The sequence below is a fragment of the Schistocerca gregaria genome, chromosome 4 (genome assembly GCF_023897955.1).
Source record: "Schistocerca gregaria isolate iqSchGreg1 chromosome 4, iqSchGreg1.2, whole genome shotgun sequence".
NCBI lineage: Eukaryota > Metazoa > Arthropoda > Insecta > Orthoptera > Acrididae > Schistocerca > Schistocerca gregaria.
The window spans coordinates 306,873,811-306,945,899 of NC_064923.1; the positions used below are offsets into that span (position 1 = coordinate 306,873,811).

The window sequence follows — 72,089 nt, forward strand, 5'->3', positions numbered from 1 at the left end:
AGACAAGCTTGGTGTAGGAAATCTCTTCAGCAGATTAATGAGTTGGGGCATAGACTGACGTGCGAAAACATTATGACCACCTACTTGAATGCATGGTGGTCCACTTCTGGAACGCATTTAAGCAGTGATTCTACTTGCCATGGATTCGACAAGCACCTGGTGGGTTTCTAGAGGTTTGTGGCAGCAGATTCCTCTGCACAGGTCACACACTTTCCATAATTGAAGGACGGTTTGTTTGTGGTCGCGGAGCTGGCGCTCGATGGTGTCCCAGCAGGGTTGCATCGGATTTAGATAAGTCGAATTTGATGGCCAAGACATCAACGTTACTTCACTATGATCCTACTCAATCCACTGCAGCACGATTCTGGCCTTGTGATATGGACAGCTATCCTGCTAGAAATGGAAGACATCAAGCATAACGGGTTGCAGGTGGTCCCTTATAATATTCACGTAGTCCACAGCTGCCATGGTGCCTTCGATTACTACCGCCATGTCCCATGGAAGCCCAGGTGAACGTCCCCCATGGCATAATACTGCTCCCACCGGCCTGCGTCCAAAGCGCGCTACATGTTTCGAGCAGTCATTCGCCTCGATGGCGGCGTATCTGGACACAAATATTGACCTGGTTTAACAATAAAATGCATCCATTGGGCCAAGCCACACTATTCCACTGATCTGCGGTCCAATCTCGACGATTCCCGTGCCCACTGTCGATGTGTTGGGTAAACATGGGAACATGTGGGGGTCCTCGGCTGCGGAACACCATGTTCAACCCTGTGCACTGAGCGGTGTGCTCCAAAACACTTGTGCCTGCGCCAGCACTGTACTCTGTCCTCATATCTGTCACAGATCGCCGTTTGTCGTGCTTTGGGCAGCGGGCAAGCCTCCAACCGCTATGCTCCTGAGGTATGGGCGTCCTACTTCTTGCTGGCCACTTGTGGTTTCAGAATTCTTCAACCACTTTCTGCAGATGCTCACGACAGTATTACGCGAACAGCCGACCAGCTTCGCCGTTTCCGAGATGCCCACTCCCAGGCACTGGCCTATAGCAATCTGGATTTTGGCAAAGTAGCGTAAGTGGGCGGATCTCCGGATTTGAGCTACTTATTGTCGCTAGAATGATTCCCCATTCGTCCGTCTCTGCTCCGCTCATAGGCTTCTCTTACCGCACGAAGTGCCCTCAGCGCCACCAGGCAGCATACTTCCTCGCAGTGGGCAGTGAGCAAAACGTTTGGGCTCATCAGTGTATTCACAGTAAGGTTTCACAGTGATCCAGGAAATATATGTATAATTACAAATCTAGTCACGACAAATAAATTTATTAATTAAGTAATTAATTTCGGTCAGCTATGACAATCTTCAGACCAGAATGAATACGGTACATTACACTTACTGTGTCATTATGTGTATGTATGGTACAGTCAAATTAATCAGTCATACGAATTTGGTATGACCTTGTGACATGGACAGCCATATGGCGCTCGAATGGCTGATTAATTTATGTACCAACTACATTTGTCATTTTTCGGGGTGCACTCAGCCTCGTGATGCCAATTGAGGAGCTACTCAACCGAATACTCAGTGACACGAATTGTGTAATGTACAGGGTCTACTCGTGATGAAGATGGTCATAGCTGACTGAAATTTATTACCTACTTAGGAAATTAGTAGCTCCTTCTAAGTTATTCTGCCAATAAAAGGCAGCATTTTCTATGAGACGTTTTCAGTTTTAGTATTTGTAATCGTAATCAATGGATATTAAGTTGACTTGACAATCTTTAAACTTGTATAATTTATCGTGTAACCGAAATTTAACGGATTCTCTTTTAATAGTTCGTGTGGAGGAACTCTCACTTCTATTGATCACGATCGATTGCCACTTTTCGCACAACACAGATATCCTGACAAAAACATTTTGTAATTTATTAGGGTTTTCGTATTGGCAACGGCCTTCCCGCAGTGGATACAACGGTTTCCGTGAGATCACCGAAGTTAAGCGCTGTTGGGCGTGGCCGGCACTTGGACGGGTGACCGTCCAGCCGCCATGCTCTGTTGTCATTTTTCGGGGTTCACCCAGCCTCGTGATGCCAATTGAGGAGCTACTCGACCGAATAGTAGCGGCTTCGATCAAGAATACCATCCAAACAACCGGGAGAGCGATGTGCTGACCCCATGCTCCCCCTATCTGCATCCTCCCCTGAGGATGACACGGCGGTCGGATGGTACCGGTAGGCCATTCGTGGCATGAAGACGGAGTGCTATTATGGTTTTCTTATTACTTTACTATACTCTAAACGACGGCGTCATCTGCACACAAATTAAGGGGGTTTCTCAGATTATCTGCTAAATAGTTTTGTAGATGAAGAATAGCAAAAGTCCTCTAGCGCTTCATCGGCTTAATAAATGAACTTAAATAAATAGCTGTGGTGTTGGTTTTAACCTTCTGTAAGAAAATATAATCGTAGTTAATGTTGTGAAGCTGAAGTGGACAGGATCCATGTAGCCATAGATCTCCAACATGAAATACGAAAATGGTACTCAGATGTCTCCAAGATCAGAAACGATCTAGAGGAGGTCTATGGATGATGTACAGGCGAAATCAGGAAAATACCGCCCACAAGAAAATTTAAGAGGTTTTTGGAGAAACGAGATGCAGCTGTATGAATATCAAAGGCTGAAATGGAAAACCAGTTCTGAGTGAAGAGGGGGAAGCTGAAAGGTAGGAGGAGTACATAGAGGATCTGTACACGGATGATGAAACTGAATGCAATGTTATAGAAATAGAAGAGGACATAGATGAAGGTGAGATGGGAGATATGATATTGCGAGATGAGCAGGACAGGGCACTGAAAGACCTAAGCCTAAACAAGGCTGCTGGAGCACACGAAACTCCCTAAGAACTGCTGATATCCTTCACAAAGCCAGCCTTGAAAAAACTATTCCACCTGCTATGCAAGGTATGTGAAACAGGTGAAATACCCCCAGTCTTTAAAAAGAATATAACAATTCCAATTTCAAAGGAAACAGTTGCTGAGAGATGTGAATGTTGACGAACTATGTTTAATAAATCGTGATCAGAGACCACTGACGCGAACATTTTACAAAGAATTGGAATTCTGGTAGAAGCCGACCTATTGGCAATTTGTACAGCAACCAGACTGCAGTTATGAGAGTCGAGGGGCTTGAAAGAGAAATAGTGGTTGAGAAGGGAGTACATTAAGCACTAAAGGAAACCAATGAAAAATCTGGAGAAGAATTTACAGTCCGGGGAGAAGAAATAAAAAAAACTGAGGTATGCCGATGACATTATTATTCTGTCATAGATAGTAAAGGACTTCGAAGAGCAGTTGAACGGAATGGACAGTGGCTTGAGAGGAGGATATAAGATGAACATCAACAAACAGCAAAACAAGAATTATGAAATTTAGTTGAATGAAATCAGGAGATGCTGAGGGAATTAGATTATGAAATGAGATTCTTAAAGTAGTAAATGAGTTTTTTATTTGGGCAGTGAAATAACTGATGATGGCCGAAATAGACAGGATGTACATTGTAGACTGGCAATGCCAAGGAAAACGTTTCTGAAGAAGAGAAATTTGTTAATATCGAATACAGACATGTGTTAGCAAATCTTTTCTGAATATATTTGTATGCAGTGTAGCCATATATGGAACTGAAACATTCATGATAAACAGTTCAGATAAGTAGAGAAGATTTTGAAATGCGGTGATACAGAATAATGCTGAAGTTCAAAGAGGTAGATCAAGTAACTTATGAGGAGGTTCTCACAGAATTTGGGAGAGAAGAATTTGTGGCACAACGTGGTTAGAAGGGGTTAGTCGATAGGACACATTCTGAGCCATCAAAGGATCACAACGTTGGTATCACGGATTTACTTCAGACTTTGTACACTTTTAGTATGCCATTGAAACAACATAATGTGAAAGTAGTAAGGTGCACTATTCTGGCAATTCCGAGAAAATCACAAGAGAAGTTTGACGCGTCTATTTCGTAGCAGATGTATCTTTGTGTAGGTGCCGGGTGTTACATTTCATACTACTCAAGTGGTTAGCGTTCAGTCTACGCTTGACGAACGTGTGTGAGGCGACGGTTTGACTCCATCTCACATTTAATTTTTAATTTACATTTTTTTCATCACGGTCATATTATTTCATTTACATGACATTTGTGAGGTAATATAATTTAAAAACAACGTGTATTTATTTGAATTTTTAGTGAATGTCATGTTATTTGACTACTTAGTGCACGTGTATTTTTTAATATCACAAAATTTTCACTTGTACTACAAAAACGGAGGTTTGAGCGGGAGTCGAACCGTCACTCCACACATGTTCATTTGACGAACTTCGGACGCTAACCACTTTTTCTTTTTCTTTTTTTGCAAGTAACAGGGTTGTTCCCTGTAACTGAAAAACTTTATTGCTTGCACCCACTTATAGTTCAGACAATTGTTTCTTCTCCGATGCTCATATGTATATTCAACATTCTTCACATTTCAATTTAAAAGTACAAAACTTGCGAAGTAGTACACAGTAGAAATCACTCGAGAAATGAAAATTTTCAGTTCTTATTTTCAGTCAGATTGTGTTGAACCAGAATTAGCAGAGGTGTTTTGTTGCCTACGAAATGTTTTCGCCAGTTTTTCACACAGAGCAATCTACTGAATGTCAAACGCCGTGCCGACGGACACTCAGTAGCCAACTTGTCGACAGTCCGCTCCGTCTGGTCGCAGAGGATGAGTCAGCGAAATCGCCGACTTTTTCTTCACGTCCCTAGATGGTGCATTCCGCATATCGAAAACATTTTCATCAGGATCACCTGAATAGTATTCCAAAACAGTTCTGTATACAATGTACTCTAGCGTCTTGTACGAGGTGCATTCAAGTTCTAAGGCCTCCGATTTTTTTTCTAATTAACTACTCACCCGAAATCGATGAAACTGGCGTTACTTCTCGACGTAATCGCCCTGCAGACGTACACGTTTTTCACAACGCTGACGCCATGATTCCATGGCAGCGGCAAAGGCTTCTTTCGGAGTCTGTTTTGACCACTGGAAAATCGCTGAGGCAATAGCAGCACGGCTGGTGAATGTGCGGCCACGAAGAGTGTCTTTCATTGTTGGAAAACGCCAAGAGTCACTAGGAGCCAGGTCAGGTGAGTAGGGAGCCCGAGTAATCACTTCAAAGTTGTTATCACGAAGAAACTGTTGCGTAACGTCAGCTCGATGTGCGGGTGCGTTGTCTTGTTGAAACAGAACACGCGCAGCCCTTCCCGGACGTTTTTGTTGCAGTGCAAGAAGGAATTTGTTCTTCAAAACATTTTCGTAGGATGCACCTGTTACCGTAGTGCCCTATGGAACGCAATGGGTAAGGATTACGCCCTCGCTGTCCCAGAACATAGATACCATCATTTTCTCAGCACTGGCGGTTAACCTAAATTTTTTTGATGGCGGTGAATCTGTGTGCTTCCATTGAGCTGACTGGCGCTTTGTTTCTGGATTGAAAAATGGCATCCACGTCTCTTCCATTGTCACAACCGACGAAAAGAAAGTCCCATTCATGCTGTCGTTGCGCGTAAACATTGCTTGGCAACATGCCACACGGGCAGCCATGTGGTCGTCCGTCAGCATTCGTGGCACCCACCTGGATGACACTTTTCGCATTTTCAGGTCGTCATGCAGGATTGTGTGCACAGAACCCATAGAAATGCCAACTCTGGAGGCGATCTGTTCAACAGTCATTTGGCGATCCCCCAAAACAATTCTCTCCACTTTCTCGATCATGTCGTCAGACCGGCTTGTGCGAGCCCGAGGTTGTTTCGGTTTGTTGTCACACGATGTTCTGCCTTCATTAAACTGTCGCACCCACGAACGCACTTTCGACACATCCATAACTCCATCACCACATGTCTCCTTCAACTGTCGATGAATTTCAATTGGTTTAACACCACGCAAATTCAGAAAACGAATGATTGCACGCTGTTCAATTAAGAAAAACGTCGCCATTTTACGTATTTAAAACAGTTCTCATTCTCGCCGCTGGCGGTAAAATTCCATCTGCCGTACGGTGCTGCCATCTCTGGGAATTATTGACAATGAACGCGGCCTCATTTTAAAACAATTTCTATCTCTTTCCAGTCCGGAGAAAAAAAGCGGAGGCCTTAGAACTTGAATGCACCTCGTACATGTTTATTGCAACTTTGTTGGAGACACGTACGAACAGATCAACAAAGTAGGCGCGCTGTTTCTCCGACACGTCCTTGAGCCAGGCCATTAGTGTTGCAGCAAACCCCAGTCTACCGTACTCTGGTGACACCGGCAGTGCTGTCACGTAACCATTTCAGCTGTCTCTGTGGCCCTCTGCCTTGCCCATAATGTAACCCATGATTTCCACATTTGGTGATTCTGCCACTTGAAAATATTTAGGGCAGTGAGCGAGATACTGCATGTACCAAGACAATCCAAAAGCTTCAGTCAGTGGATCTAGATCCACATTATTGAATTTGAACATGTCATTACAAGTGAAGGGCCTCAGGGTTGTCATGTTTACAACCTTCGAATACAAGCTTTCAAGAACATATTCAGTAATTGTAGAATGAATCCAGTTAACAGTGGTACACAAAAAAAAAGGTTCAAATGGCTCTGAGCACTATGGGACTTAACATTTATGGTCATCAGTGCCCTAGAACTTAGAACTACTTAAACCTAACTAACCTAAGGACAACACACAACACCCACTCATCACGAGGCAGAGGAAGTCCCTGACCCCGCCGGGAATCGAACCAGGGAACCCGGGCGCGGGAAGCGAGAATGCTACCGCAAGACCACCAGCTGCGGACTATGGTACAGCACCCAACTCCGAGACACACTAGCATCTACCACTTGACCATCATGAACTCCGACATTAGGCACCTACGCACAGACACATCAGAGACGCGTGAACCCTCTCTTGAGATCTTCTCGGAATTGGCAGAGTAGTACACCTTATTACTTGCACATTATTTTGTTATATGGCCTAATAATTGAGTACAAAGTTTTAAATAAATCCGTGACCCCAACATCGTGGCCTCCTTTGTTAGTATTGGAGGGAAGTGTGAGGAGTAATAATCGTAGAGGGAGTCAAAGATAAGAATACAGTAAGCAGATACAGAAGGATGTAAGCTGCAGTAGTTATTAGAACTGTAGACCACAACAAACAACAGGGTGTCCCAGGAGGAGGAGTCAATCTTCAGGGATATAACAGGAACGATCATTTGAAGCAGTAAACGTTTTATGGATATATGCCCTACTCCCAATGATTTCCGAGACAGAACACAGTTAATGTACATTGTTATTTATTTTCTATTTTATTAACTATATTGCCAGTTTACACTAGTACACGTGTTCGATAGTCAGTAAACATCACAACATGCGTTACATAAAATATCGATCAAAAATACATTTGCTGGTTGATTTGGAAGAGGGGACCAAACAGCGAGGTCATCGGCCCCGTCGGATTAGCGGAAGGATGAGGAAGGAAGTCGGGCCTTCCCTTTGAAAGGAATCATTCTGTCATTTACCTGAAGCGATTTAGGGAAATTAGGGAAAACCTAAATCAGCATGGCCGGAGACGGTTTTGAACCGCCGTCCTCCCCAATTCGAGCCCAGTGTGCTAACCATTGCGCCACCTCTCTCGGTCTGAAATACGTATTTTTATAACATTCACCTCTGAGCGTTATTGTATACATCACATTACAGCTGCTGTATAGTTCTCAATAAACGTTGAAATATTTCACCGTCGCCGGCCGCTGTGGTCAACCGGTTCTAGGCGCTTCGGTCGGGAACCATGCGGCTGTTACAGTCGCAGATTCGAATCCTGGCTCGGGCATGGATGTATGTGATGCCCTTAGGTTAGTTAGGTTTAAGTAGTTCTAAGTCTAGGGGACTGATGACCTCAGATGTTAAGTCCCATAGTGCTTAGAGCCATTTGAACCATTTCACCGTCATTGCCAGTGCATTTGTGTACCCTAGGGAACACATGTTGCCTTGCTTGAGTGAGCGCTCTGCATGTTCCCTAATTACCGTCCACTGTTAGACCAAGCTGTTCATCTCGCGTATTTACCTTTCGTTTGTACACCTGACATTCATCCAACCCCATCAACAAAATTCTAATGACAGAAGGTCTGACGATCTTGCTGGTAAGTTAAATGCACTTCTACGACCAATCCATCGATTAGGATAAGTGAGTTTGAGATGCTCCCTCACACGTCTGGTAAAATGTGCAAGGACTCCGTGAAGCTGGAAATACGTTGCAGTCCGCGTGGCCAACGGAATACCCTCGAGGTGCTCAACACACATATTTCTCAAAAAGAGCAAATAATTCTGTCCTCTCATTCCAAAACGACTGAATCTACTAACACGTTGTCGATCACGCTGCACCGAACATTGATCGAAAAACGAAGTTAGAAATTGGTCGCCACTGCAGCATTTGGGTTTTCCTGCGACCATCGATTATTATTATGTGTGTTATTGATTCCATTCCGTGTGAACGTGGCTGCATCAACGAATGGTATTAGTCGAAGTAAATGACGACTGGTGTTTAATAATGTCAAAATTCAAGACGTGCGTTGCTACTGCCAATGTTAAGATAGTGGAGCGTCATACGTAAAATAGGTACTAGTTCTCCTTATGTAATGTTCGCCATAGACATGCACCAGGGACACTGATACACATAGAAAGTCGCCAGCGCTGATAGTAGGACTACGTTGTACTACTTCAACGATATGTTGCTGTTCCTGCACAGATTGGTGAAATGTACTTTGGGAAGAAAAATGGGTACTTGGAAGAATACCTGTCTCGTGAAGCGTGCTGAAAGGTTTGGTATACTCTCCACAAAAGTGTTCTTCAACAGCAGCAGGAGCACTACCATTGCAGAAGCCGTAAAGCTATACCTTTTCTGAGTATACTTCATTAGCTTAGATACGTCGTATTTTTGACATTGCGTGTACAAACACAGTTAACCGACGCCTTCCGCTTATACTATTCACCTCTCGCACTACTCCACTCGCAACACCTCATGGACAACTGCGCATTCAGCGTGCTAGTTTCGTGACAGCAAGACGTCCCATGCAAAGAGGATGAAAGCAGTGACCTAGTTTCGGCTAGTGTAAGACACATGCGTGTGCGACTAGCCTCAAAAAAATGTGGATTATGTGTGCTCCGCGGAATAGGGCATATTTCTATATGAATACTGACAATTTCTCCTGGAACATTTTGTATAGAATTTTTGTATTTCGCAAAATTTAGCAGAACACCTATTTCCACATTATTTGTGATGAAAAGAATTTTTACACTTGTTTCCATCACTTATAGTTAATGCTCAGTCACTGTTGGCATTTACTACATTTACTGTATCTTCTATGGCAGGAGAATTTTCTCTCGTAACACGAGTCTACATTATCTGGCATAGTCTTTGGAACAGTTTTTCCTTTGTGAATCGCCTTCTTGTGTGTAAACATTCGTGTGACCAAACTACTTTGTGTGTGTGTGTTTGTGTGTGTGTGTCAGTGAGAGAGAGAGAGAGAGAGAGAGAGAGAGAGAGAGAGAGAGAGAGAGATACTTTACACTACCAGTACAGAAATTGTCAAATCATGCTTGGGATTTGGTGAAATATGCACCTCCTCGAAAGCGGTTGAAAATGCAATAAAGAGACAGACTGTTCGGTGTAGCACAGAACTAACTCAGTTCTTATTTTAGGAAGTTGTTTGTTAGAATTCATTGTTAGATCAAATTACAATAAAGCCTCTTTCTTTCATAGTTTTTGACTGCAGGGCACTACGATGTCAAGGAACTTTCATCACAATCTGTGGACATCACGCGTTCATCACCAGTCATTTTATATTTTAAGAGCCGTCTGAGGATCGATAGCGGTAACGGAGCTATTTGAGTAAATAAGCAGTATTGTCAACAGAGGATGGCTGCAGTTTTTACTTTATGCTAAAAATTAATCTGCATTTACAAACAATTATGTTCTCAGCAAGTCTGTTTGCGACAGAATAGCATCACAAAGCTGAAAATGTGATATGTGTAGAAATCAGAAATATGCCTTTCTTTTGGAAATGGACGCAAAAAGATCTAATGACTTGAAAGGTAAAATGTTGCGATCGCAGCTATGTAATCTAAATTGTTACGCATTTAATGCGCAAAGACAGTCAGCGCGTTTTGAGAGACAATTTCACGCTCCCGCAAATGAATTAATGTTCATTTTGGCTGTTGGAAGCGCTGGTGTTTATCGACAAACGCAGCGTCGCCGCCACGGACGGCGACCTTGTTAACAGACACGGCCGTTTTGCGGTCCCACAGCTAACAGCTGGCTTCGCGTATTGTGCCATGATACGGCGCGCAGTTATCCCTCCATAATTGCGTCCCTTCCGCTCATTAAATGGAATACGCCACCGGTCCCCTTCCGTATTTTAATTGCTTCACGTGTTCTGCTAAATTCGCTTCACGTTTGTCGCTAGCCGTTTGGCTGATCGCGTAGCTGTCGACAGAATGTAGCTGAACAAGAGTACCAGAGTGCGAATTGTTACAAAGTATTAAGTAAACACGGCCTCATTACTGCAAATGGTACCGCAGTTTTGGTGTTTTTCCAGTGCTCTGATAATGCCAGGCTGTGGTAAAAGGCGGGTGATATGAAACAGTTCGTCCAGATTTGGATAGAAAGCAGAGAAAATTTAGGCAAAAACAAATTATAAGAGAAATGAGAGGGAATGGACGAGTGGCCCTCAGTAGGTAACGCAACACATTTTTTCTTGGCCGACTGCGGTCGAAAAAAATGCAGTCTTTGTTGTGGGACATAGAATAGTGTTCCCGCCTAAGCCACTATAGTTTCTTGAAGTTCCGATAGGTGATGGTGATTCACATCATCATCAGTGTTCTGCCAAAAGGCAGGTTTTTACATGGTAGTTCTGCCATCCTCTTCAAGTCTGCATAATTTCCTCTCCCCTTTATGTCGTCTATCATCTTGTATCTCTTTCTTCCTCTCAATCTCCTCCCACAAACCAATCCTTCCAAAGTATCTGCTAGGAAGCACTCCCTTCTCAATGAATGTCCCAACCATTTCTTTTTCCTCTCTCTTGCAACCTTCAGCAGACATCTTCTGTCACAAACCCTTTCAAATACTCTTTCATTACTCACTCTTTCCATCCAGCTTCTTCTCTCCATTCTCCTCCACTTCCACATCTCAGATGCTTCTCACCTATTTTCATCCTCTCGTCTCAGAGTTCATGTTTCTGACCTATATAGTGCCACACTCCAGACAAAACATTTACCAAGCCTTTTCTTTAGTTCTTTATGTAATTTGCCACATAAGAGTCTCCTCTTTCTGTTGAATGCCTCCTTCGCTATGATAATTCGAGTTTTCACCTCCTGGTCACATCTCAAGTCTTCAGTTACTGAGCTTCCAAGATATTTAAATGCACTTACTTGGCTAATCGTAGATTGTCCTATTTTAATATTGGACAGTCTTCGTCTTGTACTGATGACCATACTCATTGTTTTTGCTGTGTTTATTTGCATCCCACATTCCACACAAGCTTCATTCAGATCTTTCAGCATATTATTCACTGTCCGCTCTCTCTGCCGCTATTGCCATGTCATCAGCAAATCTTATACATTCTATTCTCTTTCCACCAATACATATTCCACTTTTCCCGTCTAAGCTTTTCGCAATAATCTCTTCAAGGTACGCGTTAAACAACAGTGGGGAAAGGCAACAACCGTGTCGTCTAACACCTCATCCACTGCTGCTTCCTTCTGACATTTCATTTCCAATCCTTATGCTTACTATCTGGTGTAAATATAAATTCTATATCAGTCGTCTCTCTTTCCAATCTACTCCTTTCCTCTTCAAAATATCCATCAGCTTGTTCCGCTGAACTCTGTCAAAATCCTTTTCTAAATATATAAAAACAGGAAATATTTCCCTTCTTTTTGCCATATATCTTTCCCCTATTGTTCTTAACAGGCCAATAGCATCTCTTGTTCCTTTTCCTCTTCTAAATCCGAACTGCTCCTCTGCAATCCCTCTATGCAGCTTGCGATATAGCCTTCTATTGAACACTCTCAGCAAGCCTTTAGCTGCATGAGAAATTAGAGTGATGGTCCGGTGCTCTTCACATTTTTTAGTGTTTCTCTTTTTCTCTATTGGCACCATAACTGTTGCAAGGAAGTCCTCTGGCCATTCCCCTTTGTCATATATCTCGTTACAGAGTGTTTCTTTTCTTGCCTTGCTTCCCAGACTCTTCAGCAGCTCTGCTGGTAAATCATCAATTCAACATGCCTTCCTATTCTTCATCTCCTTCAGCGCCTTTTCTACTTCTGCTTCCAAGATGGTGAAACCCATACACATAGCCTTCAAAATGGCGTCTGTAACGGAGGTGCATTGAAAGCTGTCATTGAGTTTCGTTTGTCGGAAAACCGGAGCATTGCAGATATTCATAGGCAATTGCAGAATGTCTACGAATATCTAATAGCGAACAAAAGCACGGTGAGTTGTTGGGCGAGGCGTCGCTCATCATCGCAGCAAGGTCGTGCGTGTCTACCGGCCTCACAAAGCTGTGACTCCTGCAGTGTTGGAGCATGCAGACGCTCTCATTAGAGTTGATCGATGGACCACAATCAACCGCATCACTGAACAACTGGACGTCTCTGGTGATAAACTGAAACACTTGTCCAGTAGTTGACGTACTGAAATATGTGTGGCCCCTCGGTCTCTCTGCCTAACAGAAGGCCATAAAGAGCAACGAACGATCATCTGTGCGGAATTACTTGCGCATTAAGAGTCTGAGTGTGACAACTTTTCGTAGAACATATTCACAGGCGATGAAAAAATCATCCATCACTCCAAACCGGAAACTAAACGCTAATCCGTGGAGTGGGGCGGCAACTTCTCCCCTCTGAAGAAATATTTCAAAGCCATTCCCTCAGCCAGTAAAATCACAGTGGCGGTCTTCTGGGACACTGAAGGGCTAACCCTGATTGGTGTCCTCCATCTCGAGGCAAAGAAGCATTCTGTGTCACTGTCATGAAATTGAAGGAACGACTTGAGCGTGTTCGTTGCCACAAAAATTCAATAACATCTACTTCTCCATGACAATGCAAGGCCTCATATCAGTATGACCACCTGAGGGAGCTCACAAAACTTCATTGGACCCGTTCTCCCTCATTGCCCTCTACAGCCTCGATCTCGCACCTTCCATCTGTCTGGCCCAGTGATGGATGCACTATGCACGAAGCAGTACGCTGATGATGGGCAGGTCACTGAAGCAGCAACGTATCGGCTCCGGCGTCGACGGGTGTAGTGGTAAGATGATTGCGCACCGGCCTTCCTAGAAAGGAAGCGTTCGTTCGGCGCACTGAACGGAGATGATGTTAAAAAATAGGGTTTTATAGCTAAAAGATTGAGGAATATTATTTGTTATTGGAATCATAAATAAAACCCGCTTTCAGAAGAAAACCGTTCCCTTACTTAATGAACGCCCCTCGTGTCTGCTAACAAGTGTGTGATAAGAATCCGCAACGACACAAGGTATGTGACACATTGATCACTTACTAAAAGCCTGTATGAACCACCCATCGTAGACGATAAGCACCACACAGGTGTGTCCTCACACTTCTAAGAAGGAGCTGATCTCCTCTCTGTGGCTGGAAGGAGGCGCGTCACCGGCTCGTTGTTAACTTTTCCAGCAGCAACGTTTTGTCCGTCAGTTTCAAATATTATTCAGTCGATATACACTGTGTGTCAACAGCGAGATGATAGTATGAAGGGAGATGGCACACTGAATCACCTGATTATGGCTGTTTTATTGATTTGTTAACCTGTTTCTGTGAATTCTCAGGTCGCGTGGATCCCAGAAGAACGATACCTTTTCCCGCCGCCTTTGTAGGCTACAAAGGGCGTCTTGGATGAACTAAGCTACTCTCCCTGCTGGGTACGAACGCTGTAGAGGATAAGGACCACTTAGAAAGCTGGTGGACGTGAGTTATTTTTCAGTCGCAACATCCCACCCTGCCTCAGTGTCTTCAAGATATCGCTTAATCTCACATCATACACAGCGGACCCTAGAAGCAATTAGATCTTGAATAATCTACATCTATACATGCAAGCCATACCTAGGAGTGTACCGGAGGGTACTTAGTGTACCATTGCCACTTCCCCCTATAACGTTCTTTTTTTTAAAAAATTGCTTTTTTGTTTTGACAATGAATATGCAATGTGTATTGTTTGTGTTATGCAGATTTACTGTGTGATGCGTTGTTTTGCAAATTATGTACTTAATCAGTTTTACTGTAATCCAAAAAAAATTAATCTGGAAAACCAATACGCAATGCCCATAATGAAATCAGTCCCTCTGAAATTTACCCAGTCTCGTGTGCACTGTGTTCTGTGGCCCTGTGCCATAAATTTTAAAACTCCCTATGCAAGTAAACAATGAAATAAATGTTCCTTAGCTCTAGAGTCGCAACGAATGTAATCTTGGTATTCTGTTCTCTCCACAGTAGGCATAGAAAATATTCAATCTTGGCACATTAAAAGTGCTATGCGGCCGTAAAATAGCTTCATACGAAACATTTTCAGTAGATCAGTTGATAAATGAATAACCTTGCAAATGTTCAGTGAAAATACCCGATATTGGTTCAGTGCTGTGCAGTGCTGCCTGGATTCAAACTGTTACAAACATTAACACTTTTCTGATTCTGGCACATTATTATTTTTCTGATTCTGATTAAAAATGATTTCTTTAAAAAAATATTCATTGGGTTCAAATAAACACGATATGGAAGAGGATGCGGTACTGATAAGGGGATATCGTAAGACCAAATGCTTCAGATTGAAAATTTTATTCAAAATCAAGTTTCTGCTTCACAAAATCTGATAGGAAACATTTTATATTAACTTCAAAATCGGTGAACTTCTCAACTGCTCTACAATTCTTACTTACTGTCGCAATTAAAAACACTTGGCTTGTTACATGACAAAAAGTCTGACATCGTTTGACAAAATAGATTCCAAAATGTAACTTATCTTTATCAGAATTACAGATCAGACAAAATATTACAAATAGGATGATGGAAAACACTTGTTATCTACATTTAAGGGTCAGCACTGTAAAAATGAGCGAAAGCCACATTGCGTTGCTGCATATTTAAAACTAAATATACAAAATTTCATTACCTTACAAATTTGTTCTAGTTGCCTTAGCTTTGAGTTACAGTATCAGTTCATTACTGTTCTCTAATTGCCACGTCAATATTGTTAACTTCTTGATAATCTTAAAGCCATACAAATTAGTAATACACACTTTATACTTTTATAGGAATAACTAAGACCTAACATTTAATGGCTCTGTGTGAGCACAAATAATGTCACTCATCACTTCATTCTGTAAAAATTGTATTATGCTGCTCCCATAGACCAACTACTAAATTCTCACAGTTAGTCACTAGCTGTAAGTCTTACATCCTACCTATAACAAAGTGCAATGGCAACTGCTACTGCGCTCCGCGGGCCCCTACTTAAAATCGATTCTGCCACTCACGCAACAATATCTTCTATATATGACAATCGTTTCAGGTCATTTTTCATGAATTATATTACAAAATTGGGCTCCACATACAAGTGAACCCCTCCCGCCCTTTTACATCTGAAGACTTTTCTCCTTTGAGAAAGACCTCCTGTGGTCTGTTTTCTAGGCTCTCAGAACTCCAGTCAGCTGGTCAGACATCCGGTGCGCCCACATTTTGTTCATTAGACGTAAATGTGGGACTATATGAACGCTTTCTGGACGTCGAATACGTGAGCAAGGAAAACCATAGAACAGCCATGGATGTCGTCCTACTCAGCTCCATCAATTAATACAGCTGTTCAGTCGTGATATTGATTTCGAATTTCGTAAACAATTGATTAAACAGTTATTCAGAAGTGCTGTCTCTTCTGCACCTCATTAAATATACGATTACTTTCAACCCCCTCAGTAACTGAGGTGACAGTCCGTTCCGTCTGAGCCTTCGTGCTTGAGCGGCGCCAAATACCTCCAGTTCGTGCTCCCTACAGATCCAATATAGTTTGGTTACTCACGGAAGATTTGAGAAAATTAGTTCTACGGCCAGGTGAGTACTAGTTCGGTATGCTCGTGAATGTGGAGCAACCATGATTGCATTTTCCAGACAGAGAACGTGATGCTATGGCTGGATGCCTTTAACATTGAGACTTGGTCTGGGACCAGTCCTGTAAGCACATGTGGCGACCCTGATACCCCCTCTAAACGTGGTGGATAACATTACTGACCTAGCGGTAAGTAGATCTTCTATCTTGCCTCGATATCGACATCGGCTGCGCCACCGGAGTAAGCGTTATCGAATCAAAGATATAGTGCTGCACAGTAACTGAATACACTGAAGTGATCAAAGCCATGGGATTCTTCTTAATATTTGTTGCATCTCCTTTTCTCAACGTAGTGCTACATCTCGACGTGTCGTGGACTCGTTGGAAGTTCCCTGCAGAAATACTGAGCCATGCTGCCTCTATAGCCCTGTACAGTCGCAAAGGTGTTGCTGGTGCAGGAGTCTGTGCACCTATTGACATCTCGATTACGTTACATAAATGTTCTGTGCGATTCATGCCGGGCAATCTGGATGGCCATATGACTCGCTTGAATTGTCCACAATGTTCTTCAATCCAATCGATATCAATTTTGGACCGTTCATGTACCGCAGTGTCATCCATAAAAATTGTATCGTTGTTTTGAAACATGAAGTCTATAGATGGCCACAGATTGTCTCTATGTAGCCGTACGTAGCTATTTCCAGTCAATTATCGGTTCAGTTGGACCGGGGAACCCAGTCCATTCCAAGTAAACGTTGTCACACCATGACGGAACCACCACCAGTTCACACAGTGCCCTCTCCATGGTTACGTGGGATCTGCGTTAACCGGAACACTACCATCAGCTCTTACCAACCGAAATCTGGATTCAGCTGACCATACCTCGGTTTTCCAACCGATAAACTCACGAGCCCAGAACAGGCCTTGCAGGCAATGTCGTGCTGTTAGCAGAGGCGGTCGTTTCGGTCGTTTACTGCCATAGCCCATTAACGTCACGTTTCACCGCTCTGTCCTAACAGGTATGTTGGTGGTATGTCACAAAATGATTTCTGTCGTTATATCACGTAGTGCTGCTTGTCTTTTAGGACAGAAAACTCTACACAAATGCCACTCTTCGCCCTCTGCGTTGTCCGTGTTGAAAGGTGACTCCCGAAATTTGGTGTTCTGGGCACACCCTTGACACTGTGGATCTCGGAATGTTGAACTCCGCAATGATTTCCGAAACAGAACGTCCCATGCTCCTATCTCCACCTACCAACCAAAGTCTGTTGATCCTGACGGTGGCCATAATCTCTCTGGAAACTTTTCACATGAATCACTTGAGCATAAATGGCCCTTTTATACCTTGTGTAGGTGATATTACCACCTTCTGTATCCACATCGCTGTCAAATGGCTTTTGTCACTTCAGTCTGTGGGTGAAACTTCTAGCGACTCATCTGATCCTGCCATCTAGAGGCCAGAATGTCTCTGCCTGCAACAGTCGGGAACACCACTGAGAAATCGTTTGCGAGTGATAACAAAAGAAGGTAGACAAAACTTTTCTCTTAAACTAGCCTGGATCTTGCGAAATCCATACACAACAGGTAAAGATGTGTCGTGTCCTCTCCTCAATAGATGGAGATAAGGTACCTTAAGGACGTTCAACGCCTTTAGGGTCCAAGTCTTTAGATCCTTTAGGTGTGATAGTCACGGCAGTTTTTAGTCAGATATCATAGTCAGAAACGTCACTAATCCTCATTCCACGTCTGGTAAATTAAAAATATGATGAGAAAGGTTAAAATAAATATACAGGGTGTTACAAAAAGGTTTGGCCAAACTTTCAGGAAACATTCCTCACACGCAAAGAAAGAAAATATGTTATGTGGACATGTGACCGGAAACGCTTACTTTCCATGTTAGAGCTCATTTTATTACTTCTCTTCAAATCACATTAATCATGGAATGGAAACACACAGCAACAGAAAGTACCAGAGTGACTTCAAACAATTTGATACAGGAAATATTCAAAATGTCCTCCGTCTCATGGAATCCCTGATGCACTCCTGGAGAATGGCGTATTGGATCACAACCGCCCACAATACGAGCACTAGGAGTCTCTACATTTGGTACCGGGGTTGCGTACACAAGAGCTTTCAAATGTCCCCATAAATGAAAGTCAAGAGGGTTGAGGTCAGGAGAGCGTGGAAACCATGGAATTGGTCCGCCTCTACCAATCCATCGGTCACCGAATCTGTTGTTGAGAAGCGTACGAACACTGAGACTGAAATGTGCAGGAGCTCCATCTCGTATGAACCACATGTTGTGTCGTACTAGTAAAGGCACATGTTCTAGCAGCACAGGTAGAGTATCCCGTATGAAATCATGATAACGTTCTCCATTGAGCGTAGGTGGACGAAACTAAAATGAGCTCTAACATGGAAATTAAGCATTTCCGGACAATTGTCCACATAAAATATTTTCTTTATTTGGGTGTGAGGAATGTTTCCTGAAAGTATGGCCGTACCTTTTTGTAACACCCTGTGTAGACACTTATCTGTAGAAAATTCAAAAACTGTCTCTGCAATTCTACAACCTGTGGCCGTGTGTTGCAACTAACGAGCTACGGTCGCAGGACAGGAAGAGGAACAAAAGAATGCTAAATCGTCCACAAATAAGTCGCACTGCAGAGGAATCCTTATTGAGGAGGTTATACCGTATATGGTAATAGCAAAGCTGGTAACATTTAAAGACTTCCATGACGGACGCCAATTTGTTGTTCTAAATTATCACAAAGCACTCCACCAAATCGATACTTAAAAACGCGTTGTGAGAAGGAGAACCGAATTAATATACCGGGTGATCAAAAAGTCAGTATAAATTTGAAATCTTATAAATCACGGAATAATGTAGATAGAGAGGTCCCAATTGACACACATGCTTGGAATGAAATGGGATTTTATTAGGACAAAAAAAAAGTATTGCTAGACGCCTGAAAGATCTCTTGCGCGCGTCGATTGGTGCTGACCGTGTGCTCAGCCGCCTCTTTCGTCATGCTTGGCCTCCCAGGTCCCCAGACCAGTTGCAAGTGTATCGTGATCGACCGACGTCTCTAGGGATGCTGAAAGACAACATACGACGCCAATGCCTCACCATAACTCAAGATATGCTTTACAGTGCTGTTCACAACATTATTCCTCGACTACAGCTATTGTTGAGGAATGATGGTGGACATATTGAGCATTTCCAGTAAAGAACATCATCTTTGCTTTGTCTTACTTTGTTATGCTAATTGTTGCTATTCTGATCAGATGAAGCGCCATCTGTCGGACAGTTTTTTGAACTTTTGTATTTTTTTGGTTCTAACAAAACCCCATGTCGTTCCAAGCCTGTGTGTCAATTTGTAGCTCTCTATCTACATTATTCCGTGATTTATTCAGTTTTCAAATTTATACTGACTTTTTGATCACGTGGTAGATACACAGTGGTACAAACCCCTGAGCCATGCTGGCTCGCCTCTATTGCTCTTTCGACCTGCCGGCGCAGCCTTTCTCGCTTGCGGTCTGCGAGGTAGTCCATCGGCTCTTGGTGAGTAGCCGTAGGGGCAGGGAGACTGAGAAGCTGAAGTTGGGCAGCCGAGTGTGGCGCAGCGCACGTGTTGCTTACTATGTCTTGCTTTTACCTGTTTGGGGGCAGTTGGTGGGTTAGTCGGCTGCCTTTCGAGGGCTCTTCGTGCGTTACTATGTGACCCGCCCTTGCTGGCTTGCCTGTGTTGCCGATTCATGTCCCTGGTGGGTAAACTTTGTGGCTGTTCGTTCACTGGGCTTGCCTGCCGCTACGTGATCTAATGTTGCTCCGGCCTCCATTGCTCGAATTGGCTTGCTGCCTTCCTGCCGACTTACTTGGTAATTTTGCTGGTGTCTGAATAATGCGTACTTGATATTTGTAAAAGAATTTTAGGCGCATCCTAACGTTCAGGTGTTTTGCGGAACGGCTTGCTCATCTTACGTACTGGTTTAAATACCTTATCAGTTTAAACTGTTACTATAGATACGTTTAAAAGGATGCCTTATTTAAAATGCTGTATTCATTATAATCATTATCTGTTTGTAATGAAGTATGTTATTGAACTATGTTTTAGATGTCCTGGTGAGCACCAGCTATGTACATTTCTTCACGTTTCAATGAGGTTACTGTACTTCGATTGTTTTGGGGTAAGCTAGAAGCCGCAGTCCTTTCCAGTTACCTGTTTAAGCATTCTTATTCGAAATAAAATTGTAAACAGCCGACCAGCTGCAATGGATAAAGAAATTCTGTACCTAGGTTTCGACAAATATAAATTTGTCTTCTTCAGAAGGTAGCAATTTTACATTAGTAAGGACTAATGTACCATCGCCGTTTCTACAAATTCGGCATAGATCCATGTGTCAAAATAAAATATAGCCCTTGAATTTATTTTTGACACATGGACCTATGCCGAGAATTGTATCTGGGTGAAGTAAAGATGGCGAGAAGGTAATTGGCGAAGCAGTTGCGGTAGCGTGATCGGTGCTCGATTTCATTGTAAATACTGCCAGAAGACCATATTAATTGCCATCCATCCTTTTACCCATATAATCGAATGGTTTCTGGTGGCAGGAAAACGAGTATCCTCGGGATTGATAAAAGTCCTTGGGGCAATAGACTCCAGCGGAAAGCGGAGGTAGCATGCGACGAATTGTCGACGAAGTTTCCAGACATCACTGGTAGCAGCACATGCCAGGCGTTGGGCATCGTCATCCACGACGTGGACGCTTAGGAGCACATGCCAGGCGTTGAGCATCGCCATCCACGACGTGGACGCTTAGGAGCACATGCCAGGCGTTGAGCATCGCCATCCACGACGTGGACGCTTAGCAGCACATGCCAGGCGTTGGGCATCGCCATCCACGACGTGGACGCTTAGCAGCACATGCCAGGCGTTGGGCATCGTCATCCACGACGTGGACGCTTAGGAGCACATGCCAGGCGTTGAGCATCGCCATCCACGACGTGGACGCTTAGCAGCACATGCCAGGCGTTGGGCATCGTCATCCACGACGTGGACGCTTAGGAGCACATGCCAGGCGTTGGGCATCGCCATCCACGACGTGGACACTTAGGAGCACATGCCAGGCGTTGAGCATCGCCATCCACGACGTGGACGCTTAGCAGCACATGCCAGGCGTTGGGCATCGTCATCCACGACGTGGACGCTTAGCAGCACATGCCAGGTGTTGGGCATCGTTATCCACGACGTGGACGCTTAGCAGCACATGCCAAGCGCTGGGCATCGTCATCCACGACGTGGACGCTTGCGTGAAGACGTTCGTGTGACATGTTACCACGAGCAACACGTTACTATGTGGCCCCGACGTTTGAGGGAAGGAAACGCTGGTCGATTTGACACCAAGCCGTGGGCCGTTGCGTCGACGGATGTTTGAGTTCGATGTTGTTGCGATATGTCCAACGGAATACTGGGGTGTAGAAGTCCTTGGTCCTAGGAGGGCGCATGCTTATCAGGTGAGTGTGAGCGTAACTGAAGCCAAAGATGAAATCAGAAATGTGCGTAGGATGGTGCGTGCTATGGCCTACTGGCTGTGGTGGGGATGGTCGTGGCTGCACGCTGCGCGTAAGGGATGCGCCATTGTTCGACTGCTTTTGTACGGTGACCATGTACAAAGATACTGCTCGAAGTCGCACATTGATCATGCCGAGTCCTCCCTCCCCCCTCACACGGGGAGGGTGAGTGTTTCATAGCGGACGTTAAAGAGCGTACCGGTCGTAAGAAAGTATCTGAACGTGGCCTGGAGGTAGCGCCCAATAGTTGTTGGCAGTGGTAGTACCTGTGCAGTCAGGACCATTTTGGACGCCACATGATCATTGAGGTATTCGACACGTTGTGGATATGAAGTACACCCAAAATTGATGGCAGTGGAGCGGCGCAGTGTGGAGCCGAGGTTGATATCAACGTATCGCAGGTTCTGTATGCACAGTAGGTGTGCTGAGTCTTCGCGTGAGAGATTGTCTCCAATAGGCATCGCCGAGTATATAATCACATTAATGGTACTGCCAGCTCCAGTTCCATACGTTGATGTCAAATCAAGTGTGGTCTGTGTTTCGGTCCGCGAGCGGACTGAGATGAGGAGGTATTCTGCATTTGCATGACATAGAAAAGTTTGCTGTCGCATAGTGAGACCAGAGAGCTGGATCGTCCGGCTCCTAATCAGTGGCTGCTCGAAAGTGAGCAGCCTTGCGTTATGGAGCGACGTATGGCCAGTGGTGCCGCCATACGGCCATTGACTTGAATCAAGGGTTTGGCGCAGCCATACAGGCCCCGGATGATAGTAGCCGGCCTGAGTGCCCGTGCGGTTCTAGGCGCTACAGTCTGGAACCGAGCTACAGCTACGTTCGCAGCTTCGAATCCTGCCTCGGGCATGGATGTGTGTGATGTCCTTAGGTTAGTTAGGTTTAATTAGTTCTAAGTTATAGGCGACTGATAACCTCTGAAGTTAAGTCGCGTAGTGCTCAGAGCCATTGGAACCATTTGATGATAGCAATAAAGGAGGGTAGAAAACCTACTCTGACCAATACAGACAATAGAAAACGATGTCCCACTTTGTCGAAAATGCTGTAAAAATCAACCACCGCGGCACGGAGTCTGCACGCCTTTGCGAATGCGATCAAATCGCGACATTCCCCTGTGAACATTTGTATATTAATTGAGCCACTCGGAGATCTTTGTTCTTGTGACAGAGCGTAAGGGAGTCGTGCAGAAATTTTATAGTCGCATTGAGCAGAGTTAACATGCGGTAATGAGCTGTCGTCGCTCGCGATCTCCTTGTGCGGATGGATATACGTGACAAAGGCTGGCGGTACGGCATTGTCCGTCGTCAATAGTTCTTGAAACATAGCCGTCCAGTACGAAGTCATTAGCGCAGGGAAGGCGCGATACAGCTCTATCGGCAATCCGTCGATGCCAGATGACTAATTTTAACTCCTTTGTTGACTGCACACATTAGACTCCGTTATCTCGTCTACCTAGTCGCCGGCCAGAGCGCGTGTGAAATGTGGTAACACAAACTCTCCTGGTGCATTGTGCGTTAGTGGTTTACAAAGGCACTGACAATTTCGGCTTGACTAGTGTCGTGCTGGGCGCGACGGGTGTAGATCTCAGTGACAAATTGTTGTAGTTGTTGTTTCCCACGGAAGCGATCAGGGATGGGCGGCTGGGGGTCCAGGTCGCGTAGAACGGCGTTAAAATAGTCTATTGTTTGTCGGCATCACGTAGCTACTTTCTTGTCTTACTGAACCAATGTACTTCGACTGGCAGTTTTTTCCCGTTCTAGTCACCAAATCGAGGTTGTATAGTGCTCAGGCAATCGACATTTACAAGTGTCCCACGTCTCAGTAAAGCGTTGAAGACATTCAGGGTCGTGGATGTGAGAGGTGTTTAACTTCCACGGTGCACGATTGCGCCAGAATACTTGTTGTGGGAGAAGAATGTTGCAGATGTAGGCACAGTGGTCTGAAAAGGCCAGGTCAAAGATCTGCATCTTGGAGTGCACAGATCCCTAACGCACGTCCCAATTGGTCACAAGAGGAGGGATGTTAGAGCCCTCGACGTTCGGAAGTGTGGCCAAGTGTATCAGTGCGATGTCATATCCGAGGCTCTTATCATCTCTCGCAGCAATTGAATATTCGCTCGGGACGTAATCATGCCAGTGCTGATCGTTTCATTCGGTGAGGCAGCGGCGAGCCATGCTGTACGCCACCTGACGGTGTTGGCGACTCCTTATCTAGGTCTCCGTCTGGGGTAACTCCGTCAGCAGCGAGTAGTTCAGGTCATGGTAGATGTCACTCCACGCCATCGACGGTGCTGTTCATATGTTCCAGCTTGCCTGAATGACTCCTCGGCGAAGGTCGTAACGGTGGAGGCCATCAGTTGTGGCGCACCTGGCGAAGTAGGTACCGGCGCAGTCAGATCCGGTGTCGCGCTACCGTCATTCTTGTCGTAGTGCCGGTTCCCCGAGTCCTCGTCGTCGCGGATGGCTCCTAGAGCCTCAGGGGGAGGTAAGTTGTCTGTTCCCGAGACCGTACGCCGCCTCCTCTTACACCGTTCAGGTGAACGTTGTTTGTGTGTCGGAAGACGTGAGGGAGTCACGGTGGTCCAGGATGAAAGCCGTCACGGGGACGATAAGTGACGTGATGTCCATATCATCGACCGGGAGGAGAGAGGCAGTTGTTGCTGTTGATGGTGGCACCAGAGTCGCGTCAGATGGTGTGAGGCGTTGACACCGGCGTCATCTGTGGCAGCTCCAAGGGACACTGATACTTGATCTGACAACGGATGGCAGGGAGAGAAGATCGGTAAAATCGTCATTGGAGTCGGTGGCGCCCCGGTGGCGATCGACAATTGAGTGATCCGTCCCTGAAGACAGATCTGAAGTGGTCTTTTGTGTCGCACACGGATCTTGGGTTGGCCGTCATTTATAACGACCGCGTGGTACCCGCTGATTTGTAGATAAGACGGCACGCAGCAACGGAGATCGATGGGGATATTTTACCGTCAAGAGCGGTGTAAATTTGGAACTGCGCCCAGCGTTCATCAGTATGATCATGTCCAGTGCCGTAGGGCGGAAAACCGCTATAACGTCTTCCGCCGGCACCTCGAATGGGAGCTCGAAATCTCGTAAGGTATGCATTCCCAAGCCTACTACTCGACAGTAACCGCCACGACGTTGCTGTCGGCATGGCAACAGCGTAGTCCTTCTTTGGCGCCACGAAGTATTCTTCCGCACGCAGCGTCATTGAAAACATTGACGTACACCGTACTGTACAAGATAGACAAATGGATTCCTAAAGCTAGGGTCTTAGCTACGTCACATAGGAACAGTGTCACTTCCAAAACTTTCGGTCGGATGTAATCATTGCAGGAGAAGGTAAATCGTAGTGTGGATTCCCGAAATATGTTGACCATGCAAGTGACTGTCGTCGAAAGGAAACAACAGCGAGCGTGCACGGTCTCCGGGTGGAAACACGCAGCACTTTCACTCTGCACGCCTGCGAGAGCCGGACTGTCCGCCAGGCTACCATTACCTACATGGCCGTACGTTCTTCATCGACAGTATCTGAAGCTTAAGTTTGCGAGTGCCAATATATGTGACATATATGGTCGTATCTTCTTGAAACGTCGCCTTTGAAAAATTATACAAGACTGTGCTTAAACTGACACACAATATTTTTAGCGCAACGCAATCTGACTTCCAAAAATCCCCACAAAAGAATGGCCCTGACTAACACTAACCAATACCTTTCACAAATCACTTACCTCAGCAAAAATCTTCGTTACTCGAACTACTGCAATACAGCGAGCGCCACTACTGCCACCTAAATAAAAGATTCAAACTACGAAAGGCACTAACTACTGATAGGGATAGTTAGCAAATGAAAGATTTTAATAGAGAACAAACAATGTATTTACCTTAATAGTCATAATATATATAGCAGTTCATGACATCCAGTCTTACAAATTACAAACCTCCGTCATCTCTCTCCCCACGTCCACCACTGCTGCGGGCTCACCTCCAACTGCGCAACGCTACGCGCTGTTAACATCCAGCTGCCCAACACTACAATGGCAGACAACAGTGCAAACCAGCCACAGACTGCACACGGCACAGCCAGTTATTTTTATACAGAGCGCTACGTGGCGGCGGCGTTACCAATAAAAAAACCTAAACAGCCTACTTACATTCTGACTGCATTGGCTTAGAAGCTAAAATTATTTACGCCCCCCTCCCCCAAGGGACATCGACATCAGTTAGTATTTGACATGAATTTCAACTTGACACTGCGACTAGAGTTGCTACTGTACGAGAACGCCCATCTACACTATGCTAACTTCACAAAAAAGAACGATCTAAGAGCTTGGCTGGAACGTAATCCCAACTGCACTTCTACTTCTTGTCTACAACCCTCAGACGTTTATTCTTTTCGTTCGTTACCGATTAGCTATCAAGAAAATTTCTTTCTGGAGATAAATACACTTTTAACTTCGATTGACAACATCTTTGCCTCTATATTGCCTGTATATTTCTGCAATCGTGGAATCCAGAACTCCCTGACCATCATCAGACTATTTTAGTTAATAGACGGTTAGGGATAAATTATTAATGATTGATTTTTTTCTAGTGTATTAAGTAAATGAACGAGAAACGCTATAAAATATGCTCTGTTCTAATACAAATTAATTACCGTTTACCAGCACACCCTTATGACAAAATTATAATTTAATAGAACAAAACTAAAAATGGTTCAAATGGCTCTGAGCACTTTGGGACTTAACATCTGTGGTCATCAGTCCCCCAGAACTTAGAACTACTTAAACCTAACTAACCTAAGGACATCACACGCATCCATGCCCGAGGCAGGATTCGAACCTGCGACCGGTGCAGTCCCGCGGTTCCGGACTGAGCGCCTGAACCAGAACAAAACTATCTGTAACACTAGCCAGTCCGTAACATCAAGCATTAACAAGATATAATGCACTTTTAAGTCTGATGAGGCCTGTGTCTAGTGAAGTCTTGTGTCTTACCCAGGAAGCATTTTGGGATTACCATGGAAATGTATTAACGTAAAGCACAATGTTGATAATCCTGCATTAAACGAGCGATAGCCAATGTGCTGAGCTGACAATCAGTTGGAAATATTTCCTTTCGAAGATGCTGCGAAGCGTTCTCGTGCTGTATTGACCGGTAACCGAATTATCTGAAGCATAGCCCAATTAATTTTATTTGCATTTCTGTAACTATGATTTGGAACTAAAGCATATTACAAGTAATGTAAAGACTCACCGACTGTAACTCAAATATGATAAACAAAGAGCCGAAGGAACCAATTAGGTGACCCTTCTCTCCAGTAGATATCGTAGTTATTTTTGTTTTTTATATATTGCATGTACTGCCGACTTGAAGCTTATTCAGCATAAGTGATTCGCTTTTTTAGCATGAGTGATACAATTAACATTGCGAGCAAAATTTATTCTTTTTTATATAATTCACATTAAGCAGTTTTCCTTAAGAATGCGTTCATTGGCACCACCTCTAACATATAGGGAACCAAATGAAGAGACAACGTAACACTGTTTTAAAACACTAACATCCACAAAGTATTTCATAAGCTGCATATAACACACAGTTTCAAATCGGAAAAGCAAACAGTGCCAGGAAATCTTTCTTCATAACCGAAAAAAATACTCAAAATTCATTGAAGAAAATTAAACAAGTCAGTGCGTAAAGTGCAAGTTCGATAATATTAGATAATGTGGGAGATTACGTTGCTGATGATTAAATTATTCCATACGTTTATTTTCTGTATTCAATAAACTAATGCAGAAGCGCTATAAAGTTTACATTGTACTAATAAAAATTAATTCCAACTTATCATGTTAACCTTGCAAACAGAAGTCTTCTATGACAAAACATAGTGCGCATAACACAGTCGACCCCAAATCATCACGAATTAGCAAGATATTATGCACTTTTGGCATAAAAACCGTCTGTGAATATGTGCAATACATGATCACACTGAAGTAGCGTTAAGGGACTACCTGAAAGTATGGAAATGTAGCACTGCTCGCAGACAGAAAATGAAATCCAGTTAACAAACTATTCAGTGCCCCAGTTAAATCGCTACGATTGTTTCTTCATAAAAAAACTAAAAGATAGGTCAGCAGAAGCAGGAAAAGCTGCAACAACACGTGTGTAAATCTGTAATGTTTCATTTTTAGATCTACTGGGTACTGAACCAAGATAGCAAAGGAAAAAAAGTGGGAGAAGTTTTCTAAAGATTTCTTTACTGATCGTCGACCCGCCAGACCGTAACTTTGTAAAAGAAGAAGTAAAAATCTTGTCTCCCGCAACACTGCAACCGGCAGCTACCACAGTCTTCCCTTTTAATGGAGAATCTCTCTTTGCCCTAGACATGGGAGAGTGGATGTAGTTTCAGCCTGGGACGAGCTACCAGGACGCTGAATCATAAAGTTTCTAACTTTATGTCATGCCTTATGTGAATCATTCAGAATATTTAATCAAAATTACATGAAAACATGAGATAAATATAGAAGGATACTTCTCAAATTCACAGGTCGAAGGCCACAGTGTTGCCAACTATATTCTGAGATGTCACGTCTCTAGCTAGTGGCAGCTAAGCTGCATTTTGTGCGTCTCCCACTTGCTTTTGAAAGACATGGAGCAGCCAGCCGAACAGTTAATCAAATGAATAAGCAAAGAAATTTTATTTGCGTTTCTGGAACTAAGGATAGAAGGTAAATCGTAATGAAGCATAGTTTTCAGATTCACCGATTGCAGACGATAAAACATAAATTTCGAGTAGGAGGAACTATTTGCGTGGCCTAGTTCTTCAGTAGCTGCTGTATTTTTTTTTAATACATACTGCAAACTGAAAATCACATTTGCTGGACACAATTCAACAGCAGCTGTTTATGCGTCGTTATAACCCATACTTAATATCTGACATCGTAAAAGCTACTCAACTACACTTTAATTGCATCGACATCCCCCCCCCCCCCCCACACACACACACACTACACAGGCAATAAGTTAATATTTTACAATATTTACAGTACTATTCTTACATTAGTTATAAATTATTTATGCTGTCTATTGTTCGTTTATCTGAATGTAAATTCCTGTTGGAATCAAATCCCTTTGGCTAAGAATTATTGCTACAAGGTCTGACACTGACAACAGCTTTAGAGATAGATAAGCAAAGTCCTTGGATAACAGTTGAGATAGTGAATTGAATTGACGGAGCGCTGAATCACATAAGTCAGAACAAGGCATTTGGAGCAGACGTAAACCATTTTTATAAAATAAAATACAAACAACACAATGTAAGCCGACTAAACTTCCCATAAAAGCTAAATATCTTCGACATAATCACTAAAAGCATCTCTTAAGTATTTCATACCTACAGGAATATTTGCTGAAATGTTTTGTTTTGAAAGCAAAACAAATAGCTCAAACTACGATAAAAGCCATTAGTTGCCTGATAATATTTCTAGTCTTTTTGCTGCAGAAATTGCATTGTGCACAACAGTACCTTGCCTAATGACATTTTTCTAGGAACTTCATTTCTCAAACAGAAAATAACTAGAGAAATCCGGGCCCAGGGAAGATCAATTTGGTTTCCGAATGTATGTAGGAACACGTGAGACAATACTGACACTATCGCAGGAATTAGGTTGAAAAAAAGTATACTTATATATCTAGCATTCAGCGATTTAAAAAATAATTCAATGTTGACTGGAGGGCACAGCGATGTTCTGAAGGGAGCAGTGATAAAATACAGGGAGCCTGAGGTTATTTACAACGCGTATAAAACTAGACGGTGGTTGAAGGACATGAAATTAAAATGAGAGCCACCGACAGAATCATAATTAGTCATAAGTAGACCGCCATTTAACGTAGTAGTCTATTAAAAACAATTGTAGTATGTTAACTCTCGTTTGAAGTTTATGATACCCTACATGCTTCGCTAGTGTGAAAAATCATTAACTAATGGTAAAATGTTCGTTGCCAATTACCAAACGCTGCGTAGAAACTTAACCTCAAGCTCTTAGTGACACTTCGGTTTCCCTCTGTCTCAATGCACTGGATGTCGACAGGGCCAGTCAACAGATGCATTTCGCTTTCACTAGCAAAGCAATATCAGCGATTATACTGTAAATAACAAAAGTGCATGATATAATTCGTTATTTTGATGATTGATGAGAGAACGGCTGTATCGCTTAATGAAAACATATTTTGCACAATAGAGACAATAATGTCAGAGTTTTATTTTGCTTCTTAAGTGTGCTGATGAGAACTGCTTCTGCCATCGTGTTGGCAGAAGCAAAAATTGGATTTGCTCTGCGCTCACTCGCCGGGCCCATTTCTTTGCGAGTATTTGAACCCACTTCGCCTCCTTTTCTGAAAACATTACGTCATGACAATAAAAGTATTCTTAAGAAAAATTGTTTGTAAGTTAATAATGACAAGAGGAAAAAAAAGCGATCTCTTCATAATCTTCGTTGGACAACTACGTGTGATGGTGCCAAAAAGAATAAAGGTTAATCGTGTCTGGCGCATGAGTTACTCAGATCGGCGGAAAAAGTAATTATGGCAGCTACTGAAGAGGAGGGCCGTCTAAATAATCTTCCATGCTCTCTATTTATAGTGAGTTGAAGTCGATAAGCCTCGATATTATTCGTAACTACGCTTTAGATGAGAATCATTGGGTTGATCTTCACAATTTCAACTGACACCAAACGCTATTTTCTGTTCACGAAGTTTTTGCTTAATACGCAGACGTTGAAATCCCCGTCCGGCCATCTTGATGATGATGTAAATCGACTATTTTTGACATTTATTGCTCATCTGTCCATCTGTTACGATCTTCTTTTCTCAGGAACGGGCAGAGGCATCTAACTGAAATTTATTTTTGATGCTAATGACTAAGGTTTGTTAACAGTGAAAAAATTTAGGTTCTAGTTCAGTGCAATGAAAAGATACAGCTGTCGGAAAAGATCCCTTTTTCTCAAAAACGGGTAATAATATCAAGTTGAAATTAATGTCAGATACTAATGCCTACGGTCCCTTGAGGAAGTAAATAATTTAAGCTTCTAAGTCAAAGCAGTGAAAAGCTACGGCGATATACACTCCTGGAAATTGAAATAAGAACACCGTGAGTTCATTGTCCCAGGAAGGGGAAACTTTATTGACACATTCCTGGGGTCATATACATCACATGATCACACTGACAGCACCACAGGCACATAGACACAGGCAACAGAGCATGCACAAAGTCGGCACTAGTACAGTGTATATCCACCTTTAGCAGCAATGCAGGCTGCTATTCTCCCATGGAGACGATCGTAGAGATGCTGGATGTAGTCCTGTGGAACGGCTTGCCATGCCATTTCCACCTGGCGCCTCAGTTGGACCAGCGTTCGTGCTGGACGTGCAGACCGCGGGAGACGACGCTTCATCCAGTCCCAAACATGCTCAATGGGGGACAGATCCGAAAATCTTGCTGGCCAGGGTAATTGACTTACACCTTCTAGAGCACGTTGGGTGGCACGGGATACATGCGGACGTGCATTGTCCTGTTGGAACAGCAAGTTCCCTTGCCGGTCTAGGAATGGTAGAACGGTGGGTTCGATGACGGTTTGGATGTAGCGTGCACTATTCAGTGTCCCCTCGACGATCACCGGAGGTGTACGGCCAGTGGAGGAGATCGCTCCCCACACCATGATGCCGGGTGTTGGCCATGTGTGCCTCGGTCCTATGCAGTCCTGATTGTGGCGCTCACCTGCACGGTGCCAAACACGCATACGACCATCAATGGCACCAAGGCAGAAGCGACTCTCATCGCTGAAGACGACGCACCTTCCGCCGACCACTGGCGACGACATCGATGTTCTGTGGAGACCTCACGTCCCACGTGTTGAGCAATTCGGCGGTACGTCCACCCGGCCTCCCGCATGCGCACTATACGCCCTCGCTCAAAGTCCGTCAACTGCACATACGGTTCACGTCCACGCTGTCGCGGCATGCTACCAGTGTTAAAGACTGCGATGGAGCTCCGTATGCCCCGGCAAACTGGCTGACACTGACGGCGGCGGTGCACAAATGCTGCGCAGCTAGCGCCATTCGACGGCCAACACCGCGGTTCCTGGTTTGTCCGCTGTGCCGTGCGTGTGATCATTGCTTGTACAGACCTCTCGCACTGTCCGGAGCAAGTATGGTGGGTCTGACACACCGGTGTCAATGTGTCTCTTTTTCCATTTCCAGGAGTGTATGTCAAAGTTTTGAATCTAGCAAACTCAAACATCAAATTTTGTCGATGAAGAAAGTATAAACACGTTTGTCCTCTCTGTCTGGCAGTAAAGCACTTCCATGGAAACTGAAAGCCGTGGGGACGGTTCCAGGCCAGAATGCAAATTATTGAGACTTCATTCTTACCTAAGCTTTATCTCTCATTGATGTGCGGACCTACGTTACGCTGTAGATCCTCTTTGGCCGAATGGATAACCTGGGTAGCTTACACACGAAAGTCGTCAAAGTGATGATTTGCAGAAAGACTAGCACTAGGGCACTGAGCCACGTGAAATAAAAATAATAGTTGTTATTATTAATATTATCTATAAACATAATTAAGTTTGTGCAAAATCCTCAGAGCACGAGTCCTGTTTGCACTTGTCTGGTTATTTAGGTCAACTTTGCCCTCGTTGATCACATACCATACTCTTTACACAAAGTGCAGCATGAGGAAAGGTCACTACGTTCTTACCTACGACATTACATCAGACGAAATGCGGTTTAAAAACGTAAATGTGTGACAGTGATCGATATCTGACCTTCACGTTTACAGTGAGCCAATAAATACATACATCAGCACACAGTCACAAGTGGATGGTCACACTTCGGGCAGAAATTTCCGAAACCTACCGTTTTGCCAGTTCATCCAGCTGGCTGTTATGTGACTTTATTTCATTGATTAAAACATCAAATCAAAAACACCGTTTGAGTAAGTAGCTAGCGAATTCTGATGTGAAGGAACAAGATAACGAATTTATCGAGATCCTTACAATCAGCCTCCGGAGGGTGTGGAGCATTCTCCATTACGAAACAATCATGAACAATTCCTGTGTATAGGGTGACCGTTTGTTGGAATGATACTAGCTACATATGCCTTAGATTCATACATAAGGGAACCATTCATGACAAGCACAAAGAGACCCTCTTCACCTCTGGGAATGCAGTTTGAACAACGTAGCATTACAACGCATTTGTAAAGCCACATTAGACATATCCTTACGCTACCTACTTTAGGACAGTTGGCGAAGGGTGGGAAATGACAGCGGCAGTAATTACACCAGGTAGAAACTGTATCACGATTTTTATTTCTTACATGAGCTTCTTTTTATTATTGGTAATGAGCATATCATCAAGTAAGGTCAGCGGGCACTTATTTCTTATTGTGTGTGAACTTGAGATATAGAAAATACTAGCGATAGACTGGGATTACAACTCAGATCTCCCCTTTTGCTGGGTTTGACGCCTTTGGGACGATGCAGCTTCATCGTTTCATTGTTTCCCCAAGATTACGAACTCCTCAAGGCCTCCATGAATCGCGTGTCTCGATTCTAATGATGATCTGGCGCAAACGTTTCTATCGTGCTATTGCAACTTGCAGCATGCGCGCACCAAATTACAGGTGACAAATAGTTATGACTATAAACACCTCTCCTCGCGTTTTCAGGAATAACACTTGGTGTCGGTTGCGACTCGAAGTCAGACACAGAACTTCTCGTCACATCATTTCAGGTTCAAACATGCCACTTTTAGTAACTACTGAGAAAAAATTGAATGAAATGGATAGACAACGTTTCTTCATATGCTGTCCACGACGATTTTAAGTCAAGGGCTCGACTCCCAGTCGACACAGAACTTAACGTCATGACTTATGCACATTTCTGGTGAAATAAAGCGATTTTTAATGTCTGTTCGTGAATACAAGTCAGTGATGACAGGTAGTTGGTTCGAATACCGGCAGGTGAAAACTTTTTTGTCCCTTCATTGTAGTTTCAATCGGTTTACGATTTATATCATTTGACTGTTCTTAGTTAACAGTCCGATTAGGCGCTGGGTTCTAATCCCTTCCAACACAAAACTTTATGCCTTGTGATTTCAAGTTTAAACCTCCACATATTTTGTTACTTGTGATCGAAACTAAAGGAAAATCTTTCGTAGTTATTTAACACGAATAATAGTTACTGGACTGGACGGGCAGATATCCACCCAGTGCCAACATTTTCGTTATTTAATTTCAAGTTGAAACTTTGTTTCTTAAATGTCATTTACTGTAATAGTTTGACTTTACAAGCGTAATGGTTGCGTCGTCTCTAAAATAACCTGTTTTGTGATATTTGCATTATCGTGATATTAATTTGCATCTGGATCTATAGACATGCAGAGCAGTTATATGTTGTGGCCTCTTGAAGTAATCATTTTGTATCGTCAGACAAGTGTCCCGAAAACAAAGCAGACGACCTGCAAGAAAGCTAGGTTATGTGAGTTGCATACAAATCAGGCAAAACGCAATTCTGGTTGTTTGGATACTTTTCAGAATGCTCACTGAATTCAGCATGGCTCCAACCACAGTTAATGCATGAAGACGGACGTACATGTGACACATCGGGAGCTTTCAGACTGTTTCCGTCCGTTTCCTGTATTTCGAACGTGAGTCGCAGTCACTGCAAGGTAGACATCCCTCACATAGCGCAAGCTACACAGGAAAGCCGAATCGCCAGACGATGCCACTGTGCCAGAAAATTCTAGCGGCCTGCTGCAGATGTCGCTGGTAGGGCGAAACTAAGAAGTCTTGCTGATAAATAATGCCACCGAATGTTTCATGTGAAAACTCTGAAAGCTTGTAAATCTAAAATAAACGTTATTGACATTCTATTGACATTCTATATCTTCATTCCTTATGTCTATATATATGCAGCCGTCTGCCACTGTAGGGCTCGTAATTGTAGAATGTAACATGGAGGTATGTAACTTAGCTACTTTGCTGCGTAGGAAACAGTGTGCTGTAATCGAGTTTCAGATGCGAATTTCGTCCACACATGAAGCACCCTCTCCTTCAAAATGACAGTTCCAGACCATGCCTGAGCGCTGTGACTTCTGCAACAACCCTACGCCTTGGATTCACTATCTTCAATCATCCTCCATACCATCCCGATTTTGCCCCACCTGATTTTCGTATGTTTCCAAACAGCTTTCTCTGTCTGCGCTACAAATCTTCGATACGATGCATACTGAAACATCGGGCACTTCACCTAACTTGGTTGCGGAAACTCCCATCACACAAGTACCAACCAGCAACCACGTTCGAAATCACTGAGGTCTGACATAATGCGCACACGGCTTTTAATGGGATAATATCCTCCCGAGAAATGTTGAATTTATTAAGTTAAATGCACTGCACATTTTTTTCCTTCTGAAGCGCCATAATCGCCGTATTGAAAGCATTATGTTCAAAGAATGTTATCTGTCGGAAACAATTTTTTTTATTGACCATATAAACTCTATCCCCTTCAAAAATAGTCCCCATTACATGCATTACAGTTATGACAGCGCTTTTACCTATTCCTGAAACACTTCTCGAGCTATATCTTTGGCACAACTTTTCGTTGTCTCACGAATGCGTTTTTAATATCATCTCTGCTTGTAAAATGTAGCCCTTTAAGGTTTAGTGAAAAACATTTATCTTTGGGAACAGAAAAATGTTACATGGGGCAATTTTTGACGAAATTTGAGGGATGGGGCATTATTACAGTTTCTTTTTTCCTGTGACCAAACATTTACGAATAAGCAACGAAGGGCTAGCATGTGGGTTATCGTTGTACAAAAGGCATGATTTTTTTTCCGTCACAAATCCGGCTGCTTTCTCTGGTTTTCTTTTTTCTTTTGTTTAATTAGTTATCGCAAACGATGTTGAACTTAAATTAGTGGTCCTCATTGATCGCTCGACCTTGCGGCAATAACTCGTGTTACACTAACCCATTAAAATCGAAGTACACAGTGAACAAGATTTCCAAATTTGACAGCATTTGTTAAACTTTCTTCGGCACGAGCTATTCAGAATGCTTCCTCTGGGACGTTGCAACCTCTGTTGTCACGTCATGTCGGAAATCTACGTTTCATCACCTGTTACGACGATTTTCGGTAGTTCTGTACCGTTGATCGTCTAGTGACTCCTGAGCAACTTGCACCCACCGCAACTATTGTTCCAAATATAGTAGCTTTGGATCAAATTTTACTGTCATGTCACTAAATGACATCGGCAGAGACAGCTAATCTTGAGAGATGTTGCTGATCCATCTCACTGGCGGCTTCCTTACCAAATTGTTCCTATGTCCCAGAGGAGGCTGATCTCGGTGATCAGGTCCAGGCGCTGGTTCAAGGAGGGGGAGGAGCTTGATGGTGCCCTCTCCCCCTTCCTAACAACAAATTCGACATGGCTCGCAAGTTTACAGTTAGGCCTGGCAAACCACAGGAAGCTGAATATAGCTAGACCGTGAGCGAAAGGTTACAGCTGAGAAAGGAGAAATATCCACCACAAAAAAAAGGGAAAGTAACTCCAGCAAGAAAATGTAACAGAATGACGGACTTACCAGAACGGAAACGTAAACGGCTGAAAGAAATATCATTCTGCTCATTTACACACTACATAGCCGTATCTGCAGACCAGTGTTCACAAGCTGATTGCTGAATGAGATACATATAATGGTGAGTACACATAGAACACCGTGCACTCTCATTTTCAATTTATGCAGACAATATAACTGCATTCTAAAAAAAAAAGTCCCTCCAGGGAATAATTACCCGAATGGGTCGGAAATCGGTAGATCTGATGTACAGGTACAGACAAACGAGCGATTGCAATTTCAGAAAAAAATGGACGATTTATTCAGTAGAAAGAGATTAACAAACTGACAATAACGCATTGACCCACCTCTGGTCATTATGTAATCAGTTATTCGAATTGACATTGACAGAGTTGTTGGATGTCCAATTGGTGCGTCTGATCATCAAAATCATGAGACGATTGGAGGGGCGTGCCCATCGTGCTCCAAACGTTCTCAGCTGTGGAGATATCGGGTGACTTTGCTGGCCAAGACAGGGTTTGGCAAGCACGAAGGCAACCAGCAGAAGCTCTCCCTTTGTCCAGGCGGGCATTATCTTACTGAAAGGTAAGCCCAGCTCCTCCTCGTGAAAAAAAGTCATCCAGTCTTTGAAATTGTAATTGTTGGTACACCACATCTACTGATTTCCGTCCCATTCGAATAATTCCTTCATGCTGCGTTAATCTTTCGTCATAGAGTGTGTTTCGACTTCTACAAGGTGAAAATTTTTTCCTCTAAGCAAAAGGTGCCATTTATCCAACCTAGAATTTCAGCATATCGTTTAGACAATTGCAAAGTGCGAACCAAATCATTTGGTTGCATTTGGGATACGTGAGGTAAATTGTCTTGTTGTTCAGGTTTTAGTCTTCCACTGCTGGTGTGTCACATCCGTCAGATGGTTCTAGCAGGCGTATTTGATTTCCAAGTTGTAGCCAGAAACAGGCAAGAGGTTTATGTGCTGACATTATGATACTTAATATTGTGTTTGTTTTACTGGAATTACGGCAATAGTTCTCAAGGCTAACCAGCAGTCTGTCTCCTCTTTTAGCTCTCGCCAAACCACTGGAACAGCAAAGCTCAAAGTCGGCTGAAACTGTAACGATACAGTATTTTAAGCATTTTGGAAACATTAAGCGATACCACATTTTTAAGACTACATTTTGATTCTACAATCATACGCAGAAATTATACCAGATGTAAAGTGGCTGTTGACTGATGTAATCGAATTGATTTGGCTCTTTTCACTTTGCTATGACCGCTGCTTCAGGTTTAGTCTCATTTGAAAACTGATGCCACTGAGTGCAACACTTCCTACCAATCATCAAGCGACCATATTGTCCTATACACGACAGTATCATCAGTGAACAAAGTGAGACTGCCGTTGATCCCATCTGATAAGCCGTCTGTACTGAAGGTATTAGTTGCAGAACTACGCATCCTCAGGGCACGGCTGATGTCACAGTCGCTTCCCGTTTACAACCCACTGCACAATTTCTGTTCTTAAATTTATGCACGTAGCATGCAACTGGATGAGATCAGTGACTGTATTACATATTTCTCCAATAATTTTTGTTGCTGCAGTCACTTTTTACTAATATTTACTGGCACGACGCGTTCGGAAGCGAGGTACCATCACCAATAAAAAGTGACTGAAGCACTAAAAATTGTTTCATATAGTTTCAGTTCCATTTAAAGTGACAACTGCACGGTCAGTGCTTTGATTTTCTTTATGCTGTCTCAGAATGATTTAGTAGCTCAGAAAACAATAAATAAGCGGGAGCATAATGAACGTAAACTGTAGCGACAAAAAAACGATTCGCGAAATTTTCTTTTCGCAGGAAATTAGCTTTCAAAATTTAATTAATTATCTCTCTCCTTGATATTATCAACGGTCAATTAAAAGTAAATTAAGTTACAATGAACTAAAATTAGATATGCTATTTTCCTTTCGCTGTTGTTTTTGTCGTCAGCACCCTGGTTTCTCTGATGTCGTCACATCCAACAATAAGTCATTTAGTTCACACGTGGATGTTCTTAATGCAGTAATATATTCTGTACTTACGTTTATACCTGCATAAACTAGCCGACGGGTCTGATACCGGTTTCATTCGTCCCACTTTCTGACCATTCACGGACATTTTACTTGTGTAATAAAAGAAACGCTGTTTTGCGGAAGCCCCAGTTTATCCGATTTTATTGCCGTGGTCCTCGCGCGATATGTTTTTACGGGGTAGTAACACGTTCTTCGGGCGCCTCTGACGACCTCTTTCTGGCATCTTATAAGGGAATTCTTTGCTGGCTTTCTTCCAGACTGAAGTACTCGACTTGTCTGGTCATTGATTCAGAAATCACTAAAAAACAATTTCGAATGACTTCAAGTGCTTCGGGTCCACAGCCAAAATGAATTTTTTGAAGGACATCATCTAGAAAGCATTCTAAGGTAAGTCATAATCTCTATGCTCTTGACTGCAAAGTTTTATTCTTCAATTCGTAACTGCAGTTTTCGGCACTTAGGCCTTTGTCAAGAGTCTCTTTTGTTGCCAGACGAGCTAGAAAGAGGAACTTGAAAATTACCTAAGTTACAAAAGTTCAGCTGCGTATTAAAAACTAAATCATGGCAGTCAACAACATAAATATTATTTCTTACCTCCGATTGCTTTCTGTTTTCACTAATTAAAACTATAGACTCGCAGTCGGACAAATAATATGGATGAACTACCATTGCAAGTGTTTAACATAGCAGTACACATACTTCGCTGAATACTTCCAGCGAACCATATCTTTCTGCACTGCTCTGAGAATAACAACAATTTGCCTAAGAGCCTTCGGAAGAGCTCTGTAAACTTCGGAATTCTCATTCAAGGCGAGGCACAGCAATGAAAACGTGGAGGATGTTAATCTGGAGCCACTTTTGGCGACAGAAATTCCTTGAGCGAACAATAGAGTTTAGTACAAGAATGAAATGAAATGATCCTATGGCATTGCTGGTGGGGAGGTCCCATCCGGGGATGTTCGGCCGCTGAGTGCGAGTCCTATTTCAGTTGACGCTACATTTGGAACAACACAACACCCAGTCCATGAGCGGAGAAAATCTCCAATCATGCCGGGAATCGAACCCAGGCCCACTGCATAGGAGGCAAGCACGTTACCACTTTTTTTGTTGTCTCATTTTTTCTATACTGTTCGTTGAATTTGTTCCGGGTAGACGTGCGATGACACCCGTTTAGATCCATCTTTGATCCGTTCATTCGTTTTTTATTGTGGTTTTTTTTATTACAGAGGGTAGGTAACCCACTGACCGCACACGCTGAGCCATCGTGTCGGCATCATTCAGCTAAGCAGGCGGACAGTTTAGCTTTAACGGTACAGGTTGCTAAGTGTTGCGAGATTCAGCTTTTCTTCAGGTGGTAATTCTGAGTAAATGACACCTTAAAATGTTAAGATTAAATTAAAGTTGAGTATCAAACTACACTCCTGGAAATTGAAATAAGAACACCGTGAATTCATTGTCCCAGGAAGGGGAAACTTTATTGACACATTCCTGGGGTCAGATACATCACATGATCACACTGACAGAACCACAGGCACATAGACACAGGCAACAGAGCATGCACAATGTCGGCACTAGTACAGTGTATATCCACCTTTCGCAGCAATGCAGGCTGCTATTCTCCCATGGAGACGATCGTAGAGATGCTGGATGTAGTCCTGTGGAACGGCTTGCCATGACATTTCCACCTGGCGCCTCAGTTGGACCAGCGTTCGTGCTGGACGTGCAGACCGCGTGAGACGACGCTTCATCCAGTCCCAAACATGCTCAATGGGGGACAGATCCGGAGATCTTGCTGGCCAGGGTAGCTGACTTACACCTTCTAGAGCATGTTGGGTGGCACGGGATACATGCGGACGTGCATTGTCCTGTTGGAACAGCAAGTTCCCTTGCCGGTCTAGGAATGCTAGAACGAATGGTTCGATGACGGTTTGGATGTACCGTGCACTATTCAGTGTACCCTCGACGATCACCAGAGGTGTACGGCCAGTGTAGGAGATCGCTCCCCACACCATGATGCCGGGTGTTGGCCCTGTGTGCCTCGGTCGTATGCAGTCCTGATTGTGGCGCTCACCTGCACGGCGCCAAACACGCATACGACCATCATTGGCACCAAGGCAGAAGCGAGTCTCATCGCTGAAGACGACACGTCTCCATTCGTCCCTCCATTCACGCCTGTCGCGACACCACTGGAGGCGGGCTGTACGATGTTGGGGCGTGAGCGGAAGACGGCCTAACGGTGTGCGGGACCGTAGCCCAGCTTCATGGAGACGGTTGCGAATGGTCCTCGGCGATACCCCAGGAGCAACAGTGTCCCTAATTTGCTGGGAAGTGACGGTGCGGTCCCCTATGGCACTGCGTAGGATCCTACGGTCTTAGCGTGCATCCGTGCGTCGCTGCGGTCCGGTCCCAGTTCGACGGGCACGTGCACCTTCCGCCGACCACTGGCGACATCTTCGATGTACTGTGGAGACCTCACGCCCCACGTGTTGAGCAATTCAGCGGTACGTCCACCCGGCCTCCCGCATGCCCACTATACGCCCTCGCTCAATGTCCGTCAACTGCACATACGGTTCACGTCCGCGCTGTCGCGGCATGCTACCAGTGTTAAAGACTCCGATGGAGCTCCGTATGCCACGGCAAACTGACTGACACTGACGGCGGCGGTGCACAAATGCTGCGCAGCTAGCGTCATTCGACGGCCAACACCGCGGTTCCTGGTGTCTCCGCTGTGCCGTGCGTGTGATCATTGCTTGTACAGCCCTCTCGCAGTGTCCAGAGCAAGTATGGTGGGTCTGACACACCGGTGTCAATGTGTTCTTTTTTCCATTTCCAGGAGTGTATTAAACTGAGCTTACACCAAATTGTATTTTGTTATCAATGTGACTTCTTGTGAGATGATAGTGTTTGTCATCCAGTTCTTTTATGTTCTTGTTAGCCAATGAATGAAGCATGTACAATTATTGTTTACTGCATGTTGAAGTTTTTATGATTTCTATGTGAAGACTGTGGTCTTAGCGCTGTGCTTTGTCACTTCTCACTCATCCATTGTTGCTTCTGCATGGTAGTGCTCAGATCCTCGACATTTTATTTACACGTTTCGCGTAAATTCATCTTCATAATATCAAAGGATATGTGCTTCATATATGACGGAATACCGCGTGTAAGAAGTACATTATCTCCTCTGATATTATGGTAAGTTTACTCGGAGGCGTAAATAAAATTGAATTGCTAAATGTCAAGTGGCCTTTTTTTTACCGCAACCATTATAGCAATGTTTAAAAATTAAAGTTTTCTTCACAAAATCGCTTCACGTTGAAGTTCATTGACATATTTCAAGCTGTACAATAATAGTCATGGCACACCAAGATCATGTGCGGCAGAAATATTCCAGTTTCTGCAATAAGAAACTTGTACATCACACAATGGAGTTGTTCCTCCATCATTCGCTAGGATATGAGTAAGTAAAAAAATACCACAAGAGAAACAGCTACATCGTCCCACAATAAGCTGCAGGAACATCGCTACATTTATTTTAAATTTATTATGAAAATTTAATATACAGGGTGATTGAAAAAGAATACCACAACTTTAGGAATTTAAAACTCTGCAACGACAAAAGGCAGAGCTATAAGGGAGCTATAAAGTTTCATTTAGTTGTACATTTCTTCGCTTGAGGCGCTGTTGACTAGGCGTCAGCGTCAGTTGATGCTAAGATGGCGACCGCTCAGCAGAAAGCTTTTTGTGTTATTGAGTACGGCAGAAGTGAATCGACGATAGTTGTTCAGCGTGCATTTCGAACGAAGTATGGTGTTAAACCTCCTAATAGGTGGTGTATTAAACGTTGGTATAAATAGTTTACAGAGAATGGGTGTTTGTGCAAAGGGAAAAGTTCTGGACGGCCGAGAACAAGAGATGAAAATGTAGCACGCATCCAGCAAGCATTTGTTCGCAGCCCAGGAAAATCGACTCGCAGAGCTAGCAGAGAGCTGCAAATTCCACAATCAACTGTATGGAGAGTCCTACGAAAAAGGTTAGTTATGAAACCTTATGGTCTGAAATTGGTTCAAGCACTGTCTACAGCGGATAAGATTAAAAGAATCGATTTCTGTGATTTTATCCTTGCTCAAATGGAAACAGATGAATCTTTCGTTTCGAAGATTGTGTTTACTGATGAAGCAACTTTCCACACTAACGGGAAAGTCAACCGTCACAATGTCTGTATATGGGGCACTGAGAATCCGCGGGAAACAACTCAGTATGAACGTGACTCGCCTAAGGTGAACGTTTTCTGTGCCATTTCAGCCAATAAAGTTTTTGTTCCCTTTTTCTTCAAAGGTACTACTGTAACTGGACTACAGTATCTGGAGATGTTAGAGAATTGGCTGTTCCCTCAGCTCGAACAAGAAGCACAACAATTAATATTTCAGCAGGATGGAGCGCCACCACATTGGCACTTATCTGTCCGTAACTACCTGAACGTCAATTACCCGAGGCGATGGATCGTCCGCCAGGCACCCAGTGACAGAGTACTTCATCACTGGCCTCCAAAAAGCCCTGATCTTACCCCCTGCGATTTTTTCTTATGGGGGTATGTTAAGGATATGGTGTTTCGGCCACCTCTCCCAGCCACCATTGGTGGTTTGAAACGAGAAATAACAGCAGCTATTCAAACTGTTACGCCTGATATGCTACAGAAAGTGTGGAACGAGTTGGAGTATCGGGTTGATATTGCTCGAGTGTCTGGAGGGGGCCATATTGATCACCTCTGAACTTGTTTTTGAGTGAAAAAAAACCTTTTTAAATACTCTTTGTAATGATGTATAACAGAAGGTTATATTATGTTTCTTTCATTAAATACACATTTTTAAAATTGTGGTACTCTTTTTGAATCACCCTGTATAATTTAGCAAGTCCTGTGATTTCTTGCTGAACGTTGGCGCTAGAAATGTAGCAACATCCACAACCCAAATATGTTCAACGTTGATGTGAAAAGGTTGTAGATACAAAAACGTAAAATTTAATGAAGTTGTCATTAGCAGGGCACCAGGTCTGATAAGCAAAGTTTACCTCTAAAGTGACATGCATGGAGCGTCAGATTAACTGAGAGTTGAGCTCAAAAGCTATAAAGTAACGTTATTTGTTAAAACAATTTCTGAATACAAGAACGTTGTTAATAAATGAATACAGGATCGCTTTTATAGGCTTCACGGGTCGTATAACTGCCATCGACTCCTTATTCCTTTGTTTTTTGCTTTCGGTATGAGTCCACAGAGCCATGTCAATAGTCGAAGGTATGACAGTTTGTTTCGACAGTTCAGAACATTTATTGGATCCAACCCGCAGACTGCGACGAAGCTACATCGTCTTACACTTACCATGTGACGCCATGAAGACGATTTTCGTGGCAGTTATGACGATACGAATATAAAGTGAGCTGAGAAAATCTCCGACCCGGGCGGGGATCGAACTCAGGCCCCTTCGATTAGTAATCTGCTGCGCTGATCCAACAGCCACCAAGGCGGACGGAAGAGCGATCTTACTCTCGTCTTGGATCATTCTTTGGCGTCGGGTTCGAGTGACTTTGACCATAGGCAGACTGCAGCTGATTTTTAGCAGCGTCCAACGACTGTGGTTTACTCCAAAGGATTCATTCTTTGGTGGATGTCTGTGCGGCCTTATAATGCAGGTGATACTTACCTAGTCGGGGTCAAAACCGAAATCTACGTTGGGAATTAAGCTGTAGAAGCAGCTTCAGGTGGGAAATGGAAGACTGGCTTCACAAGAAAGGCACAGAATAGCGAAGCCATATGCTTGGGATATGCGCAATAGACAGTAAGCGAATTCCAGCAATGACTGGGAACGGTGTACTGCTGCATGGAGCAAGTGGAAACTAACAGAGGATCTTGGACAGTCAGAGTGTAGTAGTAACACTGACAAGCAGCAAGTGTCGTCAGAGCCATTAGCGAGGTCAGGCGACCAATCACAAGCTGCGGAAGCTAAGACCCCAATAAAAGGCCCCAAATCCAGCCGAATATATCACAGGACGCAGAAAATGAAGAAAATAAGTCCCCCACTCCATAGCCCACATTCACGGTCTTGTCGGCGTCTTCACTCTCCTATGTTGCCAGAGCTGCCTCTCTCTGGCAGACGAAATATTACTGCCAGACAACGAGAGATGCCTATTTTCCGGCCTTTTCCTTCCAAGTGCCAGGAAGTTGAATTTTTCACTACTGTTCACGCACACAGGATTCATTCTGATGATCCCGCAAGATTTCAGCTCGCGGCGTGTTTATAAATAAAGTATTAAGAGGAAACTCGGGGTAGTCGCACACATGAAGCGACCGGTGCTTCCGATGTGTTTGTTTCCCGTGTGCAACAGGTTCATCGACATTGTTTGCTTTCCTCGTGTTGAAAGGGCACTAGCAGGTGGATCGCTTCTCCTATTTGCGCAATCCTCGTCCCAAGCCCCAATGAAGCACGACAGCGCCAGTAAGCGGTTTATCTGCCTCTACATCTACATATACGTGATTACGTTGCTATTCACAATAACGTGCCTGCCAGAGAGATCAATGAACAACCTTCAAGCTGTCTCTCTACTGTCGAACGGCGCCAGGGAAAAACGAACACTTAAGTTTTTCTGTACGAGCCCTCTTTTCTCTTATTTTATCGCGATAATCATTTCTCCCTATGGAGGTAGGTGCCACAGAATGTTTTCGCAATCGCAGGAGAAAATTGGTGATTGAAATTTCATGAGAAGATCCCGTCGCAATGAAAAACGCCTTTGTTTTAATGATTTCCACTCCAATTCACGTATCATGTCTGTGGCACTATCTCTCCTATTTCGCGATAATAGAAAACGTGCTGCCCGTCTGTGAACTTTTTCGATGTTATCCGTCAGTCCCGCCTGATGGCGGGTTCCACACCGCACAGCATTACTCCAGAATAGGGCGGACAAGCGTGTTGTAAGTAGTCTCTTTAGTAGAACTGTTGCTCCTTCTAAGTGTTCTACCAATGAATAGCAGTCTTTGGTTTGCTCTACCCACAACATTGTCTATGTGAGCGTTGCAGTTTGTGTTATTTGTAATTGTAACCACTAAGTATTTAGTTGAATTTACAGCCTTCAGATTTGTGTGAATTATCGCGTAATCGAAATTTAGCCGATTTATTTTAGTACTTATATGAATAACTTCACACTTTTCTTTATTCAGGGTCAATTGCCACTTGTCGCACCATACACGTACCTTATCTAAATCATTTTGCAATTCGTTTTGGTCATCTGATTACTTTACGAGACGGTAAATGATAGCATCATCCTCAAACAATCTAAGACGGCTACTCAGATGGCCTCTAATGTCGTTCGTATAGATCAGGAACAATAGAGGGCCTATAACACTTCCTTGAGGAACGCCGGATATTACTTCCGTTTTACTCGATGACTTTCCGTCTATTACTACGAACTGTGTCTTTTCTGACAGGAAATCACGAATCCAGTCGCACAACTGAGGCGATATTCCACAGGCACGCAGTTTGGTTAGAAGACGCTTGTGAGGAACGCTGTCGAAGGCCTTCTGAAAATCTAAAAATATGGAGTCAATTTGACATCCCCTGTCGATAGCACTCACTACTACATGAGTATAAAGAGCTAGTTGTGTTTCACAGGAATTATATTTTCTAAATCGGTGCTGACTATGTGTCAATAAATCGTTTTCTTCGAGATAATTCATAATGTTCGAACACAGTATATGTTCCATAACCCTACTGCAAGTCGACGTTAGAGATATGGGCCTATAATTCAGCGGATTACTCCTATTCCCCTTTTTGGATGTAGGCGTGACTTGAGCAATTTTCCAGTCTTTAGGTAAGGATCTCCCCATGAGCGAGCTATTTTATATAATTGCTAAATATGGAGCTATTGTATCAGCATACTCTGAAAGGAACCTGACTGGTGTACAATCTGGACCGGAGGCCTTGCCTATATTAAGTGAATTAAGCTGCGTTGCTACACTGCGTATACCTGTTTCTGTTTTTCTCACCTTGCCCGTTGTTCTTCATTGGAATTACTTTTATATACGGTGTTAGGGGTATAGGTGCAGAAATTGTGAACATTTGGTACCTGAATATGTATCTACTTGAGTGTGTTAGTTGTTTTTCAGCTGTGTCTACTAGTCTTTGTGCAAACATGTCACATAATTTACTACCTCTCATAACAGACTACTCCTTTGGCGTCCAGGCAACCCCACTTCAACGCCTGATCTACTGCACAGAAGAAAATAAGCATTATTGCTTGTTCTTGCTACAAGTAGGGGAGACTCTGCTTACGTTCCAAGCGCAAGTTGAATGTCGGGTGATGTGATACGTTGTGTTGTTTTGAAACTAAAGGGAACAAACTGATTTTTTGAAGAACTGAAGTAAGGTAACATCAGTTTTATAGGTTTAAATGCGATTTACTTGGGAGAAATATTATTTATAGTTAGCATTTTGGTTAGCTGCATCTCTAACTTGAGCCACCTCTATGTTTCGAGATTTGAAAACGTGTCAGACATCTTTTAGCCATCTTTTCTAGCCTGAGCGAGTGTGGGCAATATGGTCCCGATTTTCGTCAAGGACACAGCGTTGCCCCAAACATATTCAAACGTATAACTCCAATTCTCTATTTAAGATAGCTCTGAAATTGCTAGAAACCTACAATGCAAGACTTCACAATAATGTGGGAGTCAAACAAAACTGCTACAGGCTATTAAAACAGTAAGAAATTGTGAAATGGGGTGTAAGAAAGCGAGTACAATATTGACTATTAACGGAATGACACTGAGGTGTCGAGTCAACAACTTAAATCAAGACGCAACCGAGGACTAAAATGTTCTTGATTCAAAACGACCTGTTTTTTACCCCTGAACAGAAGGAACTAAAACACTATATGTTGTAAATGGAAACAGTTTTCTTTTGCTGCACAGTTAGAGATGACAGAAGTCTTCATTTTCAACTGGTTCAGAAAAACAAAATTAAACATCCTTTCAACAAAGAATCAGGTCTTGCTGGAGAAGATTGGTTCTAAGGATTCAAGAGTCGTCACCCAGAACTGACACTGTGATCACCTGAAGCGAGATCTATCGCTAGAGCTCAGACCTTCAACAAGCCTAATGTAGAAAATTTTTTCTTCGTATTAAAACCCTCTTGGATGAAAAGCAGTTTCCACCCTACCAAGTATTTCAGGTCGATGAGACTGGTGTAACTACTGCCCACACATAATCGAACAACGTCCTCGCCTTACGAGGAACGAAGCAAATAGGGAGCGTTACATCCGTGGAATGTGCAGTTCTGAGCACAGCAATTATTTTTATGCCCACCGGAAGGCATTTTATCCCCCGACGCCCGATAATTATTTTCCCTCGCACCGGCATGAAAGCTAAGTTGGCTGACAGTACTCCATCAGGAAAATTGTTTTCTTGTAATTCTTCAGGTTCTATGCAACTATCCTGGGCATACTACACCATCAGATAAGGATCCTGCTCTTCTGACACTGGATGGTCAAATGTCACACATCAAGTATCTGGATGTCATTATACGTACAACAGAAAACAAAGTGACAATAGTTACAATTCCGTCTGACTGCAGCCATTCTATATGTCCAGAATGTGATTTTCACTCTGCAGTGGAATGTGCGCTGACAGGGAGTTTCATATCAGCGCATACTCCGCTGCAGAGTGCTAGTTCTGAAAGGTTCGCATAAGAGCGTCTGTGACGTTTGGAAGGTAGGAGACGATGTACTGGCAGAACTGGAGCTTTGAGGAGGGGTCGTGAGTCGTGCGCGGGTAGCTCAGATGGTGCCGGCACTGTAGCTCAGCGTGTTCGATCCGTACTCTCTGTAATAAAAAAAAGCTGAGTCAAGGAATCAACGATCAACTTCAACGGATGTCTTGTGACGTCCGCCCAGACTAAACGCAACGAGCCGTGACCCAATAACAATTGAGCAATATATTTTTATAATTTACAGACAGCTGAGCCGACTTAACGCTGCGAGAGTGGCGGCATTGATGGCAACCATTAAACAGCGAAGCCAATAAAAAAAAATCCTTTACAACTTCCTGCACGAGATACGACTGCGAATACGACATATAAGTACTCTGCAAATAATTTTCAAATATAGCAGTAACAATTGTTTTGGAAATATTAAGAAATTCAACCAGGACTACAGTTCATTGATTTCTTTATGCCGCTTCTCGGCCGATGTTTCATTAATATCGTTTGAAGAATTAAAGAGAAAGAACACTAAGCAAAGAAATCATTTACAGTAGCATACAATATTGAATCGTGACTCCACGATAATTAATTTCTCATGCTTTTTTTGTGTGATAAATCCTAGATAAAAATTCCATTTGTAATATTCTTACGTTCGTTGTTACGTGGCTTACATTTAGACGATTCACGCTGAATGAAAAAATGTTCAAATGTGTGTGGAATCTTACGGGACATAACTGCTAAGGTCATCAGTCCCTAAGTCTACTCACTACTTAATCTAAATTATCCTAAGGACAAACACACACACCCATGCCCGAGGGAGGACTCGAACCTCCGCCGCACGCTGAATCATAAATTATAAAAAAAAATATATTGATAGTAAAGAGTACAGTACGTAAAAGAAACCAATGATAGTGATGATCAAGCCATTATAGTTCATTTCAAGAGGGAATTGGATGATCTCAAAGAATAAATGGCGAACTTGATTATTCAATCAAAATACACTCCTGGAAATTGAAATAAGAACACCGTGAATTCATTGTCCCAGGAAAGGGAAACTTTATTGACACATTCCTGGGGTCAGATACATCACATGATCACACTGACAGAACCACAGGCACATAGACACAGGCAACAGAGCATGCACAATGTCGGCACTAGTACAATGTATATCACCCTTTCGCACCAATGCAGGCTGCTATTCTCCCATGGAGACGATCGTAGAGATGCTGGATGTAGTCCTGTGGAACGACTTGCCATGCCATTTCCACCTGGCGCCTCAGTTGGACCAGGGTTCGTGCTGGACGTGCAGACCGCGTGAGACGACGCTTCATCCAGTCCCAAACATGCTCAATGGGGGACAGATCCGGAGATCTTGCTGGCCAGGGTATTTGACTTACATCTTCTAGAGCACGTTGGGTGGCACGGGCTACATGCGGACGTGCATTGTCCTGTTGGAACAGCAAGTTCCCTTGCCGGTCTAGGAATGCTAGAACGAATGGTTCGATGACGGTTTGGATGTACCGTGCACTATTCAGTGTACCCTCGACGATCACCAGAGGTGTACGGCCAGTGTAGGAGATCGCTCCCCACACCATGATGCCGGGTGTTGGCCCTGTGTGCCTCGGTCGTATGCAGTCCTGATTGTGGCGCTAACCTGCACGGCGTCAAACACGCATACGACCATCATTGGCACCAAGGCAGAAGCGAGTCTCATCGCTGAAGACGACACGTCTCCATTCGTCCCTCCATTCACGCCTGTCGCGACACCACTGGAAACGGGCTGCACGATGTTGGGGCGTGAGCGGAAGACGGCCTAACGGTGTGCGGGACCGTAGCCCAGCTTCATGGAGACGGTTGCGAATGGTCCTCGCCGATACCCCAGGAGCAACAGTGTCCCTAATTTGCTGGGAAGTGGCGGTGCGGTCCCCTACGGCACTGCGTAGGATCCTAGGGTCTTGGCGTGCATCCGTGCGTCGCTGCGGTCCGGTCCCAGGTCGACGGGCACGTGCACCTTCCACCGACCACTGGCGACAACATCGATGTACTGTGGAGACCTCACGTCCCACGTGTTGAGCAATTCGGCGGTACGTCCACCCGGCCTCCCGCATGCCCACTATACGCCCTCGCTCAAAGTCCGTCAACTGCACATACGGTTCACGTCCACGCTGTCGCGGCATGCTACCAGTGTTAAAGACTGCGATGGAGCTCCGTTTGCCACGGCAAACTGGCTGACACTGACGGTGGCGGTGCACAAATGCTGCGCAGCTAGCGCCATTCGACGGCCAACACCGCGGTTCCTGGTGTGACCGCTGTGCCGTGCGTGTGATCATTGCTTGTACAGCCCTCTCGCAGTGTCCGGAGCAAGTATGGTGGGTCTGACACACCGGTGTCAATGTGTTCTTTTTTCCATTTGCAGGAGTGTATCTGTCGAAAAATGTCTGAGAACTGGACACGAAAGTAAACAGTCTTGACAATGCACAACAAAATCTAGAGGCGAGGGTTAAGACACTCATTGTTACCGTGAATGAGTTGTCGCAAAATATAGAGCAGAAACTAGAGGGAGAGGTAACGACCGCTGTTCAAAGACTAAATATACGTGTTCAGTGCGAAAATCTTGAACTGAACACGCAAATTCCTCCAGAAATGAACGATATGTCAGAAGGTATTGCACCTCTGGAGAAAGAGAATGAAAGGGAACAAGACAGTCCGCCAAAAGCGAGCTACATAAACGGTAACGCACATAAAGGCGGAGTGAACCGTTGTACCGCGGATACTGTCACTCCTCACACTTACACAGCCTTTGTTGATGCAGCAGAGGCAGGCGCTGTGCCAACTGTCGGGCAAGTTAAGCACAAGGAGTCTCTAATTAAATACCGGCAATTCGAAACATTCACAGCGGAGGGGAAATCTTCCATCCTATGATTTTTATTAAGAGTGTCTTACTGGTATCTTGAAGAGAGAAGCAAAATATGCAGTTCGTGATTTCATTCATAACCGGAGACGCTGCTCTCTGAGCCATGGAATTTTCGGATGTTTGTGAAACATATCTGGACTTTGAAAAACAATGTTTTTGTCAAGTTTTTAGTCAGCCAATATTCAAGAAAGATTACGTAATCACGTGTGTAGCCCCGAGCCGTACCAGGCACGTCGGGGGAATTTTAGAAAAAAATTTGAATCTCAACGAGACGAAGTATTGGGATGAACCGGAACCAGCACGAGATGTGCTACGCATACTAAAGAACCGGGTTTCCATATCTGTCCATGAAAAGCTTGTCCACATGCCAGACACAGACCTCAATATTTTTACGGCAACGAATACCAAAAACCGAAATAATGGAGAGGGCGATCCAAGGAAAAACTAATATTCTCGACAAATTGATTATCAGTCCGACAATAGTTCTGCCAAACAAAACTCACCATTTTTGTTACAACACGAACAGATCACACAGAAAAAATGGAAATAGTAACAACGTAATTCTTCCTTTGCTAGCAAAAGTATGAGGACAGCCAATGAGCATTGGCAAAATTATGGTCCTCCGAATTGGCAAGCGCAACAAGGAACTCCGTTAGGAATGTGCCTGTAAACAATATAAATGCAGAATGAGATTTTCACTCTGCAGCGGAGTGTGCGCTGATATGAAACTTCCTGGCAGATTAAAACTGTGTGCCCGACCGAGACTCGAACTCGGGACCTTTGCCTTTCACGGGCAAGTGCTCTACCAACTGAGGCTAAGCCAATTCTCCGCAGTATCCTTTCTTTCAGGAGTGCTAGTTCTGCAAGGTTCGCAGAAGAGCTTCTGTAAAGTTTGGAAGGTAGGAGACGGATACTGGCAGAAGTAAAGCTGTGAGTACCGGACGTGAGTCGTGCTTCGGTAGCTCAGTTGGTAGAGCACTTGCCCGTGAAAGGCAAAGGTCCCGAGTTCGAGTCTCGGTCGGGCACACAGTTTTAATCTGCCAGGAAGTTTCAATATAAATGCAATTCCTATGCCATCGCCTAATGTGTCACCGTACTGGATTCCTCCGCCTCAACAAGTACTACAACAGTACTCACCTCAACAGCAGGAGACGGTGAGAATTGTATAGGTGGTGGATGAGACACAACCCAATCAAGCGAACGTGTCACACACGAACTGGCCGATGTAAGCCTTCCGCAATTGGTAGGGAAGGCGCAGAGGGGAGGTACACAAGATGTACCTATACGGGTGCTAATGTATAGTGAAGGTAGTGATTTAAGACAGGAGCTAATTGCCGACCCTAGAAAGTGTAGCCAGCAAAATGTTGAGTTGGTGCAAGCTGCGATACAAAAACAGATGAACGGAGTAACAATGATTGTACTGACTGACACGGGTGCCAGCACCTGTGTGAATCAGTTGAAAATTTTACCATCACTGCCTGTTCAGAATTGTAGCGTATCAGGGGTCACACGTGGTCACGTGAAAATAACCAGGCTGTATTAGACCTGCAAAGCGGAACAATAGGACGCTCATTCCTAGTGGTCAAGAATTTAGCGGTTCAGTGCGCTCTTGGTCTTGATGTAATTCGAGAGAGGAAAGCAAGAAGTGACCTTTCTCGTGGGGTATGCACATTGTTGAATAAGGGTAGAAGCACTGAACTGACATTGATTAAGACTGCTGCCGCACCAAGTAGTTTCCGTAGGCACGTTCGGGTAGCTTTTGTCAGACCCAACATTCCACACCTTAGAGATAATTACTCTATGGAGGTTTATCCAAGTTTGGTACAGGAAACGGAAGCAGAAAGAATAGCAATACAACAATAAATTACTGCGAAAGACGCTGAGTCGAGCTACCTCGACCAAATCCAACTAACTCACCTTCTAAACAAATATGTCACGGTGTTCTCAGAAAGGCCTGGGATCATTAAAGGTTACGTTTATGAGATGCAAGTCAAATAAAACCAAACATTTCGCCGTGCCACGTACTCCGTGCCTTGGTCAAAGACGGAAGCCGTATCAAAGGAAATACAAAAAATTCTCAGTTGGAAGATTATAGAAACTTGATTGTCACCCAATAGCAGTTCTCTGCTGGCTATAGCGAAGGCCGACGGAAGTATGCGTCTTTTGCTAGACGAAAGCGATATTAATACAATCATCATTCCGGTGCGGACTCTCCCGGAAAATATGGAAGAATAGTTACGAAAGTTTCCTTAGCAGTACTGATCTGAAAGACTTATACTGGCAGGTGCTGCTGTCCGGAGCATCGCGAAAGTACACAGCTTTCATATTCGCTGGGCGTAGCTACCACTTTAGAATATTGCCATTAGGGCTGAATGTGAGCGCCGGCGTGTTTATTGTTGCACTGAATACCGTGTTGGATCCAGATTTATTGGATAAAGTTACACTTTATCTAGATAGTCTTCTGATAGTAACTAAAACCTGGGAGAAACACCTAGAATTAGTAGAGTTTGTGTTAAACAGGTTTGTTGAGGTCGGAGTTGCGGCAAACTTAAAGAAATCTAAGTTCGCCCAGGAAGAAATAAAATTGCCCGGACATACAATCTCGCCAACAGGCATAATGGCGGATGGTTGAAAGAAGCATTACAACAGCTCCCAAAGCCGCACACTAAAAAGTAGTTGAAAGCGTTTATCGGCATGGCTTCGTTTTTTCGACGTTTTGTGCAGAGTAATTGTTGAATAATGATTTACTGTCCTCACTCAGGAAGAATAGCTCCTGGCTTTTCATGGAGAAATGTAAGACTGCCTTTTATGCCATTAGGAATGCAGAATAGATCGTGACTTTTCATGGAGAAATGTAAGACTGCCTTTGATGCCATTAAGAATGAATTGCTAAACTCAGAAGTTCTGCATCACTCAGACTTGTCAAAGGACTTTTACTTGGCAACAGATGCATCATTTTGTGGATTGGGTGCGTGCTTGTTCCAACTAGAACATAAAATGACAGGAACGGAAATGAAAGTAATATGTTTTGTCAGCCGTGTGCTGACAGGTACTAAGGTATTTGCTTTCATGCAGACTAACGCGGTGAGTGTTAGATCTCCAGGATTCTCGTTTTGAAAAAAGTCAAGTAAAGGGCTGATGTGCTATCATGTTTACCCCAAGGAATGACTGAATTCGCGGAAATGGTAGAGCAATCGACATAGTTGGAGATTTTATTACTTAAGGGCGCAATCCGACGGCAGGCGTACTTGAAAATGTGTAAAGAGATGCAATCGCTGCAGGGGTCAGATAAACTATGGAAAGAACTGATCGCCATGTTGAAAGCGAACCCCGCAAGTGAGATGAATAAGCATTACCGAATACAGGATGAGATATCGTTTCATTGGAGTCAAATTCATCCGCGGTGGTGGTGTGGTTGTATTAGAGCCGTAGCACTAAACATTGTCATATGGTATACACACCATTGTTGGGGCCACACTGGAATACGAAAATGCTCAGACAAGATATCAACATATTGCTATTATCCCGGTTTATCAAAGCACGTTCGTAGGCTCATACAGCCTTGTTTGGTGTGTCAAAAGGCTAAACCAATTAATTTAAGCACTCGAAATGAGTTGCATTCCATATACCAACCCGACATTTACAGCTCGTATCCATTGACGTCAGAACCGTTACCGAAAGGGCCGGCCGTCGTGGCCGTGCGGTTCTAGGCGCTGCAGTCTGGAACCGCGAGACCGCTACGGTCGCAGGTTCGAATCCTGCCTCGGGCATGGATGTGTGTGATGTCCTTAGGTTAGTTAGGTTTAAGTAGTTCTAAGTTCTAGGGGACTGATGACCACAGCAGTTGAGTCCCATAGTTCTCAGAGCCATTTGAACCATTACGGGAGTTCGGAGGCCGGTGACAACATTGTTGGACAGCGCCACCTACTTTAAAAAGCAATAACTGGAAACAATTCCTGAGAGAATAAGGTATTAACCACATTTTAGTGTCCTATTACAGTCCGAGTGCGAATCCCGTCCAGTGAACCTTTCGTGAGTTCATCAGGTTTGTAAGGACGTATACTGCAAACAAACACACGAAGTGGGTAGAGGATGTACCTACCCTCGAACAGGTGTATTATAACATACCGAAACGTCCACTGGATATACACTGGCGGAAATTGTGCGCTGGGAGTAGAGGAGGACGACTGGGTCCAACAATTGCCCAAGATTCATAAGCACAAAGACCAAGAGGAAAATAAACAGCGGGTGTGGATCAAATTAAAGAGGCAAGTTGACTTAAGAAAGAGGAAATGCAATAAGCAGCTGAAGGCTATACACCAATAGAAGGAGGGAGAGCTGGTAATGTTGCGTACACAACCAAAGGCACCCAGCGTGGGATTAGCCGAGCGGTATGAAGTGCTGCAGTCATGGACTGTGCGGCTGGTTCCGGCAGAGATTCGAGCCCTCCACCGGGCATGAGCGTGTGTGTTTGTCCTTAGGATAATTTAGGTTAAGTAGTGTGTAAGCTTAGGTACTTATGACCTTAACAGTTAAGTCCCATACCATTTCACACACATTTGAACCAAAACCATCCAGCATAAAATGAACAAATAAAAACCGCAAATGCTATACTCTGGACCTCATGTGGTTGTGAGGATTCCACATGACGGGTGCTAGCTTTTGGCACACCCAGAGACATGAAAGATAAGAGGTTTATATCCACATAAGGATGTTAAACGTACAGACAACAGGAAGTAGAATGAGCCTTGATCAGGGATCAAGAGTAACACCCGTACATATATAAGTAATTTAGTGTTACGGATAGATTAGGGTTAGTGTTAGATATCATGTGTAGTGTAAAGTATGTTTGTATTGTGTGATTCATGTATGACTGTAAAAACGAAGAATCAATGTACATATGAATTCACTATGACAGAGCAAAGTTGTTTAAATAACGTGTAAAAACACACAAAATTTGTTATTGTACTGCAAAAGTAAGCAGAATGCATGGTTCAAAGTTACCTGTGCTTATTTCCGAGTTTTTTCATTAATTATACTTGGGTCAGTGTACCTTATTGTCAGAAACCATGACAGATGTCAATACGCATTTCAATGTTCAAAACAGACTTGAGAATCATGAAACCGTATCTTAGCACGGATATCTCGAGAAGTAGTTGTTGTGGTTGGCAGGAGAGCCAACACCGTGCTACTAGAGGAGGCCGAAAGGCACGCGATGTAGCTCATGCAGGCTGGCGTGAGGTCTGGAACAGGACAAGGAAATTAGAATTTAGAAACAACGGACGTAGCTGGTGGAGTACTTAACTTTAATCCATTAATGATGAACGTCGCTCTTGACGGTACATGATTCACAATATCAATAGTACGGATACTGGCGCCTTGCTAGGTCGTAGGAAATAACGTAGCTGAAGGCTATGCTAACTATCGTCTCGACAAATGAGAGCCTATTTAGTCAGTAAAACATCGCTAGCAAAGTCGGCTGTACAACTGGGGCGAGTGCTAGGAAGTCTCTCTAGACCTGCCGTGTGGCGGCGCTTGGTCTTCAATCACTGATAGTGGCGACACGCGGGTCCGACGTATACTAACGGACCGCGGCCGATTTAAAGGCTACCACCTAGCAAGTGTGGTGTCTGGCGGTGACACCACAGTAGTAACAAATTGAATGAATCAGTGTCAAATGTTATGCACAAATGTGAAAATCACCTGAACTCAGTAGTCCAGATGACCTAATGGTCACACTTCGCAACATGAGGGAGAGACTAAGCGTTTAAGGAACTCAGAACTGTATAAATGCTGTAAAAAAATATGAACAGTGCGTACAGTATAATGCAAGTGAGTTAAGAACTATCCTTGAAGTGATCTTTCTTTCTATACAATGTACGAACAAAGTGACTGAAAGTGCATTAAAGGTGTTATAATAAAGAAAACTTTATGTTACGGAAGCTTCACTTAAGCGCATTCTTAATAAGAGTGTTATAAACTGTAAATTTAGTTAAATGGCCTGCGTCCCTTGCGAGAACATTTTAAGATGCACTGCATCAATTGTGCATGTGAGTATTAAAGCAGCGTACTTGAGCTACGGCAGAAAGCAACATCCGAAGCAGGACATCTGAACGTTACTACGACAGGTGTGGCAACCACGAAAGACGAAGTTACTAAGTTCCTGCACGTCTGCATTGAACGCTCACCACAGTGGCCATACAGTGTGTATTACTGGAAACTAGTGCATAAAAGCAGTGTACGGTTGTGTTTCGATGAAAACAGTACTTACAGCAAGAAACCTACTGTCCTAACGTGTTACAGTACTGAACTAGCGACGTTCGGAATTACACACTCAGTAACAATATTACACGTGTGATTGAAGTGTAAATGATCGCTAATGACAACCTCTTTACAGTGAGTTATTAACTTCTGTCTTTGGTTGAAAAGTGATGCTCTGTGGAGTGTTGTTACATGCACACGCACAAGACACGCGGCGGCGAGCGACGACGCGGGTAGTCAGCTGATCGACGCCTGGGGAGAAACCTTCGCCTGGCGACAACACAGCACGCTCGATCGTTAGTCAGCGACGTCGCCGACGGAGGGCGTATTCCCGATCATCGTGCCATCTCATCGGCCACATCTTCCGTCGGAAAAGTCAACTCGACTGTACAACGAAAATTGTACAGACTTTGTAAATGTGCTTTCGTACCTAAGTGTTTGTAAAACGTATGCTGAAATGAACTAATGTCTCAGAGACATGAAAGTTAAAGACTTTGGTTTAAACAAACAGAAACACAAATAATATGCAAAAACAATTGATATTTACTATTTTGATGCAGCAGTCGAATACCTTCTGCGCTATTCTGAGAAATACGTTACTTTTAAAACCATGTTTAGCAAAAGACATAAACGTTGACTAACAAATGAGTAGATACAAAGTTCTGGAGAATGTTTCAAATAGGAACAATTTAAATGCTCCGGGCGGGGTTTTTACACCACGTTTTTTTTCCGCGCCTGTAACCTTTTATAGGGGAGCACAGCTATGAAATTTCGCTGCTTGTAGTTTCATACCAAGTTGGCCCTATTTTAATATCAGTTCATGGGTTCAAGTGAGCTATTAATCAATGCCCATTAGAATAGTGATAATGTATATACAGAGTGTTACAAAAAGATATGGCCAAACTTTCAGGAAACATTCCTCACACACAAATAAAGAAAAGATGTTATGTGGACATGTGTCCGGACACGCTTAATTTCCATGTTAGAACTCATTTTAGTTTCGTCAGTATGTACTTTACTTCCTCGATTCACAGCCAGTTGGCCCAATTGAAGGAAGGTAATGTTGACTTCGGTGCTTGTGTTGACATGCGACTCATTGCTCTACAGTACTAGCATCAAGCACATCAGTACGTAGCATCAACAGGTTAGTGTTCATCACGAACGTGGTTTTGCAGTCAGTGCAATGTTTACAAATGCGGAGTTGGCAGATGCTCATTTGATGTATGGATTAGCAAGGGGCAATAGCTGTGGCGCGGTACGTTTGTATCGAGACAGATTTCCAGAACGAAGATGTCCCTACAAGAAGACGTTCGAAGCAATTGATCGGCGTCTTAGGGAACACGGAACATTCCAGCCTATGACTCGCGACTGGGGAAGACCTAGAACGACGAGGACACCTGCAATGGACGAGGCAATTCTTAGTGCAGTTGACGATAACCCTAATGTCAGCGTCAGAGAAGTTGCTGCTGTACAAGGTAACGTTGACCACATCACTGTAAGGAGAGTGCTACGGGAGAACCAGGTGTTTCCGTACCATGTACAGCGTGTGCAGCCACTATCAGCAGCTGATTGGCCTCCACGGGTACACTTGTGGGAATGGTTCATCCAACAATGTGTCAATTCTCATTTCAGTGCAAATGTTCTCTTTACGGATGAGGCTGCATTCCAACGTGATCAAACTGTAAATTTTTCACAATCAACATGTGTGGGCTGACGAGAATCCGCACGCAATTGTGTAATCACATCATCAACACAGATTTTCTGTGGACGTTTGGGCAGGCATTGTTGGTGATTTCTTGATTGGACCCCATGTTCTTTCACCTACGCTCGATGGAGCACGTTATCATGATTTCATACGGGATACTCTACCTGTGCTGCTAGAACATGTGCCATTACAAGAACGACACAATATGTGGTTCATGCGCTATGGAGTTCCTGCACGAAGTGTTCGTACGCTTCTCAACAACAGATTCGGTGACTGATGGATTGATAGAGTCGGACCAATTCCATGGCTTCCACGCTCTCCTGACCTCAACCCTCTTGACTTTCATTGATGGGGGCATTTGAAAGCTCTTGTCTACGCAACCTCGGTATCATGTGTAGAGACTCTTCGTGCTCGTATTGTGGACGGCTGTGATACAATACGTCATTCTCCAGGGCTGCATCAGCACATCAGGGATTCCATGCGACGGAGGGTGGATGCAAGTATCGTCGTTAACGGACGACATTTTGAACATTTCCTGTAACAAAGTGTTTGAAGTCACGCTGGTACGTTCTGTTTCTGTGTGTTTCCATTCCATGATTAATGTGATTTGAAGTGAAGTAATAAAATGAGCTCTAACATGGGAAGTAAGCGTTTCCGGACACATGTCCACATAACATATTTTCTTTCTTTGTTTATGAGGAATGTTTCCTGAAAGTTTGGCCGTACCTTTTTGTAACACCCTATATAAATGTATTCTTCTCAAATGATATTTAACATTCGATTTACTATGTCCAATGAACAATGTTCAATGTAACATGAACAAATTACTATGTAAAATAAACAATTTTCGTTGCCTAATGAACAATATTCGATGTAACCTGAATAATTACTTATGTATGACCAACAATTTTGATGTCAAATGACCGATCTTTGATGTGAAGTGAATTACAAATGTACTGTTGTGTATACTGTGAACAATTACAGCAGTGAACTTGATTATTATACAGTGGTAACGGTACAGGTGGAATGCCTATTTAAAAAATTTTGATTTTGAAACAGACATCCCAGGGGTCCGTTGCATCGTGTGCTCCTGGGAATATAAATTATTATAAGACTCTTTGTTTAAATAGAAATTAATAACTATGAAGAATAATAAAAATGTAAAAAGACATTTTGCAATTACGTTGTCGACAATATGCTGCAGCGAATCTGTATATAAAAATGTATATTCATTGAAGGAAAGGACATTATTTAATGTTTCACAGCACAGTGTAATTCACAAATAATAATTCTAACTCTCTCTTGTACTCTGGTCTGAATAGCACATATGGTCGGCCATTGCCTGCGTGAGTGTAAGCTATTGTAATAACTTTATGCTAATTACATCTTCTCTAGTGTGAAATTGTTTTTAGTTAAGTATTAAGTCTACCCATCCTCCGAAAGCAAAATATTTTTGCTAATATTCAGGAAGCTGAGACGAGTTAGGTTCTGCGAGGTCGGCAGCGTTGGTGGCCGTAATTAAGCGCTGCTGCCAATAAAAAAAATTCCTTTACAGCTTCGTGCACGAGATATAGCTGCGAATACGATATATACGTACTCCGCAAATAATTTTCAAAATATTTCAATAGCAATTGTTTTAAAAATATTAAGAAATTCAACCAGAACTACAGTTCAGCGATTTCATTAAGCTGCTTCTCAGCCGATGTTTCATTAATATCGTTTGAAGAATTAAAGAGAAACAACACGAAGCAGAGGCATTATTAACAGTTGCATACAATATTCACAAAGTGACTCCACGATAGTTGATTTCTCATGTTTTTCATCTGTGGTAAATCCCTGATATAAAAATTCTTACATACGTAGTTATGTGGCATACACTTAAACGCGTCACGTTTAATCATAAATAATAAAAAAAGATATATTGTTAGTAAAGAGTATGTAAAAGAACCCAGTTCACATTATTCCGTTTACTGATATACAGATACTATCACTATGAAATAAAATAAAACCAATGAATAAAAACTCCAATGCTTCAAGAGATTTCATTTCACTGTTTCCCACCGTTTATGTTTCACATGAGTAAAGAGGTCTGCCTAAAATACAGCCCTCAACTAGTTTTTTGCTCATTTCAGTATTAATGTTCTTTGAGATAAAAATATATAGTCTGTTCATAAAAATTAACTTTTGTTGTGTAATTCTTTGTTTTATATTCTTTCAGCCCCTGTATACAGTTATCTTATTACCTAAGTTTTCTCCCATTCTGATTGTTTTATTTTATTTCCTGTAATTTTAACATTTATTTCTTTTCATTTTGGAGAAAACTATTTAATATGCCTTTGTGTGTTGTTATCATTCTGTGGGCATTAACATCGTCTAAACTTCTTCAGACGTTTCCTTCACCTGGAGCTATTACAGTTACACCATCCGTAAATCAGTGTATTTCTTTTTCGTCCGTGTATGAAGAAACGGGATAGGTATTTTAACTATACCATTATACGTAGTACATAATTTCACCAATAACGTTTATTGCTAATGACCTATTAGAGTTCAGAGGTAATAATGAAATTCATAAACACAATATTGAAAGAAAAAGAGTCCTTGGTTATTCTACATTAAAACTGATTTTAGCCCTTAAATGGTAGAGTAATGCTAGTATCAACATCATGGATTACTTAGACGACGATATTAAATGTTTCTCAGATAGAAAACTGTAAGTTGAAAGTAAGGTAAAAATGCGTTAAAGTATAAAGCAAGAGCATCGTTCAAATGTTGCATAATTTCCAAGACAGCATTAGAAAATCATGAACCAGTCATCTAAGCTGTAAGTTTGAAAATAATAACTTTTCTATTGAATGTGAGAATTGTCCAAAGTAAACATTTTTAGCTTCGTTTCAGATATAGCTTTTCGTCTGTCACACATTCAAAATCAGTAGGTAAGATATTTGTGGTAGTTTATTTTTTAATTTTTTACAGATTATTTTTTATAAAATGAATGTACGCTCAATTTGTAGACGCTGTTTTGAATTGTAGTATGGCATTTCCTATTCCATGTGAAATGACATTAGGCTTTATTTGTAATTAACACTGACAAGTCACATTGCTTTGAACACCACCTAATAACCACGCAGTATTATTTAACACAGACTACCTAACTGAACAGCATTAGTCATGGTACAAGCATACGGGTGGGAGAGCATACAGCGTATCGAGTTTTTAAATGTGTTTTGTCTTCAGTTTACTTTAGAAATATTATTTCTCGTTTGTCCTATTTTTTTGATGAAAGGCGTAAAGCTGTAATTAAAAAAATTAAGACACAATTGTTAGCAAGATGCACAATTACTTGACAAGTGATAATGATCATGGGCTCGTGTAACGGTTTTATGTCATTTATAGACATAACAGCTAAACGCAGGAAGACAAGGACAGGAACGCGGCTCGATGTGGAGCGCGGCAGAATCCCGCAAGCATCCCTCCCCCCCCCCCCCCCCTTCCGCCTTCTCCAAAAGTCACTCGTCCCTCACGTGAAAAGTTGCGCTTGCAGTGTCAGTTTGCTGAGCTTCTGCCAGAAGGATTTATATAAAGGGAAGTATTAGGTTGGTACAAAAGTAAGTAGCCTTTTTGTTTTATAGTTGTGAGTTTTTTCATCTATTGCCATTTTCTATTAGTAGGTCACCGTTGCTGTTAGGGTTTACATATTGTCATTTTGTCATTTGGAGAGAGTGAATGGGGCAGCGGGCGTTAGAGACTGGAGTGTCAAGTAAAGAAATCGGAGCATTTCCGACGTATTCTTCTACTTGAGTTCAATATGGGGGTAACAGCAGCGGGGGCTGCCAGAAACGTTTACGCCTTGCATAGAGTAAATGTCATTAGACACGGCAAGGAAATGGTTTTTCCCGTTTTAAGGACACTCATTTTGCCACTAGTGACTCATCACTTTCAGGAAGAAATTCAGGGTTTTATGAATATCGTTTAAATTCATTATTTCACAATGTACTCGAGAGCTGTCTAACGTAATGAACTGTTATCATTCCGCCATAGTGCAACGTTTGCATGCAGTGGGGATGGTTCCAAAGTCGGGTGTATGGATACCGCATGCTCTAACCCAAAACCATAAAAATCTCTACAAGCCCGTAACCAGTTGGCTTGTCAACAGCACGACCATTTATATCCTGTACCGTTACTGGTGACGAGAAATTGTTTTTATGCTAATATAAGGAAAAGAAAGATACGGTTGAGTCCACACGAAGTAGCGACCTTCCGTATAAGGAACTACACGCATCCACAAAAAATAACGTTATATATCTGGTGGAACAGTGACGGTGTGGTGAACTACAAATTGCTTACCCGAGGTGCAGCCATCACTACTGACATTTATTGCCAACACCTGAGACGTCTTGCAGACGGAACCCAAGAACAGACTAGGGAGATTGCATGAAGTGACGTTGCTCCAGAACAACGCCCGTCCGCATTCTGCTAGCCTGGCAACAAACACTCTGCGGAAGTCGGGTTGGGAACTATTACGCTCCCACCTTATTCACCTGATCCAGCGCCCTCGTATTTTCACCTTTTCTGCTCTCTATTTGCTAGAAACTTCCTTTCCGGATGAAAATACGTTCCGAACATGGCTCGATGAGTTCTTCGCCACAAAACAACGTGATTTCTACAGTAGGAGAATCGAAAAGTTACGCCAATGATGGCAGACTGTTGTAAAAGTGAAGGAGAATAGACTACAGATGACCAAAGTTTCTGTTATGTGTATCTGTTGTTTTTATTAAACTTAACGAAAAATGTTTACATGTATTTTAAGACAAAGTGATGAGAAGAAATTCAGTATACTTAACATAACACTGATTAATCACATTCACTGTCGGGGCCTGCTGTTACCTATGCTTACGAGAATTACTGTAGCATACTGTTCAATGAAGTGTTCTTTCAGATCTGACTGTGCTTCAATATGCACTGAAAGGGACTTCCTGAAACTTATATCTAGCGTGATGCTTCTAATTTCCTGCTGTGAACTGTACTGAAATTAATGTGACTCTTACAGAAAAATTATCTAAACGCTTCTAATTCAGACACTACTCTGATTTGAACTCGGTACTATTTGAGTGCGCTACTTATTCTTTGAAGCTAATTAACTGTCTTGAATTTCCCGGCACTCTTACGTCTTGAAGCTGGAAACCCCTTGTTTTGCACCTGTGATTATACGCAATGGATGTCATTTGTGATCAGTTGGTCCTACATCTTATAGAGACATCGAGCGACAGACTTAGTCTTACACACTGCAAGAAAACACATTCATGCGCCCACATTTATGTGTCTGTAAGTGCAATGCACACATCCCAGTCACAGGGAAAGTGATAGTTCAACCATGGGGAAAATGCGAAACATAATAAGCTTCAGTTAAACAAACCAGTAAAGAACCTGGTATACACTAAAGTAACAATAGTCATGAGATACCTCCTAAAATCATGTCGGACCTCTTTTTACCTGGCGTAATGCAGCAACTCGAAATGACATGAACTCAACAAGTCGCTGGAACTTCCCTACACAAATATTGAGCCATGCTGTCTGTATAGCCGTCCATGATCGCGAAAGTGTTTCCGGTGCATGGTTTTGAGCACGAACTGACCTCTCGATTACGTCCCATAAATGTACGATGAGACTCATGTCGGGAAATCTGGGTAGCCAAATAGTTCCCTCAATTTATCAAGAATGTTCTTCAAACGAATAGCGGACTGTTGTGGCCCGTCGCAAATCTCATTGTCATCCATAAAAATTTAATTGTCGTTTGTAATCACGAAGTCGTCTAAGGTCCAAACGATATGGTCAAGAGCCTAGGAGAGGCGCTGCAGGCGATGTCGTGCTGTTAGCTAACAAAGGCATTCGCGTCGGTTGTCTGCTCCCACAGCCCATTAAATCCAAATTTCGCCACTCTTTCCTAACGGATACGTTCGTCATAGTTCCCACGTTGATGTCTGCGGTTATTTCAAATGCTGATAACTCTGCGCAAACGTCGCTGGTCTCGGTTGTTAAGTGAAGTTCGTCAGCCTCTACGTTGTCCGTGGTGACAGGTAATTCCTAAGATCTGACATTTTCGGCATACCCTTGACACTATCTCGGAATATTGAATTTCCTATCGATTTGCAAAGTGGAATGTCCTATGCGTCTAGCTCCACTTACCACACCACGTTCACAGTCTGCTAACTCCTGTCGTGCAGCCACAAATATCTCTAACACCTTTCCACATGAATCACTACAAATGACAGCTCCACCAATGCACTGTCATTTTGTACGTCGTGTACAAGACACTACCACCATCTGTTGATGAGCATATCGCTATCCCATGACTTCCATCGCGTCAGTGTCATTCAGTATACTTTAAATCAAATAAGAAAGGAAATTGTGGTTTCCATTGATCAGTGCAATTTAAGTAAAATAAGAAAGGCACATGAGATCTAAATTGCAGGGTGTGGGAATACACAAGTGACCAATCACTGAAGGCAAATATGACCATATGTCACTGAACGTACAATACTCACTAACTCAAAAATAGGTTATAACTACACATTAGGAGACAGTACAAGGCACCAAGAAGAAAGTATGTAGGAAGCGACAGCGTTCATGTGAGCCTTTCCTCTTGACTAATTATACGTTATACATTTTAAGATACAAGTCCGTTACTCGCGATTACTAATACGACCGAAATGTGGTGTTAATTCGGTCTGATAATCAACACAAATAATAGTGATGCTCAGAGGAGACACAGGATCAGCGAAACATGTAGTATTTCCGCAACTTAACACCTCCTGTCTGCCATTTGTTCTCATATCCTAAATGACAGGGATCACTGAGTATTGCGGGATGCGGTTGTAAAAAAATTGCATTAAATTATCCGGCCGTTGTGGCCGAGCGGTTCTAGACGCTACGGTCGCAGGTCCGAATCCTGTCTTTGGCATGGATGTGTGTGATGTCCTTAGGTTAGTTAGGTTTAAGTAGTTCTAAGTTCTAGGGGACTGATGACCTCATCTGTTAAGTCCCATAGTGCTCAGAGCCATTAAATTAACGGAAGAAATCATTCTTGAGTTTCAAAATGTTACCAGAAGTTCAGTTACAACAATTATTATGCCTATGGACGTAAGAAAACTGAGGTAGAATGGTTGAGCAGGTCCTCATGAGCCACATACTTCTGTAGTCGATGCTAAGCGACGGCTGAGATGATCTAAAGAGCGACACCATTGGACAACAGATGACTGGAGACGAGTGATCTGGAATAATGAATCCCTTTCTACCCTGTGGCAATCCGAATGGTTGCATCAGCATGACGATTTACCCTGTCTGTGAGGCAATGGTTTGTCATCAATAACATTCCTGAAATGAAATGGCCTGGTTGGAGTCCCGACGTGAGCGCAATGGAAGACCGTTTGGAATGAGTTAGGATGTCGACCACGCTCCAGACCCCAGCGTCCAACATTGATATCTCCTCTGGTTCCTGCTCTTGAGGCAGAATTCCTCGACAGACATTCAGACACCTAATTGAAAGTGTCCTCAACAGATCTGAAGCCGTCATAAAGGCGAAGGCCGTAGACCCCCATATTAATAATTACTAATAGGTGTTCGATTACTTTTTGTCAGATAGTATACACGTTTCTGCTCACACAAAAAGTTATGTCTGCCTTTCTGGCAACGTATGATGACGTCGTATTACCTCACATATTACACCAAAGAAAACAAAGTAATACACTTGTGTGAGGGTTCTGCTTTAGATACACAGGGTCTTTCCAGAAGAGTGTGCAAAAATGTAACAGGACATAGATAATGCTTCAATGAACAACTTTAGGTTGGCTACCTGGGGTCGGAGAAGCCAGCTTAAGGAGGTATGGAAGTAAGCTTGTCTTCCACTTTGTCTAGCAATACTTTTTTCCAGGTTATTTACAAATGTCATGCGTGCACGTTTACACGTACTGTGCTGTTCATTCAAATGCGCATTCTTTATGGGCATGACTACTAGGAAGTATTTTCTGGTCGCTGGGTTGGAAGTGGAGGTTCTGTTCCATGGCCTGGCTGGTAACCTGACCTGAAACCCTTGATCATTTCCTGTGAGGGCATCTCAGCTCATTTGTGTACGAGACGCCAGTGGATAGGGAGAACGAATTAGTTTCCCGTGATGTGATTAAATATACATCAAGGCTATTTGCCGGAGTGCGTCAGTATCTTGTTCTCCAATGTCATGCTTGCACTGGGGCTGAGTGCCGCCAGTTTCCGCTCGTATTGTAAGATATGAAACGTCCCCTTAGAAAAATTTTACAAGACTGTGCTTAAACTGACACACAATATTTTTTTAGCGCAACGCAATCTGGCTTTCAGTAATCCATACAAGCGAATGGCCCTGACTAACATTAACCTATACGTTTCAAAAATCACTTACCTCACAAAAATCTTCGTTACTCGAACTACTCCAATACAGCGAGCGCCACTACTGCCAGCTAACTAAAAGATTCAAACTACGGAAGGCACTAACTACTGATATGCATAGTTAGCAAATGAAAGATTTTGATAGAGAACAAACAATGTATTTACCTCAATAGTGATCAAAAGTCATAATGTATATCCAGTCTTACAGATTTCAAAACTCTGCCATTTCTCTCCCCACATCCACCACTGCTGGCGGCTCACCTCCAACTGCGCAATGCTGAATGAATGTCGTGTGGCTAGGCCCTTCCCTCGGGTAGACCGTTCGCCTGGTGCAAGTCTTTAGATTTAACGCCACTTCGGCGACTTGCGCGTCGATGGGGATGAAATGATAATGATTAGGACAACACAACAGCCAGTCCCTGAGCGGAGAAAATCTCCGACCCGGCCGGGAATCGAACCCGGGACCTTAGGATTGACATTCCGTCACGCTGACCACTCAGCTACCGGGGCCGGACTGCGCAACGCTACGCGCTGTTAACATCCAGCTGCCCAACAGTACAATGGCGAGTATTACAACAATGCCAACCAACCACTGACTGCACACAGCACAGCCAGTGATTTTTCATTCAGAGCGCTATGTGGCATTACCAATAAAAAAAACCTAAACAGCCTACATACAGATACATACAGTGTATGTACAGTGGTATGATCACTGTGTCAGTGATAGTATTTGCAGTTAACTGTAACTAGCGTAAATAAAAAAGTAAACAGTACTTTGATTTTATTCCTGTTATCTCCTCAAGCTAGTTTCTCCCACCCAGGTTCCCTACCTCAAACTGTTCAGTGGAGTATCCTCTATGTCCTGTGGAATTTTTTCACGCTCCTGCGGGGTCTTACAGATAGTATTACGGTATCTTTTTTTCAACAAGTATTTCGTCAGCTGAAATCTGAGGTAGTGCTAGTAGTGTAATGAAATTGAGACTAAGAAAAGTTTATCATCATATGTGTAACCAGTCACTGCACTAACACTGAAAAGATATGTACTGGAAACGTATAATTTTTAAGAGGGCAGGCTGAGAGATTCTGTTGATATTTTGAAATCGATGTTCCGTTGGTATGTAGTATTGGGAGTAATGCGGGAAAATCGGTGTTCGGGTAACATTGTATATGTGTAACTAGGCTGGAGGAGAGGCAATAGTTGTGAGTAGAAAACAGGAGGACAGGACTAGAAACGTAGAGGGACCCCTGATGTGTGTAAAGGTTTCTAGTGCATTAGAACCGATGGGTAGGGTACGTGTGTGGCCGGTTTTCATGGTTTTGGAAGTGGGGTGGGATTTCGTGAGCTACAAGCCTTTGATTTTCTCATTTCATTTATTTTTTAGTATGCATGCTAAAATTTTAAACTACTACGCGCTCTTCTATATATAGGAATTTTATTCGCGTAGGAGCGTAGGCTTCCGTGCCCACAGTCTTTTATAGTATGATTCTTCTGGCTGTGTGACCATACTATGATATCGTAAAACTACGGATTTTTAGGCTAGTATTGCAAGCAGATTTAGTCTTTGTTGCCTGAAATAGTAACCGACGGGCCGGTATTTTATTATATCTTCACGATCTAGGGGAATTTTATTGAATTTCTGTTTTCGTCCGTATCAAGCATGTATGCGGTGGGATGTCGTTATAGAGGTGAAGTACTGGGAGCAGGAATCAGAGAGCGATTCAATAGCGCAATATGAATGCGGTACATCGCAGACAAATGAAAGACGGAATACGACAGACGGAAAACCTACACACACAAAGACTTGCGCGAGCCGCTGTATAACATTTAGAGCGTCGTAGTGTCCTTGCGGACCAAAGACAGGAAGAAATAAAGACATGTCGATGTAAGGGAACATATCGAAAGAACGCTAAAGGCATTTTTATTAAATATTTAATGCGCAAGACGAAACGGCAAGAACAGGCGGATCAACAGGAACATATCCTAAGGGAATAACAGAGGAATTCTATTCCCTGAAGTTGAGAAAAAAACGCATCTTATGAAATTTTCTACTCTGATACTCCAGGCGAGTGATCCACCGAGAATACAAACGGAATAACGTCTTAAATGAAGTAATTAATTTCCAGTCTGTACTTTTCTCGAAATTAAGGCCGTTATCTCCCGTGAAGGCAATTACGGCCTCTCTTATTAATAACCGGAATTTTCGTATTAAGCAGACAAGGTAGCGCTCTTTGTTCTTTCTAGACTTAATTAAATTTCATTGGTAACGTGCTGCTTCTTTCATTTGCATTTCATTCAGTCACATTTCACTAGAGATGGAGCTTATTTCCCGTTTGCATGTGGCGGTTTGTGGTAGAAGAACGCTGTCATTCCCCTGTTATGAAAAGCGGAGTACATTATCCATACTGCAAAGAAGATTAGAATTCAGTACATCCTGAGCTTCCTCAGTTCACTAGTTCATAGATGGAAGTTCAGTTATTTGCATGTTCAATCGATCATATGTGGACTACCTCTCAAAGATATGGTATGAGTCATTAGTTTTAACAATACACACTCTTACCAGTGACATTGACTTTTTGTATGACTGCGTTTACAGTAAGCTTTATGTAAATTTAAATATATTGCTCATGTGTTTATATAAATTCAGCTATGCTGCATATGGGACTCTTAATCAAGAATGAGTTCAGTTACTTTTTAAAACTGCTTTCATTGTCTGCCACAAATTAACTAATCAATTATGACTGCAAATGTAATTTCCATCTGTGCGAAATTAAACTTCAGGTATCAGCAGTGGAAGCTACACTTGGTCCTGTCTAATGTTTTTTAACTGTCACTAGCTCTTTAAAACACAGTCCTAATTGTATCCTTGTTAACTTATTGTTACTAGTTGGTCTACGTTTTTGGACAGGGCTTAGATGAAATTTTACAGTGTGTACCGGTTGTACACCTTCTCGCATGTTTCTGCAGAATGAACACTTTGCTCCTATGAATGGCATTTCTTCAGACTACTATTTCACAGGGTATTAACGAAGAGAGGAACGAAAAGTAGGTTAACATTTTTATGCTTTCATCATCAAAAGCAGATATCACATAAGTGTTGTTAAAACTAACAGTTTGAAGTATATTTTGCATATAGCACGATATTTGTCGTTTAAGTACAATGTAATGAACATGTGGTGTCACAGCCAGACACCACACTTGCTAGGTGGTAGCCTTTAACTCGACCGCAGTCCGTTAGTATACGTCGGACTCGCGTGTCGCCACTATCAGTGATTGCAGACCGAGCGCCGCCACACGGCAGGTCTAGAGAGACTACCTAGCACTCGCCCAAGTTGAGCCGACTTTTCTAGCGATGGTTCACTGACAAATTACGCTCATTTGCCGAGACGATAGTTAGCATAGCCTTCAGCTACGTTATTTGCTACGACCTAGCAAGGCGCCATGATCAGTTTCTATTGATATTGTAAATCATGTACCGTCAAGAGCGATGTTCGTCATTAATGGATTAAAGTTAAGTATTCCACCAGCTACGCCTGTTTTTCTCAATTCTAATTCCCTTGTCATGTTCCAGACCTCACGCCAGCATGCGTGAGCTAAAACGAGTGCATTTCGGCCTCCTTTAGTAACACGGTTGGTTCTCCTGCCAACCATAACATTGGCGACGAGACTAAAAGTGTTCTTATCTAAATTGCCCTTCGCCACAATCTCCAGATGTACTGTCCGAATTTTATCGTTTACAGAATCAGCAGACGCAGGCCTTACTGGATGCCCTTGGACAGCTCGTCCAGGGTCAACGTGCGATGCAAAACGATGCGGCAGCGCCGCTTCACCGCTAACGCAGCCACAACACGCTGTTGCACCAACTTTTCGACCTTTTGATGCTGCACTGGAAAGATGGACGGAGTGGTCAAGCCAATTTGGATTCCATCTCGCCTCCTACAGAATTCAAGGTAACGAGCGGCAGCCTTATTTATTGCATTCTGTCGGCGTGACCACGTACTGTGTGATAGTCAAATTATTTCCCCGACGCGACGTAGCAACTCTGTCCTACGAAGAAATTTCGTCTGCATTAGATGCATATTTCAAAGACTCAGTCGATGTCGTTGCGAAACGGTATACCTTCTTCCGTACAAAACGTACGGCAGGTCAGACTAATCGGGAGTGTGTTGAAACCTTGCAAGGCCTTACTCGAGATTGTGCTTTTGAGTGTCAATGTGGACTCCCTTATGCAGATACTATGGTACGTGATGCAATTGCACAGAACATTTCTGATGTTCGTATAAGGGAACAGATTTTGAAACTAGTAAATCCCTCCCTTCAACAAGTGGACATATTGGATCGGCAGGACACACTTGACTTTGCTCAGGAATCATTTGAAACTTCGCCAGCAGTGTGTCAGGTTAACCGGCCTGCCGGGCGAGCTGCACGGAGCAGTAAACAGCCCTCGCGCCCGGCCGCGCCGCTGGCGCCAGGCTCTCAGCCACGTGTGCCGCGCCGGCAAACAAATGCAGTGATCAAATCATGCCCGACGTGTGCTACCAAACATTCGCGTGAGAATTGCCCGTCACGCCAAGCTATTTGCTT

General features: G+C 43.2%; 1 non-coding gene and 1 pseudogene across 1 annotated transcript; one reads left to right on the top strand and one right to left on the bottom strand.

Annotated features, from left to right (window-relative positions):
* Positions 1-4,711: 4,711 nt before the first annotated feature.
* On the bottom strand, positions 4,712-6,566 carry LOC126267694 (N-alpha-acetyltransferase 20-like; annotated as a pseudogene).
* A 45,511-nt stretch (positions 6,567-52,077) lies between these two features.
* Trnas-uga (transfer RNA serine (anticodon UGA)) lies at positions 52,078-52,152 on the top strand. Its single transcript has one exon. It is a non-coding gene; the product is annotated as a tRNA-Ser (tRNA).
* The last annotated feature ends 19,937 nt before the right edge of the window (positions 52,153-72,089 follow it).